Raw genomic sequence first — 72,089 nt, forward strand, 5'->3', positions numbered from 1 at the left:
TGTGGAGCAAGCAATAAGGAAAAAATCCAGAGAATAAGAGCATGTCAGGAGGCTGTAGAGAGAGGCACACAAGAAGTAGGAGGGATATCTGGTTAGAGGAGCTTTTGTTTCAGATGACATAGGAGAATTGAAGGCGTAAGTCACAAACAATGCCACACCAATTCGGGGTTATGATTATTAGGGTGGTATTTATTTAAAGGGGAAAAAACTTACAGATCACTGTCCCAGGCAACAGCCCTCTATGCAACCAGGAAAGGAGTCTAGTCGCCAGCGGAGCAGGAAGTGAAGAGAGAGAGGAGAGGGAAGTGGCCGCTTTTTTAAAGGGAGAGAAACCACGCCCCAATGGGCTGGTACCTCAGCGGTGATAGGCTGGAGGAGTGGGAGGACCTCCCGCAACACCTCCCCCTTTTGTTTAAATAAGAGAGTTCTAAACCTACTATGAAATTATATACAATAAGTACAAATATCCTATTCTAACTAGCTTAGGTCTTGTATAATAAATAACTTGGCCAAGTCATGAGAGAAAGTAACTACATTTATATAGTCTTCAACCCCATCAAAGATCTGAGAAGGGAAATAATGTTACCTGGGTAATTAGGAAGTTTAGTAAAACAACTTCCAAAACATGCAACAAATCACAGAGAAAACTAGCTACCTAGGCAATCACCCAAAATCACGTTAGCAGCGTTGAAGCAACCAACTTTGGCGAAGGCCTAACATAACTGACATACCATTTTCAAAGGCAAGCAACTTTTAAAAACTATCTTACCCTGTCTTGGCAGGATATGACAGCCCTGTTTTATCCATTGATGCATGCTCTGTATCTTTGTCAGTGGTTGAGGTATGGGCATTTCTTTGCCCCAAGGCCAGTTCTGCCAAAAAGAAAGGCTCCAGGTGGAGTGTCTTTGGTGCTCAACATTCTCTCGGGAATAGAGTGGTGTTGCCAGGAGCAATTGTGTCTCACTACCACAAAACTCTGAGTTAGATTAAAGGCCATTTTCTACAGCTCTTTGAAGAAGTTGAAGATTATCTATCTATACTGAGTATAATCTCTATATATCTAAAGAACCTGATTAGTCTATTATAAATGACAAACTTAGATGACTATTAGTCTATATAATTCTCAATATCTATCTAACTTAAAGACTAAGACAATAAACGACTGTGAAACAAATGAGGACAATGACCTCCAAATATAAACAATGTACAAATATACATTGCAGTAGGTAAATATATATCAATACACAATCATTATATAAGTATCTTAATCAGAGGTAGAAATGTACACTGCAATATGGTAAATATATACTATATATATATATATCAATACAATATATGTCAATACATAAAAAATGTTTTAAACAGAGGTAGAAACATGCATGCGTACAATAGTCAATATAATTTAACTTTGTATCAATATACAAGAATCTATACCAATGTATTTGTCTAAAAACAGTAACTCACAATTACAAATCTATTATCCCATCATCCCTCTTTTTTTTTTCAAAATGATCCCTGAGCGTATAAAATTCCTCCCCCAACCCTCAGTTGTATACTAATTATAATCAACCCCTAAATGATGTCCCTAAACCCAAGGGCAAACTTTACTGGGAGAGGGGACGTCGTCCTCTAGAATTACTTCCAGCAGTCATGGGGGCGATGTTCTTTCTGGGGGATCCTGTGAAAGTAAAATGATGGTTAAATTTCAAGATCAATGTCTTTTAAAATTGCCAATAGTCTCTGAGTATTTTGTGCAGGTCTGGCCAAAATGTTGTATAAGATGTGCACCATTTCAGCTAACCAAGTTGGAACTGTCTTGTGCAGCTGGTACCAAAAGCAGGTCTTGTAGTAGCGCTATCAGTATCATGACGTCATATTAACCAGGTGGAGTTGTTGTTATGGGGCCCCATCTTCTTCCTGGAAACTTCAAATGTCACTTCAGGAAAAACTCATTGTTCATTATGAAAAACTTAAACATTAATCATATAGACATATATAGACATATATATATATATATTCAATGAAAGACATGATAGATATATTCAATGAAAAGTATGATAGATATGAAGAAAAGCAAAGATGTTTTCTAAACTCATATTTCTTTCTGTCCCATATCATGGCTCTTGACATGAGACAGAAACTCCAGAAACTCTGGGTTTTTCTCTTACTAACAGGCTTGGAATTGGAGAGGGACTGAGCCAGAGTCCAACTTCAAAACCAGCTTTATAAATTTAGAAATATGGTTTAATATTACTTACACAACCCATTCAGTTGTCTTGATATTTCCTATTGGGCAGGTATTTTTCCATCTGTCAGTATCCAAACATCCAGGGTCCCTTGAATTTCTCAAAGATGAGTGTTTTCCTGTGGAGATAAGAACAGAACCCTGCCCCCATTCTAAATGTTTTTCTTACCACCTGTATGAATATCATCGTTGTGGATGAGTTGTCATTTCTCCTTTCCAAGAGGTTTCTCCTCTTCAAATCGAAACTTTATTAATTTTGATGGTATCCACAATTTTTCTTCTCCTGTGGAAACAAGAGCAAAACCCCTTCCCCAACGTAGCACATCTCCTGGCTTCCACTGAGAGGTCAGCACATCTTTGAAATAAATCGGTTGATTTAGTTCAGCAGACTTTTCCATTATCCAATGTCTTTCTGCTGCTGTCGTTCCTTTCTCATTAGCGTTAAGAAAATTCAAGGTTAATAAAGCATTATGTAATCTATTTCTGGGGGTATTTTCAGTCCCTTTCTGTTTGTTCAGCATATCCTTTATAGTACGATTTGATCTTTCTATAACTGCCTGACCTGTAGGATTATTTGGTATACCTGTAATGTGTTTTATATTATAATAATCAAAAAAGCATTTCATTTTCTTAGATACATATGCTGGACCATTATCTGTCTTTATTTGTGCAGGTATACCCATGATGGCCATAACTTCCAATAAATGTGTGATTACTGAATCAGCCTTTTCTGAGCTCAGGGCAGTAGCCCATTGAAAACCTGAATACGTGTCTATGGTGTGGTGTACATATTTTAATTTACCAAATTCCATAAAGTGGAACACATCCATCTGCCAGATTTCATTTCTCTTAGTACCCTTTGGGTTACTCCCTGCAGGCAACGGTGTTTGATTATAGAAAGAACAAGTAGGACATCTCTTTATAATGTCCTTAGCTTGTTGCCAAGTAATGGAAAATTCTTTCTTTAGGCCTTTACTATTGACATGATGCTTCTTATGAAATTCTGAGGCCTGCAACACACTTCCAATCAATAATTGATCAATCTCAGCATTGCCTTGGGCTAGAGGACCAGGCAGACCTGTATGGGACCGGATGTGTGTTATGTACATTGGACAAAGCCTGTTCCTGATTATGTCTTGTACCTGGATAAACAATGAAGTCAACTCTGTGTCATCTGGTATAAATTCAGTGGTTTCAATATGCAAGATAACTCTTTCTGCATATTGTGAATCTGTAACTATATTAAGAGGTTCTTTAAAATCCCTTAGCACCATAAGAATGGCATATAATTCTGCCTTTTGGACAGAATTATAAGGGCTTTGTTCCACCTTACTCAATTCATCTGACTTGTAACCTGCTTTCCCTGATTTATTTGCATCAGTATAGAACGTACGGGCTCCAGTTATTGGAGCATCACGTACAATTCTAGGAAGAATCCAAGAAGTTCTTTTTATGAGATTAAGTCTATCACTTTTGGGATAGTTGCTATTAATTTCTCCCAAAAAGTTAGCACAAGCTCTTTGCCACGGTTCATTGTCTTCCCATAACTTTTTTATTTCTTCAGTAGTAAAAGGCACTATAATTTCTGCTGGGTCTATACCTGCTAGTTGACGAGGTCTCAGCTTACCTTTTATAATTAATTCAGAGACTTTTTCCACATAAGTTTTTAATTTTTTACTTGGTTTATTAGGTATAAATATCCACTCTAAAATAATATCTTCCCTCTGCATTAGAATCCCTGTAGGAGAAATTCTGGAAGGCAATATGACTAGGATGCAGCTAAGATTTGGGTTCACCCTATCCACATGTGCCTCCTGTAATTTTTCCTCAATCATTGTCAGTTCCTTTTCTGCTTCAGCTGTCAGTTCTCTTGGACTATTCAAATCTTTATCACCATCTAAGGTTTTGTTTAAATGAACTATTAGATCAGGTGTTATCCCAACAGCTGGTCGTAGACTGGAAATGTCTCCTAACAATCTTTGGAAGTCATTAAGAGTCTTTAACCGGTCTCTCCTAATTTGTGCCTTTTGCGTTTTAATTTTCTCTAACCCTATTCTGTAACCTAGGTAATTAACAGAATTTCCTCTTTGAATCTTTTCAGGGGCAATTTGTAATCCCCACCTAGGCAAGACTTTCTTTACTTCTTCAAACATCCTTTCTAAAGTATCTTTATTTGAATCAGATAACAAGATGTCATCCATGTAATGATAAATGATGGACTTGGGGAATTGTTTACGAATTATTTCCAATGGCTTACTTACAAAATATTGGCACAGCGTAGGACTATTGAGCATACCATGTGGGAGGATAGTCCATTGATATCTCCTATTAGGCTGAGAATTATTATAAGTAGGCACTGTGAAGGTAAATTTTTCTCTATCCTTTTCTTGTAACGGTATAGTGAAAAAACAATCTTTCAAATCAATAACTATAAGAGGCCATCCTTTTGGTAACAGAGAAGGCAAAGGAATTCCAGATTGTAGTGGGCCCATAGGTTGAATTACTTTGTTGACAGCTCTTAGATCTGTCACCATTCTCCATTTACCAGATTTCTTTTTTACAACAAACACAGGAGAATTCCAAGGGCTGGTTGATTCTTCAATATGGTGAGCATCTAGTTGCTCTTGCACCAGCTGTTCCAATGCCTGTAGTTTATCTTCAGCTAGAGGCCATTGTTTGGTCCATATTGGCTTCTCAGTTAGCCATTTTAAAGGTAGGGCTGTTGGTACCTCTAAAGGTTTGGTATTTGCTGTATGTTCTTGTACAGCCTGAATGGCTGGTGACCTTTTTCCATAATACCTCATCATATCCTTCCCAGAAGTATGAGTTCCTGGAAATACAGGAATGTTAATCTGGGTATCCCATTGCTGTAGCAGGTCACGGCCCCATAAATTTATGGCAATATTGGCTATATATGGCCTTAGTCTTCCTATTTGCCCTTCGGGCCCTATGCATTCAACCCATCTTGTGCTTTGTTTTACACGAGATAGGGTTCCAATTCCCAGGAACTGAACATCTACCTCTTGAAGAGGCCAATTCGGATGCCAAGATTCTGGGGTAATGATACTTACATCCGCACCTGTGTCTAATAAGCCTTCAATAAAAGTGCCATTTATACAGACTCTTAGCTTTGGTCTTTAATCATTAATAGAAGTCTGCCAAAATATACGTTTACTCTGTCCTATGGGGTTTTTTGACTCATCCTCCACACGTAATTCTTCATTTAGACCAGTATTACTTTTTACAGCAGAAATTGGAGCTTTTAATTTTCTTGGTGAGGCACGTTCTCCACTGTGACTGGGAATGACTGGGCCACTGTTGGCTTGGGGGCCTGCGAGAGGCCCCCCAAGGAGTTTCCCAATGATATCGGATTGCCCCGTCTGTCTGTTGTTGACCTACATTCGTTGGACCAATGCCTGCCTTTCCCGCATCTCCTACATATACCTGAAGGCCGAGGTCTCCTATTTTTGTCATTCCCAGAAGAGATATTATTCCTAGAAATTCTTTGCCTGCAATCCCTTTTCAGATGTCCTAATTTACCACAATTAAAACACCTGGCAGTTTGATGTCTCCTCATTGCTTTGGAAATCGCTTCTCCTACCCAAGATTCATCATTATAGCTAAACATCTCAACATTCATCGTATGCTGAATCCATTCATCCATAGGTGCTGATCTAGACTTTAAAGGCCCAATTATCTTTTTGCATTCTATGTTTGCATTCTCAAAAGCTAGAGATTCAAGAAGTATTCGTCTAGCTTCTGGGTCTGTTACCCCTATGTCCAGAGCCTTAATTAATCTTTGCAAAAAGTCAATAAAGGGTTCTCTCTGTCCCTGCCTAATTCTGGTATATGATTCAACCCTTTTTGCTGGATCTTGTATCCTATTCCAAGCATTTAAAGCTGCTTGGTGACATAGACACAGTACTTCATCGTCATAAAGAGCTTGGACCTGTGGATCAGCATATTCTCCTGCACCAAGAATTTGATCTTGGGAAACCTCAATACCTTTTGCTCTTCCTTGCTGTTCCATATGTTTGGATTCTTCTCTGAAATAAATTCCAAACATCAAGGAAGGTCCATTATCTAAAACTGCAGACACTAACTGATGGAAATCATGGGGAGTAGCTCTAGCATTAGAAGCCCAAGTCCTTATCATTTCCTTTACATATGCATTGTGCAAGCCAAAATTAACAACAGCTTGCTTAATTTCTTTCAGATCATTCATTGCTATTGGCGTCCATCTAGCTTCTCTGACTCCCTTTGAGCCTTTAGAAGTTGATGCTTTTTCAGAATTAAGTATAGGGTATGTCGCTAGAACCCTGGGTAAGCCAGTTCTAATAGCTGGTGGAGGCATTGTATCCTGTCCTTGTGCCTCCTTACTCTGTTCACCAGCTGCAATAATTTCCCCAATCTTTTCAAATCTTTTTATCATTGTCTCTCTTAAATCCTGAATCTCCTGACCTGTATATATTTCCAGTGATTTCACTGAGGTATCTATTTTTTGGTCCCCATTCTGCACCTGTGATTCCAAAGCTTTAATTTTTTTCCTTCAAAGATAACATGTCCTCCTTAAACTTTTCTTGTATATCATGTAGATTCCCATCTTGGAGGTACATTCTGTCTGTTACCTTATCAAAACTTTGTGATAAAGTCTGAAGGTCAAATTCAACAGCCTGAACCCTTTCAGGTAACTTTCTAATACCCTTGGATATGGAATCAATTTTGTCTGTCATAGTATCCACTTGTTCAGATAACCTCTGATTTTCAATAATTTTAATCCTGTCAATTAGTTGTTCATTATTAGTTCGTAAAGATTCTATCATTCTTAGGAGTGCCATATTTTTCTGTTCATTATTAGTTTGTAAAGATTCTATTGTATTTAGGAGTGCCATATTCTTCTGTTCATTATTAGTACGTAAAGATTCAATCGTTCTTAGGAGTGCCATATTCTTCCTTAATGATAGAATATGGAAAAGAAAACTGAGGCCTAGTAACAAGCAAATTAAGGTATCCCCATAATCATATAAACCTTGTATGATGTAATTCATTGTATTAGTAAATATAAGTTTACTAATCCATTGTATTAGTGAAAACAAAGCAGTAAAATTTGCGTTAGAAACGAAAACTGCCATATTACCTATTATCCAGCAGGTGGCGCTGTTGCAGCGTCGCTGTGAAAACATGGTCCTGTTTCAGTGCCTTAGTAGATGTTAAAAACTGGAAAATGCAAGTTTCTCAACAAAGTAAATGTAATTAAATCAATTCCTGAGACGGAACCAGAAACCCAGAATCCAGGGGTAGAGAAGAGCAATCTGGAAGCCGCTTATGCCTCCACGTGACAGAGTCACCCAGAGGGGTTGCAGCTTTCAGTAACCGCGTGCTCTGGTTCGTGCCACTTAAGAGCTGTACTTGCAAGGGAGATTTAAAAATGACTCAGAAAAGAGCAAACCACGCGGGCAGAGACTATGTGGGCCTGTGGAGTTTAAATCCACGTGGGGAGTCCAAGGCCCCCGCTGCAAGGCACAGGCAGCGGCTGAGGAAGGGAGGGCTCCCGCCTAGCCAAACTCGCGGCTGCCAAGCCGGACTCGCGGCCGCCAAGCTGAACTTGTGGCCGCCAAGCCGAACTCGCGGTTGCGAGCGGGGAAAGGAGAGGTTCTGAAACCAAACGTTGGGTGCCAAAATGAAGGCGTAAGTCACAAACAATGCCACACCAATTCGGGGTTATGATTATTAGGGTGGTATTTATTTAAAGGGGAAAAAACTTACAGATCACTGTCCCAGGCAACAGCCCTCTACGCAACCAGGAAAGGAGTCTAGTCGCCGGTGGAGCAGGAAGTGAAGAGAGAGAGGAGAGGGAAGTGGCCGCTTTTTTAAAGGGAGAGAAATCACGCCCCAATGGGCTGGTACCTCAGCGGTGATAGGCTGGAGGAGTGGGAGGACCTCCCGCAGCAGAGAATGTTCTTTCTGGGATGATGCTGAGGATGGTCAACTGAGTGCTTTCTCTGCCTCTCTGAGCTAGTAGTTTTCATCACAGCATCTGGCTCCTGAGTCTTTAGAAACTTAGTTAAAAACAAACAAAAGCAAAGGAGGAGCCTGACAGGAGAGTAGAGAAAGCCTCTCTCTCCTAAGCGCTGGAATTAAAGGTCTGCGCCACCACACCTGCCTGGCTATGATTCTGCAATACTATAGTGGTCTCGGACTTATACCTTTCCCGGGATTAAAATTACAGAAAGACCTAAACTCAGAGTATGAGTTCTCTAATGCCCTCCTGACTTTTTCTGCTTCCAGTGATTAGATGAGGTACTCGGGCTTCAGACTTGTATGGAGACAAGCTTTATTAGACCAGGAAGCTAAATAAATAAATAGAATAAATTTAAAAATGGAAAGGATTTGTGTGTGAAAAAATTGTGAGACATCCTTTGAATACCCAGGGAACCTTTCTCTGTTTTGTTTGTTTGTTTGTTTGTTTTGTTTTTCTAGTTTATCTCATGTCATGAAAATGGGAATTTGTAGTAGTGGGGTGCACGCCTTTAATCCCAGCACTAAGAAGGCAGAGGCAGGCAGATTGATTTCAAGGCCAGCCTGTTCTACTGAACAAGTTCCAGGACAACTAGAAACACAGAGAAACCTTATCTTGAAAAACCAAACCAACCAACTAACCAACCAAAGACCCATAAGATAAAACTCAGCTGTTAAGAAAAAATAATAAAAAGGGGCAGCTCAGCAGGTGCAAAGAAATCCAATTAGGTCAAATCAAACCAAATCAAAATGCTTATCGTTTTATTGAGTACGGTGCTCTCAGGTGGCGAAGCATATGAAGAGACAGGAGAGCGGAAAGCCCATGCAAACCCGGATCCATGTGTTTCTCCCTTGGAAACCCACTTAAATACCCTGTGAGAGTATGCTGGGGTTTGGAGTCCAGATTAAAGCAACTCCCATGCCAGGGGCGCTGGGATGGATGCCAGGGGCTGGAGGCTAAGGTCTAGACTTAACAACAGCCAAAAAACAAAACAAACAAAAAAGACAAAAAAAAAGGAAAATGGACATTTTTTTCTGAATATATATATTTTACAGACAGGTTTTCTCTATGTAAAAGACCTAGCTATCATGGAAATTGCTCTATAGACCAGGTCTCGAAATCACAGAGATCCACCTGCTGCTGCCTCCCAAGTGCTGGGATTAAAGGTGTGCCTGCCCAACCATTTTATATTCTTGAGTTTAGAAAAATCAGACTTGTCAGAAGTTTTAGTAGAATAAGTGAGATGTTTAGAGGCTACATTTGTCTTCCTGTGATTGTTGAGGTGTGTTTCTATTGCTATTGGCTTTCTCATTCTTCTTGAAAAGATAGGACTTCTCCCCTGTGTGTGTCCTCTGGTGACTGATGAGGAGTGACTTCCGTGTAAAGCCCCGCCCACACTCCCTGCAAACATAGGGCTTCTCCCCTGTGTGTGTCCTCTGGTGACGGATGAGGACTGACTTCTGTGTAAAGCCCCGCCCACACTCCCTGCAAACATAGGGCTTCTCCCCTGTGTGTGTCCTCTGGTGAAGGATGAGGTGTGACTTCTGTGTAAAGCCCCGCCCACACTCCCTGCAAACATAGGGCTTCTCCCCTGTGTGTGTCCTCTGGTGAAGGATGAGGACTGATTTCACTGTAAAGCCCCGCCCACACTCCCTGCAAACATAGGGCTTCTCCCCTGTGTGTGTCCTCTGGTGACTGATGAGGACTGACTTCTGTGTAAAGCCCCGCCCACACTCCCTGCAAACATAGGGCTTCTCCCCTGTGTGTGTCCTCTGGTGAAGGATGAGGTGTGACTTCTGTGTAAAGCCCCGCCCACACTCCCTGCAAACATAGGGCTTCTCCCCTGTGTGTGTCCTCTGGTGAAGGATGAGGACTGATTTCACTGTAAAGCCCCGCCCACACTCCCTGCAAACATAGGGCTTCTCCCCTGTGTGTGTCCTCTGGTGACTGATGAGGAATGACTTCCGTGTAAAGCCCCGCCCACACTCCCTGCAAACATAGGGCTTCTCCCCTGTGTGTGTCCTCTGGTGACTGATGAGGACTGACTTCTGTGTAAAGCCCCGCCCACACTCCCTGCAAACATAGGGCTTCTCCCCTGTGTGTGTCCTCTGTTGCTCATTGACATTTGACTTATCACTGAAACATTGCCCATGTTCTCCTTCAACTCTTGAGATTTCTGATCCAATAAATGATCTGACTGCATCCTCTGTATTTGTTTTCTGCTCTGTTCTGAGCTCTTCTTCCATAGTTTTCTTACTTTCCTCAGATCTCATGTTTCCTTTGAGTGTGCTGGGAAAGGCTGTTGAAATCTGTCTTGTCCATTTATGCATGGGTTTGGACTTTCCTTTGACATCTTGACTTCTGACCTTGTCATTTTTGTTGTGTGAATCAAAATGTTGCTGTTCCTGAAGCTGATCTGGACTGCGATCCCCTGGTTTGGAGTTTATCCTTGCAGATGCTCCTGGGAAGATTTGAGTGCGATGATTCCATTGCACATGTTGACTAAGGAATTTTGGACTTGAGAAGGCCAAAGAGCACAAAAGACAAGGATGGATCTCTGTCCTTAATTCTGTGAAAATATGAAGTTTTTGGTTAGAGTGAACATAATAAACAAACTGCCTATGCATCTGATTTTTTTTTTGTGGTCAAGCCTATCCCACTACTCAGTCTGCATGTGAACACAAACTCTGCTGGGTTTGATGGTTCATGATTGATCACTTTCAGTTCAAGGACAACCTGGGGTTGGCTATGGGGTGAAATTTTGTTTCAAGACAAACAACAGCCAACACAAATTGTCTCCCATCAGGTGCAAATTGTGAGGGCATTCCCTTATTCCATATTCTACATCTTTTACAGAAATCTATAAAAGGTAACATTACATGTCAGCCAGACTATGGTCGTCCAAGTAGGATCAGAGGCAGTTTTACTTCTGGTCTAAATGGTGCAGTAATGTAGGTGGGTCTTCTTCTATGTGTTGCTTTCATTGGTTAATTAATAAAAAAAAACTGCTTGGCCTGATATGTCAGAACATAGGTGGGTGGAGTAGACGGAACAGAATGCTGGGAGGAAGAAGGCAGTGAGGCAGATGCCATAGCTCTCCTCTCCGATATGGACGCAGGTTAGAATATTCCCAGTAAGCCACCACCTCGTGGTGCTACACACATTAATAGAAATGGGTTAATCAAGATGTGAGAGTTAGCCAGTAAGAGGCTAGAGCTAATGGGCCAGGCAGTGTTTAAATGAATACAATTTGTGTGTTGTTATTTCGGGTGTAAAGCTAGCTGTGCGTGCTCGCCTCATCACTACAGTGCAGCGCTGACCACGCCCTACAAATGACAAGTGTCTTCTATATCCTACCTTACCCCGTTTCACTTACTTAGATCCCTGAGCACCTTTCCCCATGCATTCTCCCCACCTATTTCATTCTATTGAGACACAGTAACACTTCCTGACTTGGGTGGAATTTCCTTTCATGGTTTTTCCTAAGAAGGGAAAAGGATGTATGCATTAAACTGGAGTTCATCCGGGTAGAAGATTGACATCTGTGGGCAAGTAGGTAGATAAAAGCAACACAAGTTAATTTGAAATTGTTTTCTCATTCAAAAATACATATTCAACTGGGAAGTCTCCTGAAGTAGAATTCAGGTTAGAGAAGGCAGAATGTGCTGGGTCCTATTGAATAAAAAACCCTGACTTCTGCTGCCACAGCTTGGCTATAAATTGTCTTTCTCAGTAATCCACAAATCTTAAAATGAAAGTTAATGGTTTCCCTCAGGCTTCACACCAAGTATCCATGCTCATTTCATTTACTCTTAGCCCTCTTCGAATATAACATAAAATCCTGTTTCAAAATATATCCTTAGTCAAATACTATTAGACACACAACTCTTTGTATGCAGTCCTCCTTCCCCCACATCTCCGGAGATTGAAGCAATTGCTAAGGTGATTGTACACTACATTATATTTTAGAAAATCAACCAAAGCATCATTTTAGAATGGAGAACTGAAAACCCCACACTTCATTCTCCACTGTCCTGGAACCAGTCACAAGTGATAAGCTCTACATTAACAGGTTTATGTGCATTTCTCTGTCATCTACTTCCTTCCATTAAGTGATTTCAGCCTGTTCTCAAAAGTTCAAACCTTTCATGCATTGAGCCAGTTACCTCAGCTACTTCCTCTGTGAGACCCTTTGACCAACTGTTAGTTCCTCCCAAATGTTATCTTCCTTCACTGTCCTTTATATTCACCCCTACTCCACAGGTTTCTAAACAGTTTTCCTGGATTACTTTTCTTCAAAGCCAGAGTCAGTTTCTGACTCTGCACAGATCTGTACAAGTATGCATGCTTCCCCAGCTTGTGAGTCAGCTTCCAAAGAGCTGGCATTCAAATCATTTTGTTAATTTTATATTTTTTCCTCCTAACATAAAACCATAATTTACTTGACAACTAATTGATATAATACATGATGACATATTCATATTATTTACCAATAAGAAGGAAATTAAAATAACAAAAAGCACCAGAATAAACCAGTTCAATAAAATAGTTGGTGGGTACTTGAGAACTTTTCTTTTTTTTTTTTTTTTTTTTTTTTTTTGATTTTTCGAGACAGGGTTTCTCCGTAGCTTTTGGTTCCTGTCCTGGAACTAGCTCTTGTAGACCAGGCTGGCCTCGAACTCACAGAGATCCGCCTGCCTCTGCCTCCCGAGTGCTGGGATTAAAGGCGTGCGCCACCACCGCCCGGCGAACTTTTCTTCTTTTGCCTATAATCTTAAAGTCCTTGAAGTAAGAGAGTCAGATATGTATGAATAAAGCGTCAGTATAAACCTAGCCTCAAAACGATGACAAAACCTAGCAAGGGTCAGTGCATGAATCTGTTCCTACAAATCCTCATGAAGTTGTTTCTAAGATGGTTAAAACAGCTGTTAGAACATCTCAAAGAGACAGCAGAAGAAATCTTTAGCTGAGATCAACCAGGAGCAGAATTAAGGCCAGGAAAGAAGGTAGTAGATTTGATTCCAAAGAGAAATTGAAGGAGAGCCTCCTGCAGCCAACCACCAGTTGAGTGTTCACCAGTAAATGGTGAAACTGACTTATTAGCTAGCAACTGACTCTTGCAGAATCTGAATATTTTGGAAACTTGACTAAAGTCTCTTTACTATTGACTGAGCAAATACTGTCTTCAGATGCCGTGAGCAAGCATAAAAAGACTTTTGAGAGGAAGGTCTGTGTAAAAGATCTTCATTCAGTAAGGCATATGGAAATCTCAAGGTTGCAGCAGGTCTCCCAATCCTACTTCTAAGGGATGTGGGAGCAACATTCCAAGAACCAGCAGAGATTTCTTGCTTGTAGAAAACATATTAATGACTGTTCTTCATTGCCTTCGGGCAGACTTCAAGTTGATGTCACATTCAGGAGAAATAGTAACATATCAGATGACTCCCTTAGTCTTTCACCAGGCAACTCCCACCTTTGCTGAAGAGCTCAACTCACAGACAAATGATGCCAAGTCCCTGCACATAAAGCTGTCACCTAAAATTATGGCCAGGAAAAAAAATAACAGAGGAGAGAGATTGCTTCATAATGCTCCTATTAAGGGCAATAACCTTCTGTTGAATGCTTCTTGCAAAGTGGAAATGACCCAAATGTTAAAGATCATGCGGGATGGACACCATTTTATGAAACCTGCAGTCATGGTCACTCAAAAGTAGTGGAATTGCTGCTCCAGCATAACACTTTGGTGACTACCACTTGGCTATCAGAAAAACTTACCATTCCATGATGCAAAAAGAATGGGAAGATGGATACTGTCCTGTGGTGCCTCCAGGAATGCTACTGACATATTTGGTATGTGGCCCATGGGTTATCCAGACTGTCTTAGTCACTGTTCTATTGCTGTGAAGAGACACCATGACTCTTATAGAAGAAAGTATTTAATTGGTAGGCTGACTTACAGTTTTAGAGGTTAGTACAGATGATGTGGGATGTCCTTCTGTATATGTGTTGTTTTTATTGGTTAATGAATAAAGTTACTTTGGCCTAAGGCATGGAAGAATATAGCTAGGATGGAAGAGAGTGATTAAGTATATATAAGAGAGTATATAAGTACATACAGAAAGTATATAAGTATATATAAGAGAGTAGGCAGAGTCCAGGAGATGCCATGTAGCTGCCCAAGGAGACAGACACCAGACCCTTACCAGTAAGTCACAATTTTGTGCCAATACACAGATGAATGTAAATGGGTTAATTTACTATGTTAAGAGTTAGTTAATAAGAAGCCTGAGCCAATAGGTCAGGCAGTGTTGTAATTAATATAGTTTCTGTGTGATTATTTGGGTCTGAGCAGCCAGGAAATGAATAAACAGTCTCCTTTTACATATATTATCATCATGGCAGGGAGCATAGTGGCAGGCATGGCAAGCACGGTACTAGGGAAGCAGTTGAGGGCTACACCTTGATCCTCAGGCAAAGTGAAAGATACTGGGTCTCAAATGGGCTTGTGAAACCTCAAAGTCCATCCCCTCCCATGTGGGAGAATGGTTTGTATTCTGTCAATTATATTTTAAGTAAACACTGATTGGCCAGTAGCCAGACAGGAAGTAGAAGTGGGTCAATTAGAACAGGAGAATTCTGGGAAGGAGGAAGCCCATTCCTCAGGGGTCCTGACCAGACCACAGAAGAAGCAAGGTGTGACTGCCCTGATGAATAAGGTACTGAGTCACATGGCTAACACAGAGATAAGAATAATGGGCTAATAATGGGCTATATACGTTATAAGAGTTAATAAGAAGCCTGAGCTAATGGGCCAATCAGTTTATATCTAATGTAGACCTCTGTGTGATTTCTTTGGGACTTAATCATTGCAGGAACTGGGAAGGACAGAAAACCTCAGTCAACACCCCCCAGTAAAACATTTTCTCTAACAAGGCCACACTCCTAATCCTATCAAAGAGTTCCACTTCCTGATGACTAAGCATTCAAATATGAGCCTGTGGGGGCCATTCTTATTCAAAACACCTCACAGACAATGTGTGATCATTATTGTTGCTACCAGAGAAGAATGAATCATTCTCAACTAACAAGTGATTGGCCATGAATTCTGGGCAGCAAAAGTATGGATGCTTACAGGCAATGAACTTGCTTCTGACCTTCAGAAAACTTGAGAAAGTTCTTAAGAAAAAACAAGAGTGCTGAGTTTGACAGTACAATATCGCATGTAATTGTTCCTGATGATGAAACTCAAAGTACTGTGCCGTGTTTGCTTGGGATTCTCAAATGGATGCTGGCTCCTAAAGTTTGATTGGTTGAAAGCCTGGCTGCAAAGTACATGGACAGAAGAAAAAGTACAAAGTTCCTGAAGATCCACAGAGGAGCCAGCAACAGAAAGTCAGAGCTGTTTGATGGAAGCTACTTTCTCTGAAGAGAATCAAACATCGTCCAAACAGAACCACGTTCTTATGCCCATGACTACAGCAGGGACAGTGTAACAGCAGGAAGCCCAACTCTGACTGACACAACTCTGAAATGTCAATACAGTTGTGTGTCATGCCAATCCTGATTCTGATCATGGCTTCTGTACTAAATCCATCATCTATGAAGATCTGTTTCACTGTTGTCCAGAAAGGGGTTGGCAAGGAGGGCAAAGTCTGGATGGCTCCTTCCACCTGGCACATCAGCTGTGTAATAGCCTTTGAATTGCTTCCTCTTGACAGGTGAATGTCATATCAGGTGAAGATTTTCATGTGAACATACATGGTTTGTGGGATATATTTGGTCTTTCACATTCTTATGGATAGGTAGAACCATCCACATTTCTCCTCTCTTAATTACAAAATAAAATAATTGACACTAGATTGGGAACTCATGTAGATACCCAAACTGCTTTTAAGGCTTTTTTTGTTCTCTTGAGGGAGGATGGGGCTCATCGGTAAAGTCTTCATGAGCCATGCATGAGGCACAGGGTTCCACATTGGGAACTACAAAGATGTTCTCACTTTACAAGTGGCCTGTGGCTTTTGATTGATCATGTGTCCTAGTTAGGGTGGCTATTGTTGTAATGAAACACCACGACCAAAACAACATGGGAAGGAAAGGATTTATTTCAGCTTAAACATCCAGGTAACAGTCCATCACTGAGGGAAGTCGAAGCAGGACCCTAGAGTTAGGAGCTGATATAGAGGACATTGCGAGGAGTGCTTACTGGCTTGCTCAGCCTGTTTTCTTATAGAACCCAGGACCCACAATGGACTGGGCCCTCATGTGTCAGCCACTAATTAAGAAAATGCCCTACAGGGTAGCCTGAAGCCTGATCGTAGGGAGGCATTTTCTCAATTGAGGCTCCCTCCTCTCTGATGAATCTAGCTTGGGTCAAGTTGACATAAAACTAGCCAGCACATCATATCTTTCAGTTTTATCAGCATCCATCAAAGATTAATAAGTGAGATGACATCAGAACTACTTCCTACCTCTGTAAGTGTTCTATTATTAATTTAGCATCCTTTAGTAAACAAAATATCGTCAGATGATTTATTCCACCTTTGTTATGATAATAGAACATATATCTAAATGTGTCGTCATAGATGACACATTCTATCTACAGTGATCTTTTTCTTACATTCTGTTTTAGTTTCTTATATTTTCTTGGACTTTCTTCACATTTATTTATTTTTAAAATCTTGTGTATGTATTAGGAAATCATGATTTGAACCATTGAATGGTAGAGGTAAAATCAGCAGTAAGCTCACGGTACATGCTTTTATTGTGTACATTTGTTGTCTACTGTGTATTTGTGCACACCTCTATTTTCTGTAACTTGTTTTAGTGTTGTCATTTCTTAGAAAGTCTTACCAGTTTAGAATTTGTCAAACATCAGTTCGTTAGATTAGAATCAATCCGTTTGGGGTAAATCTTTCTGGGCATTAGTAAAATATGTAAAGATTTAATCCCCTCTCTATTTGTTTTTCTTTTGTTTCTTTCACTCCCTTTTTCCTTTCCTCACTTTTGTGATACTGGTTATGGAAGTCAGAGTCTTGTGCACGCTAGGCAATTACCTATCACAGAGCTATATCCGCAGCTAAGTTTTGATTTTTTAAAAAGATTTATTTATTTATTAAGTATGCAGTGTTCTGGGATGTATGCCTTCATGCCACAAGAGGGCAGCAAATCTCATTACAGATCGCTGTAAGCCACCATGTGGTTGCTGGGAATTGAACTCTGGACCTCTGGAAGAGCAAGCAGTCAGTAATCTTAACCTCTGAGCCATCTCTCCAGCCCCTTCTTTTCTTCTTTTGAAAGTAAGGGGTGGAGGCCTTACACATGCCAGGCAACACCCAATCCTGTATTTATTTTGACACAGTCTTGCTAAGTTAGTTATGTTGGTCTTGAAGTCGCCCAGTTTTAATTTCTTTATAAAGTTGTTAGTTTGGTGGGTAGGCAAAAGTTGGCGATTTTTCAATTCACATCATTTCACCATATCCTTCAAAAGCCATGGACATAAATATAGAGGTATGAGTAAGAAGAACTTCCTCTTGATACTGAAGTAGTCAAGGCAAGGTGGGAGGGAACCACCTGAGCATGTACACACTGGCAGCTTACCCTGTCTGTCCTACGTAGTCTCGTTGTGAGTGGACAGGAGCTGTACTTCTAAAATGTTTTCAATGAAGAGGATTCTTTGATGAATCTTACCAGAAATCAAAGTGTTTGTAGTACTGATTTTTTAGAAAGAAGGATTGAGAGAACCACTGTTTTGTTGTCAGGAGCAGAACAAGGCAGCTTGACAACCACTGGGTAGAAGTGCCCCAAATCAGAACATCACAGGATGTGAAGTCAATCATTTCAAGTTTCACTTACTATATAAAGTCTGAGATTCTGCTTGTTATTTGAAAATATACCTTGCATTAATCCTCCTTGACATACTGCTTTTTCATGTCAAGAGGTATATTACATGAACGTAACAGTATTTTCCTGATATTAGCTTTTCAAGGTGAACAGTTTTGAATGTTACAGTTCTTTTCCCTGTTTGACTCACATTTCATTCTGAATCTGGGGTGGGGTGGGTAACATCTGGATTAAGCCATGTAAAATCAGGAGATTTGAGTTGTAGTTTGTTATTGTTTGCTTTTTGTTTTTCCAAGACAGGGTTTCTCCCTGTAGTCCCGACTGTCCTAGAACTTGCTCTGTAGACCAGGCTGGCCTCGAACTCACAGAGCTCTGCCTGCTTTTATCTCCCAAGTGTTGGGATTAAAGATGTGATCCATCACTGTCTGGTGAGTTGTTGTTTTTGGTTTTTCAATTTATTCTACCTCTGAGTGGGATAAATATGTTGTATCTAGGGTCTCATTTGTGGATGGGGTTTGTGTCTGTTCCTTGCTGTGGATTCCTGTTTCTAAAAATGACTTTGAGGAATCCTGTTCATGTTTAATTTCTTTCTTTCTTTCTTTCTTTCTTTCTTTCTTCTTTCTTTCTTTCTTTCTTTCTTTTCTTCTTCTTCTTCTTCTTCTTCTTCTTCTTCGTCTTCTTCTTCTTCCTTCTTCTTCTTCTTCTTCTTCTTCTTCTTCTTCTTCTTCTTCTCTCTCTCTCTCTCTCTCTCTCTCTCTCTCTTTCAAGATAGGGTTTCTCTATTTAATACAGGCTGTCCTGAAACTCACTCTGTAGACCAGGCTGTCCTTTAACTCAGAGATCCACCTGCCTCTGTCTCCCAAGTTCTAGGATTAAAAGTGTGCTTATGTTTCATTTTCTTGCCTCACCCTGCCTCTCTCATTTCCCCGGCCCTTTTTGCTACTAGTATTACTGAGTGCCCTAGATGCTGATTTTTATGCAGTTTGTTTATGGTAAGCTTTTTAACAGTTGAGGTGTGTCTCCTAGAGAAGTGCTTGAAATTTTCATTTTTCTCCAATGGATTTAAACTTCACTTTTGTTTACTATAAATCATTAAAAAAAAGTTGAAACACAAAAATTTTCAAGGAGAATTCCTTCTTTTCTTTGTTTTCTTTTTAAGGAACCACAGCAGTGCCTACCTCTTCCTGTTGTGAGTCCTTTCTTCCTCTTGCTTCCCCACTGAATGCCCAGTTCCTGGCCATACTCATCCCCATACCAGACCAGAAGCTCACAACCTGGTCTGATGACCCGGCAAGTTCGATAGAAGATCTGTCTGTGGTACTGAAAGGCCACCAGGTTCTGCTCCTCATCATCCCGGGCACAGTTCACATACCTAGAGACAAAAGGAAGGTTCCTATCTGCGTCTAGCCCCTTAATCGTGCTTCATACCTCCATGCTCCTATATTTTCACTCTCCCACTCTCTTTTCATAGAACCCTATGTTCTCACCTATCTCTTTCATAATGTTATGTACATCCTAGTTCCAAGTCCTGCCACTCTGCCCCAGAGCCCTTTCTTTCCCCAAGAGCCCAGCTTTCAAAGCTGTTTCAGACTTCTAACTTTACTGGAGACAAAGCAGTGACTGTCTGTTTCTCTGAACTCTCAATCTCCCAGTTTATACCTTAGAGCTTGGCACCAGTCATGTACTCTGTTTCTAGAGTCTTACATTTCATCCTACACTGACTCCCAGTTTCTTTGAAAGTTCTCCCTGCTACCTGCCCAGTTTACCATAGAACCTGAGAGGTCTCTTAGCGGGACAACACAGAAAATAGGGCTAAAGATATGGCTCAGTTGGAGGAATGCCCACCCATATTCACAAAACACAGGGCTCCAACCCCAGCACCACATAATAGTGGATATGGTGGTGCATGCCTATAATCTGGAAATGCGGTCAGAGAGATAACAAATTTAATTAATCCTCTACTACATAGGGAGTTTAAGGAGAACCTATGTTACTTTGTCTTAAAAGGAAAGACAACAGAAAAACAGTAGTTTAATTAGACTTTCTATCTTCTAATCAAATAAGACTCACTCACAGAAAAAGGCTGGGGCACACAGTATCCGAACCTACACCCTTCCAGAACCCAGTACAGATGTCTTTGAAGCTAAGGACATTTCCTGCCCTCACAGACGGAATGTCCTTCGTTATTTCAGCACTGTGTATTTCTCAAAAAAAAAAATAGAAGACTTACAGCCAAACTTTCCTATAGTAAAATATCTGTAACATGTCTCTTGTAAGGACACAAGTTGTATGATCTGCTCAAGTAATCAAATCTGTTTTCTGAACTGGAACATGAAATAAATGCTTCATAAATATTGAATAAATTATAAACCCAGTGTCTTCAATGAGTGTAAGCTCATTAAAGTTTGCTCAGTATTCCAATTTTGCTGAGCAGATTTGTGCTTTGATAAAAGCTAATGATAGTATTAGTAACTTATTTTTTTCCTGACTGTTAACAAAATGAAAAAATATTGTGCACAGAAGAGAAAAGCATAGTATGAGAACCATAAAGGGTGTCATGATGAAAGAGAAAGGGATAAGTTTTGTGGGTGACAGCCTTTCTTGGAGCCCAGAGGTCTGACAGCCTTACCTCATCCAGTTGGCTTGGGACTCATCCTGCCCATCCACATACTCATAGCAGTTTCTCCCCTTGGTGATCTGAGTTTCAGAAAAAAAGATGTGTTAAGGCTCTGGGATGACAACAGTGAAATCATGTCACTCCACCCCCATCAGTGCTTCCTGAGCTTTGGACTCTGCCACTTAACGGGGCCCCACATGATGCTTTGGATCTTGTGCACATCTGTTCTCTTTGTCTCTGTGCCACCATATTCCTACTCACCCTCAGATCCTGAATCAGGACCTCCGTGATTGTACAAAGACCATCAGTACACAAAATTAGGCATGTGGCCCCTGTCCATGTCTTAGTATCTCATACCAGAAGCACAGGAAGGAAGTGGAGAGACTGAGGATGCATTTCTCACCAGCCAGGAGTAGCCACTGTTGGCTGCCTCTTCATCGTCTGTGATCTGGCCTTTATAGGGGCCAAAGTGCAGGCCCACGGGCAGGTCAGACGCTTCATTCCATACTCCAAGTCCAGCCTCAGGGATGCCGGATGGACCAATTCTCAGTCCAGGGGGCAGACTGAGGACTGAGCGGTTAGGATGCCCCCTGTCCACTTCACTGTCTTTTATAAATATAGGAAGCCCATGGTTGGGACAACTGTTGATGAAGAAATTCTGGCACTTCTCGCAATCTAAGATAAGAACAGCAGGGATTAGGGGAGGTGTATGAACATTTCCAGATCTAAAGGTCTTCAGAAAGACCATGGCACCCATGTCATTTCCTCTCAGTTTGAATCTAAGTCACTTAGTTTAACCAAATTTAACGCCCATGTTTAATAGATGGACGTCCTGGGTGACCAGGAGCATGGCAGGGGGAAGACAGAGGGGGCGCACATGCAATCCTAAAACCACATTTTCCTTTTTACAGCATGAGCCTAAATACCCAGTGGGAGTGGTCCTGACCCTCCCCAGGGAGGGGTCAGCGCTTGGCAGGCTAGGATGACATTAACAGTCACTACAGTAGATATAATCTAAACTCCAAATGACCAGATGAATCATCCCAGGACATAGCAGCCTTCTACATGAGAAGGTCTTGATGGACACTTACAGAGGTAGTCATCATCCTGGGGCTCGCCCACCTCTTCATAGGCAAGGTCCTTCCTCTCTCGCAGACTGTACATCTTCACTTCAGCCTTCTTTCTCCTTGGTTCTGGGTTGGAGGACAAAGGAGAGTAAAAGTTTGTGGACCTGGAGCATTTATCCCTGTTTCTTCAGAAAATCTAAAATTTGGGTCTGGAGAGAAGATGGGTCAGCAGTTAAAGCACTTGCTGCTCTTGTTTAGAACCCAGGTTTGGTTACCAGCACCCACACAGTGGAGTGGTAGCTCTAGGTAATCAAACACTCTCTTCAAGTCTCTGCAGGAATAAGGCATGTAAATGACACACATACACATATAAAAATAAATCTTTAAAAACTAAAATTTATTTTTAAAAAATTTAAAAGAAAATGTGAAATTTATTGCCATAAAATTATCTTTTACCATTCTATATACTCTGATTCCACTTTATCTTTCTGTTTAAAGAAGCTAAGTTTCTGTCTTCAACTGACTACAGATGCCTAATCTAATTTTTTGGGGGGCGTTTCAAGACAGGGTTTTTCTGTGTGTAGCTTTGGCTGTGCTGGAACTTGCTCTGTAGACCAGGCTGGCCTTGAACTCATAGAGACCCACCTGCCTCTGCCTCCTGAGTGCTGGGATTAAAGGCGTGCACCACCACCACCAAGTGCCTAATCCAATTTTAATTTCTGACTTTTCAGGTTTAATTTCTACATGCCCACATTTTTCTACTAAAAACGTTTATTCACATATTGATTCATTTAGAAAATATTTATTGAGGGCACGCTAAAGATTAGGCATTGAACAAAGCCTGGGCACACAGCATTGAGAGAATTTGGTTCCTATTGCCACAGAGAAGATTTATTGGATATTGCTGTGGAATAATCCTTCTGTACAGTATTAAAATGTGTTTCTCTCATTGTTAATAAAAAGCTGACTGATCAATAGGCAGGATTTTTGGGGCAGAGAGAATGCTGCTAAAAAGAAGTTCAGAGCCAAAGGAGTCACCATCCAGACACAAAGAAGAAACAGGAGGTGCAATATGAAAGAGAGGTAACATCATGTAACAGAATGTCATTAATATAAATTATTAATTTATATTAATTAATATAAATTATTAATTATATTATATTAATATAAATTATATTGATATAAATTAATTTATATAATATTTATTATCATATTAATATAAATGGGTAAATTTAAGTTGCAAGAGTTAATTAGTAACAAGCCTGAGCCATTAACCAAGGATTTATAATTACTATTAAGTCTCCAGGTTGGTTATTTGGGAACTGGTTGATGGGAAAGAAAAGTCTGCATACAGACACTTTGCCTGGATCAGATATTTTATGCTTCACTTGCTGTTTTAAAGCATCACAGGAGCTACTATAGCTTTATTTCCACACAATAACACTCAGAAGGTCACAGATTACTGCTGTGGGATAATGCTCTTGTATACACTATAAATATTTGTCACTCATCTTAGTTTAATAAAATGCTTATTGGCTAGTAGCCAGGCAGGAAGTATAGGCGGGGCAACCAGGCTAGGAGAATTCTGTGAAGACGAAAGGCAGAGTCAGTCACGAGCCAGATGCAGAGGAAGCAAGATGAGAATGTCTTACTGATAAATGGTAACAAGCCATGTGCTAAACATAGATAAGAATTATGGGTTAATTTAAGTTGTAAGACTTAGTTAATAATAAGCTTGAGCTAACAGGCCTAACAGTTTATAACTGATATAAGCATCTGTGTGTTTCTTTGGGACTGAATGGCTACAGGACCAGGCAGGACAGAAACTTCCATTACCATATTGCCCAAGCCCTGGTACCTCCTTGTGAATAACAGCCCAAGTGTATGCCTTTAAAATCAATGTCCTGACACAGTGTTCAATAGCATTCCCACTCCCAAAGCTTAGACAAGACCAAGCTCAGAACTATCTGAAGTTCCCTACACAGACCGTTCTAGACCATTCTCATCAACCTTCCTAGGTAACCTAGAGAGATTAAAGTTCCCAAATTATTTACTCTTACTTGGTTTTTGTCCAGAGTGCTGTCCAGAGGCATTTCCTTCTCCAGAAGAAGACACTGGTTTCTGGGCAAGTTCTGAACCACTTGTATCCAGCAAATTTTCTATTCCAGGCACTTTCTTCACATTAGATTCACTACTTAATGGCATTCCAGGCACTTCCTTTAATTAGAGGCACATATAAAAACACAACAGGCATTTCTGTAGCTCTTTATGATTTTCCACATATTTTCAGGTGTTACTTTAGTTAATGTGTGAAAAATTCTTGGACACGTGTGAACTGTCTGAATAAGAAAGAGAAAAAGAAGAACCTAAATGGGCTGCAAATCTAGGGCAAGAGGCCATATCCTAGGCTCTCTCCATTCAGGCTTCTTTCAGGCTGGAGGGAGGGATACTTGGGAAGGCTAGTTAGAAAGCCAACGAAGTTGGTGAATGAAGAGATTAAGTCTTACAGAGAGAAATAGGGCATAAAGCAGGAGATACTTGATGAGATGTGAAATGTAGAAAACGAAGGAAAGGTAAAACAGGCCTGTAAAGGGAAGTGACAGCAGAAGCGTAACTCTGGGAATAGAGTGAAGAGAGGCTCAGCAAAAATGTACTTATACAACCTAGTGTTGCTGAAATTGCAAAGTGGTGTGTTGGAAGTAGCTGACTCTGGAATTAGGTTGTTTGAGACAGGGTCTCATTTTGTAGGGTGGCGTCAAACTCACAGGATTCCTCCTACCTCAGCCACTCAAGTGTTTGAACCACAGATCTGTGCCATCATGCTTAGGTTGACTCTAGAATTAGATTAATTAGGGCCGGAGAGATGGCTCAGTGGTTAAGAGCATTGCCTGCTCTTACAAAGGTCCTGAGTTCAATTCCCAGCAATCACATGATGGCTCACAATCATCTGTAATGAGGTTTGGTGCCCTCTTCTGGCCTTCAGGCATACACACAGAGAGAACATTATACACATAATAAATAAATAAATATTAAAGAAAGAAAAAAGAATTAGTTAGTTCTTGCACTAATTTTTCCAGAAAATTCACTAATTTTCTCAATCATAAATGTGTATACACACTAATTGTTCATTTTAAAGATTTATTTTCATTTCCATGTGTGTGTGTGTGTGTGTATGTGGAGTGTGAAGTTCTGTCAGGGTCAGAAAAAGGCATTCAATCTCTTGGAGTTGGAGCTAATTGCAGCTTTGAACTGCCCTGTTAGAAACAAAGCACAGGACCTCTGGAAGAACAAGAAATGCTCTTAACACAGAGCCTTCTCTCCAGACTCCATAATGCTAATTTTTTTTGTGATACTGAATAGAACACGTGCAATTGAATACAATATTAATATGAGATTAATGGCTTTTCTGATATTTTTTCCCGCAGATGACATTTCGATGGAATAATGTCTGCCTTATATGGAAGTCTTACATCATTTTCTCTTTCAGGACTCACTATATCACTGTGTACCCATGGCTGACCTGGGACTCCTTATGTAGACTAAGCTGGCATCAAACTCACAGGAGTCCTTCTGACACCGTTTCCCACATAATTATGGGCATGCACCACCATACCTGATTAAGTCATTTTCCTTTTTTTTAAAATTTGTTTTTATTTTCTGTGGATTCTTGTTATGTCTATGTGAGGGTGTTGGATCCCCTGGAACTGGGGTTACAGACGGTTTTGAACTGCCATGATGATGCTGGGATTGAACCTGGGACCTCTGGAAGAGCAGGCGATGCTCTTAACCACTGAACCATCTTTCCAGCCCCTTAAGTCATTTTTTAAATTTGTGTACCTCTTCCTGCCAAACTTCAATATTCTTTTTTTAAAAAATATTTATTTATTTATTTGTTATGTATACAATATTCTGTCTGTGTGTATGTCTGCAGGCCAGAAGAGGGCACCAGACCTTATTACAGATGGTTGTGAGCCACCATGTGGTTGCCGGGAATTGAACTCAGGATCTTTGGAAGAGCAGGCAATGCTTGCAACCACTGAGCCATCTCTCCAGCCCCCAAACTTCAATATTCTTAGGGCTGAGAGCTGCTCTTTCTTATCAGAATGAGTCTCTATGAGAAGAGCATCACATCCCCTTTATCTGTGGCATCCAAAGTAAAATCCTCTCCATATCTGTAAACTACCCTTAGAGTATATTTGTGTATTTCCCATTTGACATAGCACTAAAAAACTGAGGTAGAAGCACTGAGGTGTGTGCCGTGAAATGGCTAACGCCATGACTTTACTAAGTTGTAAAGACCTTGTGCATGCTTTAGAGAAAGAATTCTGAAATTGACTGCACCCCTACTTGCTATGATCTTAGGCATTATTACTGGATATTTCAATTCCTTATCTATAAAGTAGTTATAACTTACTCCCTGTCTCAAAGGGTTTGCCAATTTAAAATGTTTACAATCTGAAATACTGTGAAAATAAAACAAGTCCAGTTGCTATTGTTGACGTTCTTATTGATTTAAATGATGACGAGAGCAGATGCAGAGGAGACTAGGAAGCAGCAGTTCCCAGGGTGCTCTAAGCCTCTTCTCTTATCTGTGCTTTCTTGTGTGTAGGATTTGGAGAGGACTTACCTTCTGCTGTTTGGTGTGCTTCACTCGGAAAGGCACCCAAGGAGGACTAACTGAAAAGTGATGAGAAATCACTGTTTTGGTTTTGATGCTTATTTTTACATGTGGGATACTCAGCAAGAACAGAGAATTCTGAATAATTGAATGAAGACTTCAAGGAGGACCCATGGGTGATATGGAAATTGGTTTAGAAATATTATTAACCCTATTTTCTATTGGGGGCATTGCTGATTTTTTTTTAAGTTTATTCAAAAGTAGACAAAACTCATCTTCTCTTTGTGTTCATAAGATATCTATTGCATTTATGTTCAAATAAATAAGTCGATAGACCTGAGAAAAAGAAGAAAAAAAACTAAATAAAGCAGAACAAGAAGAAATTAAGTACACATAAAAAAGTCATGCAATCAAAGGACATTTTCAGTATCATCCTCAACAGTGAAAAGTTGGAAATCTTCCTCTATGGTTACAGCAGGCATCAAAGATTCCCATTCTTGCTATCTCTCCTTAACATAATACCAACAATCCTGGTTAGAATAAGTAGGCTAAAAAAAGAAAGAAAAAAAGAGAGAAATACAACTCAAAGCCAGGTGCCTTTAATCCCACTCGGGAGGCAGAGGCCAGCCTGATCTACAAAGTTCTAGGAGATTCAGGGCTCTTACACAGAGAAACCCTCCCTCGAAAAGAAAAAACAAAAAAACAAAAAACAAGTTGTCAGGTGGTGGTGGTGCACACCTTTAATCTCAGCAGAGGCAGGCAGATCTCTGTGGTTTCAAGGCCAGTCCAATCTACAAAGTAAGTTCCAGGACAGACTCCAAAGCTACACAGAGAAACCCTGTCTTGAAAAACCAAAACCAAAACCAAAAAAAAAAAAAGAGAGAAAGAAATAAAAAATAAAACAAGAGCCGGGCGATGGTGGCGCACGCCTTTAATCCCAGCACTCGGGAGGCAGAGGCTGGCGGATCTCTGTGAGTTCGAGACCAGCCTGGTCTACAGAGCTAGTTCCAGGACAGGCTCCAAAGCCACAGAGAAACCCTGTCTCAAAAAAAAAAAAATAATAATAAAACAAGGAAGAAATATAAGTCATCTTAACTTGAAAAGAAAGAAGTAATTTTATAAATTACATTGTCTTTTATACAGAAATCCCTTAAGGTTCCACTAAGAATTGAAGGATATAAAATAAACACTTAAAAATCAGTTGTGTTTTTATACATGCACAATAACAATAAACAATCCAGGGAGGAAAAAAATTTAAGCACATCTAAAAGGTTAAAAAAATAAAATATTTAGTCATAAATTTAGCCAAGGATTTAAAATATTTGGACACCAAAAATAATAAAACATTACTAAAAGAAATTAAAGACTCAAATAAACAGAAAAATAGCCTGTGTTCATGGCTTATAAAACAATATTACAAAAGTTTCTATTACCTCAAATGACCTACAGATTAAATGTATTCATTACCAAAATGCCAATGTCATATTTTGCTGAATTAAGAAAATATCAAAATTGGGGGCTAGAGAGATGGCTCAGAAGTTAAGAGCACTGATTGCTCTTCCAGAGGTCCCGAGTTCAATTCCCAGCAACCACACCAGATCTCATTGCAGATGGTTGTGAGCCACCATGTGGTTGCTGGAAATTGAACTCAGGACCTTTGGAAGAGCAGGCAATGCTCTTAACCGCTGAGCCATCTCTCCAGCCCAAAATCTTTTTTTTTTTTTAAAGAAAATATCAAAGTTAATATAGGATCTTAAGGGAATATCATGAAAAAGAACAAAGCTTAAGATGACTCAACACGGGTTTAAGAACCACACTTAAGGCAAGATACTCTATAAAATCATTAGAAGAAAACTAGACAAAAATCTTCGTAACATTGGAAATGTAACTGATTTCCTGGATATAATACCAAAAACAGAAACAGAAACAAAGATTACATTAATCTTAATATCAAACGAAACAACTGAATGAAAAGATAACCTAATGACTTGAAGAAGGTATTTGCAAAGACTATATATAATAAGGGGTTAATTTCTAGACTACATAAAGGACTCCTACAACTCAATAACCACAGAATCAATACAAAATAATCTAAAAATAGATGATTAGCTTCGTTTGTTTTTCCCAAATCAACTATTTTTATATATAAGTTCTATTTCCTAATATTATATTTGGAAGTTAATTACAATAAGGTGACCCTGGGAGTGGCCCCATGATGACATTAGTTCTTTCCTAGGTAGGAAGAGATGCTTTTCACTTCTACCAGCCACGAACACACAGAGTTCATGTGAACATACAACGAAGATCTTCTGCACTCACAGAAGGAAGTCCTTGTTGAAACCTGACCAGGGTGGCCCCCTCATGTTGGGTTTCTGGCCTCCAGAACAGCAGAAATATATTTCTGCTTCAAAACTTAGTTAGTGCCTGATGGTTTGTCATGCAGCTTCAGCTGATTAATTAATACAATGACGAAAGGATTTGAACACACACTTCTACAGATACCTAAGAGGTGATCAACACAACTGATCATTGGGGAAAGGAAAATTAAAATCCCAGTGACATATCTTTACTCTTCAGGATGCTTACTTATTAAAAAAAACTCACAAGAAGTAAAGGCAAGGATGAGGACAAACATAAAATGGTGCAGCTCTCATAAATCGTAAGTCCCTCCAAAATTAAAGTAGAATTACTTTATGATTCAATCTGATTTCTTTATGTACATATAAAAAGTGAAAAGATCTTGAACATTTTCACATCCATGGTCATATCAGCATTATTCATAATGAGCAAGAAATAGACTAGACACTAGGTCAGGAGCTTGTGCTAACTTTCTGGGTTTGACATTTCTGTTGACGCCCAGATTTGTATATATTCATGCTTATTGTATATATAAATAGTACACAATTTTCAGATATTTTAAAATATATAGGGATAGCTTCTTACTATATTTTGCCTTGCATCTTTTTTGTTTGCTGATCTTTGAGTCTTGGGCGGGGGAACCCAGTTTTCAGAAGCTAATTCTGAGACATTTCTGAAACCTAAATCTGGCCTGGTTTCAAACGGGTACCTCTATCCTCCTGACCCCTCACCTTGCTGCTTGGGTGTCCATTCTTCATCAGAATCCTCACTGTCTTCTATCTGGGGCCTGATGGCTTGCCTTTGGTAACACATGAAAGCTGGTTTAGGGGCTTTGAGACCTGAAAAGAAGCAAAACGTTCCTCTTAAAAAGGAAGCAGGCCCTAGAGGAAGGAACAAAAGAAACATCACAAGGCCCAGTGGGCTCTGGATTCACACACACACACACACACACACACACACACACACACACACGTCCTCTAAGCTTGTCTCCATGGGAATTGGAGACTTGCATTTTACCTAGGCTGATCTCAAGACTTCTCGTTACCTATAGAAACCAGCATTTTATAATTCTTTTTCACGTTCCTATAGCGAATTTTCTCCCACTCTCCCATCTCTGCCCATTCTTCTTTGGAGAAGTATATGGAAATATCTTTGAACTCATCTTTGACCTGGAACAAAAAATAAGAACAAAAAACAGAACGTGCAGGGCAGAGCATGGGGCCCTGGGGTGGTCTCAGCGATCAAATTTTCTTGCCATTCCCAGAAGCTCGTTTAGGCAAACGCTGGATGTTACTGCTGATAAAGCAGTTGCTGAGGAGCCTTTTAGCCTCTCACATATCAGGACACCATCCTGTCACAGGAAAACCAGTGCGGTGGTGCAGGCCAGGAGTCTGTGGTCCCTCTGCACACACACTGCATGATACTTCCGGCTCTAGGACAACCTTGTACCTTGGGCTTCCACTCGAGTCTCGCTGCATCTCCCTCCTGACTATTCTCTTCCAGTTTGTGGGTGCTCATGGTTCAGGACATTTCCCTGGGGAGGTCCAGGCTCCTGTGGTCCTACGAATGGAGAGTAACCAAGACTCATAGGAAAGTAGGGAGGCCCAGCAGCACAACGGAAATGTCTGCAGGCAGGAATCCATGCAAGCCAACACAGCTGGTTTTTGTTTGTTTGAGCCTCTGTGGGCTAAGAAGGCACAGTGGATCTAGTCTGAGCCTTAAACCCAGAAGCCGATCCCACTTCCGGGTTAGGGCCTGTGTTAGCAAGTGGAGGATTCCCCTCCACATGTGTGGAATGGGGTTCCAGTTCCGCCCCTGCCACCAGGGCAGAGCACTTACACCTCTCTCTGACATGCTGGGTCTGGAAGACCTGTTTTCATGTCAGTGGACTCGGAATCCTGGGGACACGGAGTTGAAGTCCCTCTGAGATCTGAGGACCCTCTGGCTGAAATTTTTAGTTTAGAGTACCTCAGGTTTAGGGAATTGGGATCTGTAGGCGGGAGGAGTCTCTTGGGCTGTGAGAGACAAGGTGTGGGGACTTTCAGACTGAGGAGATTCGACAGGCTTGTATCAAGATTTGGGGTTTGTCATGTCGAAGGTATTTGGGGTCCTGCTGGTGAGAGCATTTAGGATTTTGGAAACAAATCTTTTGTTTTGTTTTGTTGCTTTGGTTTTTGTTTTTTTCGAGACTGGATTTCTCTGTGGCTTTGGCGCCTATTCTGGAACTAGCTCTTGTAGACCAGGCTGGCCTCGAACTCACAGAGAAATGGAAACGGCTCTTAAGGAGAGACAGGTCATCGGTACTGAGGGTGTTGGGGTCTCTGGGGCTCGGTCAGGGTTCCTGTCTGGAAACTTGGTCTCTCTGTGGAGAGCAACCCAGGTTCCTCAGGCGGAGGGTGGGTTGGTTCCGCGCAGGTGCATTTGGGACTAAACCAAAGGGCACTGTGCGTATGTGCGTGAGTAAAGCTGAGGTGTCCGCACGTGTGCATGAGTGTGTGAAGCTAAGGTGTGTGTGCGCGTGCTTGTATGTGTAGCGCTGAAGAGTGTGTGTGAGTGTGCGTGCGTGTGGAGTATGTGTGTACGTGAATGCGTGTGTGAAGTTGAGGTGTACGTGTGTGAGTGCATGAAGCTAAGGTGTCCACGCGCGTGTGTGTGTGAGCTGAGGTGTCCGCGCGCGCGTGTGTGTGTGAAGCTGAGGTGTCCGCGCGCGTGTGTGTGTGTGAAGCTGAGGTGTCCGCGTGCGTGTGTGTGAAGCTGAGGCGTTTGCGGGCGCATGTGTGTGTGAAACTGAGGTGTCCGCGCGCGCATGTGTAGAGCTGAGGCGTTCGCGTGTGTGTGTGAGGAGCTGAGGTGTCCGCGCGTGTGTGTGAGAAGCTGAGGTGTCCGCACGCGTGTGTGTGAGAAGCTGAGGTGTCCGCGCGTGTGTGTGAGGAGCTGAGGTGTCCGCGCGTGTGTGTGAGGAGCTGAGGTGTCCGCGCGCGCGCGTGTGTGAGGAGCTGAGGTGTCCGCGCGTGTGTGTGAGGAGCTAAGGTGTCCGCGCGTGTGTGAGGAGCTGAGGTGTCCGCGCGCGCGTGTGTGAGGAGCTGAGGTGTCCGCGCGCGTGTGTGAGGAGCTGAGGTGTCCGCGCGTGTGTGTGAGGAGCTGAGGTGTCCGCGCACGTTTGTGTGAGGAGCTGAGGTGTCCGCGCGCGCGTGTGTGAAACTGAAGTGTCCGCGCGCGTGTGTGTGAGGAACTGAGGTGTCCGCGTGCGTGTGTGTGTGAAGCTGAGGTGTCCGCGCGCGTGTGTGAAGCTGAGGTGTCCGCGCGCGCGTGTGTGAGGAGCTGAGGTGTCCGCGCGCGTGTGTGTGAGGAGCTGAGGTGTCCGCGCGTGTGTGAGAAGCTGAGGTGTCCGCGCGCGTGTGTGTGTGTGAAGCTGAGGTGTCCGCACGCGTGTGTGTGTGAGAAGCTGAGGTGTCCGCGCGCGTGTGTGTGAGGAGCTGAGGTGTCCGCGCGTGTGTGTGTGAGGAGTTGAGGTGTCCGCGCGCGTGTGTGTGTGAGCTGAGGTGTCCGCGCGTGTGTGAGGAGCTGAGGTGTCCGCGCGTGTGTGAGGAGCTAAGGTGTCCGCGCGCGTGTGTGAAGCTGAGGTGTCCGCGCGTGTGTGAGAAGCTGAGGTGTCCGCGCGCGTGTGTGAGGAGCTGAGGTGTCCGCGCGTGTGTGTGTGAGGAGCTGAGGTGTCCGCGCGCGCGTGTGTGAGGAGCTGAGGTGTCCGCGCGTGTGTGTGTGAGGAACTGAGGTGTCCGCGCGTGTGTGTGTGTGAGGAGCTGAGGTGTCCGCGCGCGTGTGTGTGAGGAGCTGAGGTGTCCGCGCGTGTGTGTGTGAGGAGTTGAGGTGTCCGCGCGCGTGTGTGTGTGAGCTGAGGTGTCCGCGCGTGTGTGAGGAGCTGAGGTGTCCGCGCGTGTGTGAGGAGCTAAGGTGTCCGCGCGCGTGTGTGAAGCTGAGGTGTCCGCGCGTGTGTGAGAAGCTGAGGTGTCCGCGCGCGTGTGTGAGGAGCTGAGGTGTCCGCGCGTGTGTGTGTGAGGAGCTGAGGTGTCCGCGCGCGCGTGTGTGAGGAGCTGAGGTGTCCGCGCGTGTGTGTGTGAGGAACTGAGGTGTCCGCGCGTGTGTGTGTGTGAGGAGCTGAGGTGTCCGCGCGCGCGTGTGTGTGTGAGCTGAGGTGTCCGCGCGTGTGTGAAGCTGAGGTGTCCGCGCGTGTGTGTGTGAGGAGCTGAGGTGTCCGCGCGCGTGTGTGAGGAGCTGAGGTGTCCGCGCGTGTGTGAAGCTGAAGTGTCCGCGCGCGTGTCACGCCGAGGGGACTCTGACTTGGGGGCGCCGAGGGCGCAGGGTCTCACGCTGAACCCAGAAGTCGCCGTCCCTGTGCTGTGCTGCGGCCCCGGACTCCGTCACCCGCGCTCCCGCTGGCGTCCGCCCTCCGCGGGACTCCGAGGCTGACTGAAGGAATTGGCGCAGCCGGCCGAGGGCGGGAACGGGGAGGGCGGGGCTCTGCCTGTCAGTCACGGGCTTCCCTCAGGCTGCCCCGCCCCGACCGGGGCCCAGCGCGCAGGCGCGGTCTCATAGAGTGGGGGCGCAGCGCGCGGGAGTCTCATCCGACGCGCGCCTAGAGTGAGGCGCAGTGCGCAGGCGCGGTCTCGTCCCTGCAGGGCGCCGGTTTCTCTTGCGGCTCGTTTTTGGTTTTGGTTTGTTTTTGCCGGGCTAGGTTCCCCTGAGCTGTGTCCAGGATACAAAGCGTCCTGAGCGCTCAGGTCTCTCTAGCGTGGGTTTCTTTCCCTCAGTCTCCGGCTGGGGCTGGACACCGGGAAGCCATCGTCGGGTTGGAAATCTCTGGGACCGGAAGTCCAGCTTTGGCCGGAGTTCAGTGAGCCCAGGTCTGGCCCGAGTTAAGTAGCTAGTATCAAATATATACACAAAATCAAACGAAACAAATCTGTGTCTCCTGTAAAGAACGTAAAAATCTGTCAGGCTGTGAAAGGTTTTTGATACATACGGAGCCACCAATTTCATAATAACTTAAATAAAAATAAGCACGTAGGTTTTCTAAAATTTTTCGTCAAGTGCTAAGAGTGCCTTGTTTAGTATAACAGAGCCTGGAGGAATGGCCCAGCGGTTAAGAGCACTGGCTGCTCTTCATAGAGGTCCCGAGTGCAGTGCCCTGGAATCTGTTGCCCTCTTCTGGTATGAAGGCGCACATGCAGGTAGAGCACTCAGATTAGATAGAAGATAGGTAGGTAGGTAGGTAGGTAGGTAGGTAGGTAGGTAGGTAGGTAGGTAGGTAGATAGATAGATAGATAGATAGATAGATGGATGCAGGTAGAGCACTCAGATTAGATAGAAGATAGATAGATAGATAGATAGATAGATAGATAGATAGATAGATGGAATCTGTTGCCCTCTTCTGGTATGAAGGCGCACATGCAGGTAGAGCACTCAGATTAGATAGAAGATAGGTAGATAGATAGATGGATGGATGGATAGATAGATAGATGGATAGATAGATGATAGAGGAGGCAAACAGGCAAAATGCAAAAACTTCCTTCTATGTCCTTGTATAGACTTCCATGTTATAGGATTCCCCTCTATGCTGTGAATACCATTGGTTAATAAAGAAACTGTCTTGGCCTATGATAGGGCAAAAGAGTAGAGCTAGGCGGGGAAAACTAAACTGAATGCTGGAAAAAAGGAGGTGGAGTGAGAAAGAAGCCTGCCAGAGACAGACACTGGAACTTTACCTGGTAAGCCACAGCCACTAGTGGCGATACACAGATTAATGGAGATGCGCTAGTTTTTAAGACATAAGAGTTAGCCAGAAATATGCTTAAGCTCTTGGCCAAACAGTATTGCAAATAATAGGTTTCTGTGGGATTATTTCAGGAGTCTGGGCAGCCGGGAAATAAACAAGCAGGTCTCCTACAGCACTTTTTTTTTTTTTTTGGTTTTTCGAGACAGGGTTTCTCTGTGGTTTTGGAGCCTGTCCTGGAACTAGCTTTTGTAGACCAGGCTGGTCTCAAACTCACAGAGATCCGCCTGCCTCTGCCTCCCAAGTGCTGGGATTAAAGGCGTGCGCCACCACCGCCCGGCTTCCTACAACACTTTCAATTGGAGATATGGCCCACATTAAATGCATATATCTTCCTGCCTCAAGATCCAGATTAAAGGTGTGTGCCTTCCCACCTCAAAGGTCTGGACTAGAAATGGATTCACCTTCCTCAAACCAAGCAAAAGATCTCTCACAGGTACCCTCCATTTCCGGATTGTAGTTCATTCTAGACGCAGTCAAGATGACAACCAAGATTAGCCATCAAAACTCACAGAATAAGCTATTTTGGGATTCTCGAGATGGCTCAGTGGATAATTGTTCTTGTCTAATAGACTGATGACCTGGATTTGATCTCTGGAACTCACATGGTAGAAAGAGATGACCAACTTACACACACACACACACACACACACACACACACACACACACACAGCTAAATAAAATGTAAAGCATTTAAAAAGTAAGCTATCTGTTGCCTTTGAGGTGAGCTCCCTGTTTTGCACTGGCAAAGAGTGACTCCTTGAGTTTTACTCATCTCCTGCTAGGTTAAGAGAGAAAACAAACAGAAAACACTATTTCAAAAATGAATCTGAAACATTTCAGGCCTAATTGGGATCCTGGAATGTTGTGTGGAAGTTTCTTCTGAAACTGAAACATTCCATCTCCCAGGGAAGCTCCTTAAAACAGAAAGTAAACAGCTAAAAAGAGTTTCAGGAAGTCTCTGAAACTGAGAAGATTCACTAGCCTTTTTAGACAATACTGCAGTCACTCTCAGAGAAGTCAAGTTGCAAAGACCAGCCCAGCTGCCTGGAAGTAGAGACCAATTAGACTGGATACCTGGAAGGAACGCAGACCAACTAAGCTATCTGGAAAGGGCGTTTTCAATCCTTTAGGTAACTTCAGGCTGTGTAGTGTGCTTCAGGTTTCCAGTGTTCCTATGAGCTGTCGCCCATGCTGGGGTGGGCTTTCATGATACAGCTGTCTTTGAGTCATTTCTGCTTCTATAAGTAACCCCGATAAACTCACTGGTTCACTAAGTTAGACTTTGGTGGTTGTGGAGTCCCCATCTCCAGGTGAGTAAATTGTGTGTGTGTTTCTCCTCAGGAAAAGTATGTCACAGCATGGTGTTATTAGGGATGAACATCTGTATTTCATAATCCAGATATTTCACGGATTCTGATCCTATGGTTGATATGTGGTACAAAACTTGCTTATTGGTGCCATTGCTGTTATTGTAAAACCATTGATTCAGCGGAGTGACTAGCACTGAATGATTACATGGTTATTAATATGTTTACTAGATTACTAGTGAAGGCTGTCTTGTAACTAGATTTCTCCACAATAAACAAAGTAGAACATCTCTATCATGAGAAAGAAAAAAATGCAGTAACCTGTCTCAATATGTTCTTAGGCAAAGGGAATCATAGGCAGGGATGCTCAGTAATGGGCATTCTTGGGCTTAAACCCAGGTTTTACCTTTCCTCAGAATGCTTCATATTGGTGAACGAGCCATGGGAATCCCAGACTCCATTCCATTAAAAGAAAAGGCAAACATTATCAAGAGTGTCCAGGTCCAGGCTAATGATATTTACAAACAAGGTTTTGTTGATGATAAGTTGTCTGTCTTCCTTTATTAGATGTCACATGTCGCTCCTATGCGTGTGTGGCTTTTTAGAATGATTCATTTGTATATTTGCCTTACAATTAAATTGGTTTTACAAAACACATTATCAAAATACCAAAAAGCCCCATCTGGGCTGTGGGCTGCAAGATTCAATTTCCATGCAAACCTTATAAGCTTGAGAATTTTTACTCTGCTTTGTAATTAAAGGATACTTTTATTGTTTTGTTTCATGTACATGGGTGTTTTGCCAGCATGTATGTCTGTATTCTACGTGTGTGCCTGGTGCTTGAGAAGCCCAGAAGAGGATGTTGGTTGCCTTGGAAGTAGAGTTACAGACAGTTGTAAGCTGTCATGTGGGTACTAAGAATGGAATCTAGGTTTTCTGTAAGAGCAGTCAGTGCGCATGACTATTAACCATTGTCCTAGTCTCTGAGACTTTAAAAAAAATAATAATAACAGCTTTACTTAGTTTTTAGTAAGAGATAACAGCAAGAAATGCTGCTTTGGTATTGAAGTACAGAATTCACACAAAACACAATTCACATCAAAGTTTGTTGGTTGGTTTTTTGAACTGGCTTATAGCTCAGCAGGAAGATCATCCCTATCCTTTCTTAACACCAGGGACATAATGACACAGATCCTTAGTCTATCATCTTGACTTCCACAGGTGGGAAATGATAAGCCTGAAGTTATTCTTAAAATTAAGGGTTGCAGGGCTGGAGAGATGGTTAAGAGCACTGCCTGCTCTTCCAAAGGTCCTGAGTTCAATTCCCAGCAAACACATAACCATCTGTAGTGAGGTCTGGTGCCCTCTTCTGGCCTTCAGGCATACACACAGACAGAATATTGTATACATAATAAATAAATAAATAAATATTAAAAAAATTAAGGGTTGCAAGAAATTACTCCTGCCCAGAAGTCTTGGTACACAGAGGCGTGCGCTGTGGTCTGTGGAAGTGTCCTTGCCTGTCTCTGTGGAAAAGAACCATGGAACAATGATACAGGTCTCCAGATAACAAAGTCAAAGGAAAATAACCCAAGGATAATAATTCTTTCTTGACCCATGTTACTTCATTCCAGTTACTGCTGGTGGGATCTAGCTCTTTTGCAGGCTTTGATTTATGAGGGCTCAGTTGCCCACTAACTGGTAGCCACATTCCTGACAGTGGCGTAGCTCACAACCAAACAGCTTGCTTTATCACAGCACAGACTGAGGAGAGCCAAAAGTTTTACAGAAGGTGGGTATCACAGACGTTTACAGCAGAGACAGCCCAGCCCTTTTGCCTAATCTCCTGTCCAGAGAAAAATCCAGTAGATCTAGGGCACTTTTGTAACACATAAAGGGATGGTTACCAGGAAGTGAGGATTATTGGCGGTTCTTTCATTAACTGCACACCATATGAAGATGCTGTGCCAAACCTGTCAGAGTTTACTGAGTTGAGGAGACTTCCCAGCTAAGCTGGATGTGACTTTAGTTTGGAAGCAAGGACATGTCGATGGAATTAATTTAGCTAAACCTAAATTATACTGGAATGCCAAATGTTCTTACTCCAGTGTGGCCAGCATGCATATAAGAACAGATAACTGTCAGGTCACATTAGACTTTTGAGCGACTTAAAGGGATGAAAAGCAGAAAAAGAGGCAGCGGCTTATCTTCAATAGACAGGACCACATTTATCAGCGCACACAGTTGAGGGTACACTCACATTCATGGGTGGTTGAGGTGGCCTACAGAAAGAGATGGCTATGTCCACTTATAGGGACGAAAGTGAATGTAGTGTGTAGCTTACGTTTCCTCTTGTAGTCCTTCCCTTCTGGAGTTGCCTGCCCTAGGTCTAGACGGGCTAATCAGCAGATAACAAGATGATGTGTGATCTTGTAAGGATCTTGTTTTAAAACGGGAGACACACCTTTGTTCTAAACTTGAAAGGATATAGAAAATCAGGGAGTGGGGGGCAGGGTTGTAGATTCTTCCTTTAGCTGCTTCCTGGTGAGGAATGTCATTGTTGGAGAGGGTAGTCTTGGGTCTGTTGAAGAGGGGTCCTCTACTTTAGCTGCAATGGATCATGGGATTGTCATCCTGCATTCCTGGAGAGACTAAAGGCGGGGCCGGGGTGTCAGATGGTCCAGGGCTCATTGTTTTTCTCTTCAAAGGTCAGCAAAACCACTTTCAAGGGTGTGAGGGGACAAGGTGAGCAGCCGTTAGGGTGCCTCAGAAGAGGGTCCACCCATGGAGCCAGGATAAACTGTAACAATTGACAGGGATCCAGAGCATAAGTCAGAAGCTGACTCTAAGATCCTCCATTGGGCAAGATGATCTATCTCCCTGTCATGTGGCACATGAAGAATAATTCATATTTTCTGTGGACAAGGAGGAAGCTTTTCTGGCTACATGGCTAGAGCTGGTCAGGCCTACACATCTGGGGGCAGAAGCAGCAGGTGTTTGGCAGGTCTTATCTCTCTGTGCATTCTTATCCTGTAGTGTGCATCCCTTTCCATAACGGAACCCACTCTGGTGGAACTGCAGTCCGTCCAAGGAAACCACTTGGGCTTGCAGACATCCTGCTATGCAAGTGTATTACAAATTTAACTCATTTTACCCAGTCATTCACTTCTTCATAACCATTTTAAAAAATACGTATGATTTTGAATATTATTTAACATTGAACAATTTTCAAACTTGTTTTAAGCTCATTTTGAGTTATTCGCTTTAGGCTTAATTTTACAAACAAGACAAAAGATTATATAAATGGGAGATAAAAATTGGTTTTTCCCTCCAAGCTTGGCTCTGTAAATAAAATATGTTTATACTCACCATGACTACAAACATAGTTCCGAGCACATTAAAGAATCTGATTATTTATAAAGTGACTAACCGTTAACTCTTGAGTCTTATCGTTAACAATTTACAATAAATTAGTAAATTCTACAAGATTAGGATTTCATAATTTTGTTATGAGGAACCTTCCAGAGATGACCACTCAGATGGAGTTTTTTAGCAAATCGAAAGTCTTTATTTCTCTTCCCCTCAGCACCTGCAGCACTCCAGAGAGCAGGCCTGTTCCCCATCTGGGTAGCATATTAGGGGTGACCCTGGTGAGCCACAAGGACGTAAGAAGGGAAGACCTGGACCCATCTCTCATCTGCCATACAGCAGCATGGGTGAAGGAGAGATGTCCCCACTCCTCGCTGCCTGTGGCAGGTGGGAGAGCTGGTCCTACCCCTTGCTGGCTGCAGTACTCAGGAGAGTACGCCCTATATCTCACACTGACCCTGTTGGCGGGGGCACAGGTGAGCTGGCCCTGAGAGCATTAAAGTGGGAGAACAGGCCCGGCCCCCTCATCTGCCATGTGGTGGTGTGGGCAAGAGAAAGAGGCCATCCCTTCTTACCCTTTACCACCTGCAGTAGGTGGGCGAGATGGCTTGGGGTTATGGCAAGGGAGTGGAAGAAGTGGCCCTGCCCCCAAACAACTGCAGCCCTAGGAAGAGTGGCTTCTGCACCTGCCTGGGCAGCCCAGTAGAGCTGGCCCTGGTGGTCTAGGTGCAAGTCAGCTGGCCCCGAGGGCCTGAGAGCAGGAGAAGCGGCGGAGCTCGCCTTGGTGAGGGGATGAGGGAGAGCTGACCGGCTGGCCAACCCAGCTACCACCCAGGTACAGAACCTCACTAACATCCACTCCATCTGTGATCTGCTGGAGCGTGTGAAGGGACCTGACCTGCAGACCCAAAGCTGCAGGGCTGTGACACAGGGCAACAACAGTAGGACGTCCAAGAGGTGTTCCACTGAGGGCCCAGAATCGGTGGTGTAGCAGAAGCCTCAGGCCTCAAACCAGACCACTGACTCATTGCAGTGAACGTTTGAGAGTAAAGATGTGTGGGCTGGAGGGTCCACTCACTGTGTGACTCACTGTCACACTGAAGCTTCCACAATTTTTTTTTTCCTTCTCTTTTAAATTTTATTTTATTTTGTTCTGGGGGGTGGGTTGCAGGGATGCGAAGGGATGAGATGAATGGGATCAGGACGCACGATGTGAAATCCAGAATCAATAAAAAGTTAAAAAAAAACAACCAGTCTTTATTCCAGTCAGCTGGGACTCAGGTATTCAGGGCCCTAGGAGTGGCCCTGAGTGTTATCATTTATAAACACAACACAGGTGACCCGAGGCTGGTCCCATGAGGGGCAGCACAGGCCACCTGAGGCCTTGACGGGTCTCTTTGCTGGTGGGAAACCCTGGAGGATGACAGACAGATATGCCATCCAGAGAGAGTTTGGGTGTAGAGTTTATTTAGTGGGTTATAGAGGGGGAAGGGGAGAGGGAAGGGAAGATGGGGGGGAGATACAGAAGCGGGGGGGGGGGGGGGAGAGAGAGAGAGAGAGAGAGAGAGAGAGAGAGAGAGAGAGAGAGAGAGAGACCTCGCGCGAGCAGCTGGAGAGGGAGTGGGGGAGTGGGAGATCCTCCTCTTGCCTTGGGTGGGGAGTGGGCGGGGCTTGTCTCTTAAAGGGACAGGGTACTCAGGTGACAGACTAGGCTAGCAGACTATAACAGTCCCATCTTTTTCTTATAATAAAAAGGTGGGAAGTTAGGCATAGCAAGAACTGGGACAACAGATTCTCAAGACTGCTCCCTGCTTATTTGTGGGCATCGTCTTGGGGGGCCTGAGAAAGCTGGGTGCTGGTCACTTTACCCCTGTCCAGGATCTGTGGTGTGGAAATGTCTGGTGTCTCTTGGACCTGGCAAGGTGTTGGCAGAGCAGAGGGCAAAGTTAAGTTTAGGAAGAAAAAAAAAATTCAGGAGCAGAGAATTGAGAGGGGGGGTTTCTAACCTGTTCAAGATGAATCTTTTAATCTGGTTCCCTGACACTCATAAGAATATTTTTGAGTTTGTAAAACGTAAGTTTTAGGCACATGTATGATATACAAAGCAGCATATTTAGGTTAGAATGACTGTGACAGATGTTTTTGCACAATGAAAAGTATCTTTAAGACTATGAAAAGCAGCATGAGAGAAATTTGATAACTCGCATTTGTCCTCACACCTTTATAACTTGTAGGTACACATTTTAATAACTTGCATTTGCATATCTTAAAACACCTTTTATTTAGAGTGTGTTAAGAAGTTGTGCTGAAATTTTTTTTGGTGAGGTTGTCCTTTTAAACTGACAAAACCTCTCAGCTGTCAAACTGCATCTGAGAACTTTGAGAAGGATAAAATTTTACTTGAGGCATTATTGAGTAAGAAAACAACAGAGAACTTGCTTGATTGGCTACCTAGAGCTACTCCTCAGGGTTCTCTATGATCGTTGAGAGCAGGGGCATCAGGACTGTGTTTGTCTTCTGCTGTTAGAAGCAGGGCCTGCCAGGCTCCAGAAGATCCTGTGGGTTAGGAAATCTATAGGAAGACAAGCCTACCTTGGCCTGAGCAGCTAAGCAAGTCAATTCCATTTGACTGTTTGTCCACATCTGGAGATCTTCAGCTTAGATGAAAGACAGTTTTGTCCAGTGGTTAGTGCTTTCACTTGCTGAAGCGAATTGTGGATAGACATTGTTCTGTGCCCAGCTGTCTTCTGTCTTCTTTGAAGGAAATAGAATGCTGATGCTAGGAGCCAACCTGTCTTTCTGTTATGAAAAGTCTTTTAATAATTAAACATTTAAATACCATATTCCCCAGATCTCTGAGCAGTTGAGAGCTGTTTATTAGATATAGATGAGTTATAACTACAGTATAGAATCTGCCTGGAGAGCTGAGTCCAAGCTTGACTGTACTGTTTTTTTATTTTATTATTTTTATTTTTATATGCATTGGTGTTTGACCTGCATGTCTTTGTGAGGGGGTCAGATCCACCAGAGCTGGAGTTACACACAGTTGTGAGCGGCCATGTGAGTGCTGGGAATTGAACCTGGGACCTCTGGAAGAGCAATCGCTGCTCTTAACCACTGGGCCATCTCTCCAACGCAGACTGTACTGGTTTTTAAATTAACAGAAAAAAACTGTTTGCAACAGAAGCCTATTGATAGAACTGACAATAGTGGAGAACAGCTTAATATATTTTAAAGCAGGATTGAATCACATATACAGATCACAACACTGAGTATCTAGAACATAGGGCTTTTAAAGGCAGAAGCCACACCCTGGCATCTTGCTCTGCAGCTTTGGGGGATGCTTCTCGTAAGTAAGCAATTTGATAGAAGTTAAGATAAGCCGTTAGCTGGAGAGGGAGGTTCCTCACAGAAGCTAAGTTAGCTGGGGCATCTTGACCTAGGACTCCTAGAACAGAGTTGGGAGATTAAATTCTACTTAAACCTGAAACGGCTTCAGCAAGAATACAAGATGGAGGAAAATGTATCGGCAGTAAATAAATGCAAAGGCAGATATTAAAGAATATATATATACAGTTTTAATGTTTAAACAAACTTACAGAACCGAGGTTTCCGCTTAGCCGTTTCACAGGAGGCAGGAAAAAGGAAAAAGGGAGGAGCCGCCTCCTGCGCCCATTTATCGGTATGCATTCGCCCGAGGCAAGCCCCGCCCCCTAAAGGGGCTGACTTAACCCTACATCTCCCTCTTTTGTCTAAATAAGACAGAACTAAACCAAATATAACTATAAACAATAATAACAAATGATAAATATAACAAACAATATTGAGAACAAAAGTTTTGATAGACATTCTATCTCAAGGAGTCTAAATAATGTAGAGAGTAACTACAATTAAATAATCTTCAACTCCATCAAAGATCTAGGAAGGGAATAAATATTACTTAACAAATGAGAGATATCCAAAATGTGCAACAAATGACAGAGACAACTGACTACCTGGGCAATCACCCAAAGTCTCATTTGCAATGTTGAGTCAACCAACTTTGGCTAAGGCCTAACATAACTGACATACTATTATCAAATGCAAGGAACTTTCTTAGAATTATCCTACCCTGTCTTGGCAAGATAAGACAATCGTGTTTCATATCTTAGTCAGTAGTTGAGGTATGGGTTTTTCTTAACCCAAAGGCCAGTTCTGCCAAGAAGACATGCTCCCAGTGGAGTGTCTTTGGTGCTCAACGATCTCTCGGGAGTAGAGTGGTGTTGCCAGGAGTAATTGTGTCTCGTTGGCACAGAATTCTAGGTTAGATTAAAGGCCATTTTCTACAGCTCTTCAAAGAGGCTGAAGATTATACTATCTATACTAAAAATAATCTCTATGTATCTAAAAGACCTGATGAACCTAAAAATAAATATGACAAACATATAATTCTCAATACCTCTCTAATTTGAAAACTAAGAGAATAAACAACTGTGCAATATATGAAGACAATGATCTTCACCTGTAAACAATGTCATTACATATCAAATGTAAACAATGTTATTACATAAATAGTACCAGAGGTAGAAATGTACATTGTGATATGATAGATGTATCCATACAATATAAGCATACTCTTATATAAAAATAGAGGTAGGAACACTCACATTCAATATTCAATATATCAATATACAAGAAACAGTACCAATATAATTTTTTAAAAACAGTAAGTCACAAATACCAATCATCCCATCAAACCAGTTAATCCACCCCCTTTTTTATACCCCTAATTCCATACAATATCTCCCCATCCCCTCAACCCTAAACCAACCACTAAAAGATGTCCCTAACCCTGTGGGCAAACTCTGTTGGGAGAGGGGACGTCGTCCTCTTAGATTGCTTCTAGCTGACATGGGGGCGACCTTCTTAGGGGCCCCTGTGAAAGCAAATGATGGTAAAATTCCCAAATTAACCTTTGACCTAAGAAAATTATAACTAGTCTCTGAGCGTTTTGAGAAGGTCCGGCTAGAGTCTTGTCAAAAATGTGCATCATTCGAAATTGTCTCCTGCAGTTGGTACCAAAAAACAGGTCTAATATTAGCGCTTAAAAAAAATTCATGACATCATAAAAACCAGATTGAGTTGATGTTGTGGGGCCCCATCTTCATCCTGGAAACTTCAAAGATTACTGTAGGAAAATATGTTGCTTGTTATGGGAAATTTAAACATTAACAACAAGGACATATACTGACATATAAAGAAAGACACATATATGAGGAAAGGCAAAGAAAGTTTATCAAATATAAAATTATTTTTATTCTGTCCCATTTCATGGCTCCTGACCTGAGACAGAAACTCTGAAATATCTCTTATCAACAGGCTTGGAATTGAAGAGGGACTGAGCCATAGTCCAACTCCAAAACCAGCTCTACACATTTATAAAGAAGTGTTCAATAAAACATATAAATATATATAAAAATCAATACTTACAGTATGTATAGAATTTTATTGTTGATACTCAGTGGGCCGTAACTATTTTCCATTCATCAGTAATTAAATATTCAGGGTCCCTTAAATTCTTTGAAGATGAGTATTTTCCTGTGGAGATAAGATTGTAAAAAGTCACTAAAGGGTTCTCTCTGACCCTGTTTAACTGTGACACATGATTCCATTCTCTGTCCTGGGTCTTGTACCCTGTCCCAAGCCCTTAAGGCTGCTGTAGTACACATAGAGAGTGTGTTTTCATCCAAATTAGCTTGTTCCTGAGGGTCGGAAAAGAGCCCTTCACCTAGAATTTTATCTAGGGAAATGTCAATTCCCTTCGCCTTTTCCTGCTGTTCTAAAAGTCTAGCCTCTTGCTTGAATAAGCATTTCCATTTTAATTGCGGTCCACTCTCAAGGACCGCAGAGCTCAGCTGGAGCCAGTCCGAGGGGGTTGCTCTGCTTGTTGTGGCCCAAGATTTTAGCATCTCTTTAACAAAAGAGGTGTGCATCCCAAAAGTCATGACAGCCTGTTTAATTTCTTTGAGATCATTCATACGGACAGGCTCCCATGTATCTTCCTTGATGACCCTAGGGTTTCTGGAACCAATCACCTTTTCTGTTGTTATTACTGGAAAGGCATGTAGATCTGTAGGTAGAGCTTTGTGGAAATTGTCCCGGAAGGATTTATCCACAGATGTAGTTAAAATTTGCCTTTCTACCCTTTGCTCTTCTTCATCAGAATTTAGAAATTCCACAATCTTTTCAATTCTATTTACTATTGCCTTCTGCAATGTTTGAATCTCTTGTCCAGAATTATGTTCCAAAGCCTTCATTGAGGATTCTAAAGTATGAAATTTGTCCATTAGAGATAACTTGTCATCTTTGGATGTGGCGAACCTCTCGACCGGCGAGAAAGAACAACCACCACATCAGGATTCCACTCAGATCACGCTTTACTGGAGTACCCTTGATTGATGGGGAGCATGAAACAAAAGGGGCAGGAAACAAGGGGCAGGAAGGGAAGGGCAGGGAGTGCATGAAGCGAAGGGGTAGGGAGCGAAGGGGCAGGGAGTTAAGGGGAGAGACAGCATGAAGCGAAGGGGTGAAGGGCTCTTAGGCAGCTGCTTAAATAGGGAATTGGCACACGGGTCGCCCTGTGATTGGCTGCCACCAACAGCTGACACCAGACCGCGTTGGGATAGGCTCAATGATCCTCATCCACCACGCATGCGGGAAGCGGGGGACACGCAGCTCTCAAAGGCATAGCCAAATATGGAGTTGTTTATTTCCAACAAGACAGGATGTCGGCGCCACCTTGTAATGGCGATCCTGTCCGGCTCACTACATTTGGACATAATTTTTATGGCATAAACCGTGCCTTCTTGTATTGACAATCTTTCCGCCAATCTGTCATAAGCTTTAGACAAAATCCGATTGTCACATTCAGCAGTTTTGATTCTCTCAGTTAATGTTTCAGTTCCTACGGAAAGGGACTGCTGGAATTTACGATCCAAAGCAGCTGTTCCTTCTTCCATAGTAATGAGTTTCTCCTTAACATCAGCCTGTACCTTTTCTAGATTTTGCTCAGTTAACTGAGTCATGTTAAACAAAGATCTGTTCACTTCCTGGAGAACTTCAAACTGATTCTTGAGAAGATTGTTGTCATTCTCAATAGTTTTTAAACATTCAACCTCTGTCTTAAGAGACTTGATCGTATTTCTATTGTCAAAACATATCGTGCCAAGGAAAACTACGAATCCCAGAAATATCCATAGATGTGGGGTGATAGACACCTCTTGTAAAATCTCCCACATGGTACACTCAAAAAAGCTGTTGAAATCTAAAAGAGTCACGTTCTCAGACATTTTATTTATAAAAGAAAAAATTCTTTTACCTGCAATGACCGGTTCCTGCCAGTGGTGGCGAAAGAGTCCACTTGAGTCCACGTGGCCTAAGTCTGAAATAAATGACTCAAAAACAAAATTAGAGCAGACACCAGGCTGATAAGTAGCAATTGGGCCAGAAAGGGAACAGAGAGAAAAGCCGCCAAAGTGAACAAATCAAAGGGATGCCGGCATGTTTGAGCCGGCTCGCAGGGCCGCTGTCACGTGACCCAAGCGCTGGCGGAGGTGGGAGGGGAACAGAGACTGATCACGCTGTTACAGAGGCGCTGCTGATTTCAAACCGCCAGGGAGTGCTAGCTCTCCCGTCCCGCTTGATTCTCTAGCAAGCAGCAGGGAAAATCGAGTCAATCAGAATCTCAGCTGCTTCCGCACGCCCAGGGAGACCTCCGCGGGGAGGTCCCACTGGGAGCTGTCGCCCCCAGGAGGCTCCGATTTTTGGGGCGGGTATCCTCAAAGCCCCCCGGGGCAGGCGCCAAATGTATTGGCAGTAAATAAACGCAAAGGCAGATATTAAAGAATATATATACAGTTTTAATGTTTAAACAAACTTACAGAACCAAGGTTTCCGCTTAGCCATTTCACAGGAGGCAGGAAAAAGGAAAAAGGGAGGAGCCACCTCCTGCGCCCATTTATAGGTATGCATTCGCCCGAGGCAAACCCCGCCCCCTAAAGGGGCTGACTTAACCCTACAGGAAAATTTGCACTGTCTTACCCTGTCACAGTTCTATCCCTGTTTGAGCCTTAAAATTATAATTTTTGAGCTGTGTGGTGGTGGTGCACTCCTTTAATCCCAGCACTCAGGAGGCAGAGTCAGGTGGATCTTTGTGAGTTTGAGGCCAGCTTGGTCTACAAGCAAGTTCCGGGACAGCCAGGGCTACACAGAAAATCCTGTCTTGAAAAGCCAATATATTATAATACATTAATATGATAGTTTCAATGTAATTGGCCCCCGTAAGTTCCTTGGGAGTAGCACTATTATTAGGTGTGGCCTTGTTGGAGGAAGTGTGTCACTGTGTGGGTGGGTTTTGAAGTTTCCTATGCTCCAGATATACCCAGTGTCTCAGATCACCTCCTGTTGCCTGAGCGTCAAGATGGAAGAACTCTCAGCTCCTTCTCCAGCACCGTGTCTGTCTGCATACCACCATGTCACGCCACAATGATAGTGGACTAAATCTCTGAAACTGTAAGCCACTCCAATTAAATGTTTTCCTTTGTAAGAGTTGCCATGGTCATGGTGTCTGCTCACAGCAATAGAAACCCTAACTAAGACATATATAATTTTTGAACTGAAGATGCATCAATATAAAAATAAATTTTAAACCATAAATACAGTTCACAGAGACACTGGGAATCTCATTTTCTAATTCTTTTATAGTGTACTCTTACAAAACATCACAGTTTTTTTATGACTCAGTTTCTCCGAATAGCCAAAGCTTAACAAAGTTAGCAAAGATGTAAGTGGTTAGACGATACATCTTTATGTCAGTTTCTGTGAGCTGGAATAGACCATTATAGAATAGACTTTAGGAATTTATAAAACTTAATCATTAGCCAGGCAGTGGTGGTGCATGCATTTAATCCTAGCACTTGGGAGTCAGAGTCAGGCAGATCTCTGTGAGATTGAAGCCAGCCTGGTCTACAAAGCAATTTCCAGAACAGCCTGGGCTATTTAGAGAAACCCTGTTTCTTAAAAAACAAACAGATAAAACCTCGACTAACAAACATATTTTGTTCCTAAGTCCTGTTTTCCATAAACCTTGTTCATGGTTTTGTCCTCACTCATTTTTCACCCTTAGATTTTTTTTTAAAGATTTATTTATTTATTAAGTATACAGTGTTCTGTCTGTATGCATTCCTGCAGGCCAGAAGAGGGCACCAGATCTCATTACAGATGGCTGTGAGCCACCATGTGGTTGCTGGGAATTGAACTCAGGACCTTTGGAAGAGCAGGCAGTGCTCTTAACCACTGAGCCATCTCTCAGCCCTAGATTTTTTTATATGATGATTTTGTCCCATTTTTATCAAAATACCTGGAGGCTTGGTACTGCCACCTTAGTCTAATTTAAAAAGAGGAGAGAGAGAGAAAGAGAGAGAGAGAGAGAGAGAGAGAGAGAGAGAGAGAGAGATACAATGATAACCAGATGGCTCAGTAGAACTAGGAAGTTCAGTAGTTGCTACCATAAATTGAGTTTTGTCATATGGTCACATTAACCCAAATGGCAGTGAGTTCACAAGGCATTGACCTTCTTTATGATATTAGCAAAGATGGCAGTCAAGCACATGGTTGCTTCCCTTCTGATGAGGTCACCAGACATGAGGGCAATTTGCTTAATGTGAGCCTGTTAAGGCAGCCCATGAGGCACACCCAGTTTTCCTTTTCCTTTTCCTTCCTTCCCTCTTTCCTTCTTCCTTCCTTCCTTTCTTCTCCCCCCCTCCCAAGACAGGATTTCTCTGTGTAACTGTCCTGGCTGTCCTGGAACTCACTCTGTAGACAAGGATAGCCTTGAACTCACAGAGATCCACCTGCTTCTGCCTCCCAAGGTCTGGGATTTTTTTTTAAAGATTTATTCATTTATGTGTATGGGTGTTTCATCTGCATGCTCTATCCACATGTATGCCCTCATTCCAGAAGAGGGCATCAGATCCTATTATAAATGGTTGTGAGTCTCCTTGTGGTTGCTGGGAATTGGACTCAGGACCTCTGGAAGAAGAGCCAGTGCTCTTAACCAATGAGCCATCTCTCCAACTCCTCTTTTTTTAGATGTCTATTTTTCCTAAACAAAAGAAAGATCTCCAATAAAGACTCTTGAATTTCTGTAAGACTGAATCCAGTGATCTCATATCCTTAATCAGTTTGTGTGTGTCTTCAGAGGACGGCAAGCAACATGAAAAGTTTAACAAGTATTTTTTTCCTCTCTTATAAAGACATATCCAGGCTTGATGGTACAGAAATAAAGGCATGCCGAAGGCATAAAACTAAAAGAGTCCTCTCCCATCTCAGCTAGGGATCACAACGAGATAAGCAATATTATCCAGAGCTGGAGTAGTAGCGAGTCTCAAGACAAAGGGGGCTCCCCTAGCACTGCCCCAACCTAACTGGGGTGCCTCTGAGTTTGGTTCCATGGTTCCCTTATCCTGGTGTTTTGGCTGTGTTGCTTGTGTTGTCTGTCAAATGGAGTGCGGCCTCCCACACAGAAAGTCAGACTGTGTTAGAGCCGGACAGAGGTAAGCGACAGAAAGGCAGAAACCTAGAGTACAAAGAAATGGTGGCCCTACCAGGCCCACTTGGCCCGAGGTCCTCAAGCTTCTGAGAGCCAGGGAGGGCTTGGGCCACTGGTGGGTTTCAAATTCCCGTCCTGGGTTTTGGCACTATATGCTTGATTTCTAAGGCAGCTTAAAGAAACAGGAGGAAGTAGAAGAGATGGCAGCCTGATCTTTGGTAGATCAGACTGTTTATGGGTCCACATATGTGTGTTAAGAATACCTGTGGGGAAATGGCTGTGACCCTTTATAGGGGTAGAAGTGACGGGAGTGGGTAGCTGGCATTTCCTCCCGTAGTCCTTCCCTTCTCCAGAGTTGCCTGCCAAGGTGAGACAAGCTGTCTCAGCAGATAACTGAACACGATTGTCTGTGATGATGTAGGAAACCTGTTTAACAGGGAAGATGTTCTATTGGTACACACCTCTGATCCTAGCAGTTGGGAGGCAAAGGCTGTAGATCTCTGTGAGTTCAAGTCCAGCCAGGGTTATATAGTGAAGTCCTTTGCTGCACTGAAAATAGCATTTAACAAGCAATGGAGACACAGGCTGGAGTAGTGCATGTTTCTTTGATTTCCTCTGTCTATTCCTGCCTTGGGTAACAAAGGTTTGGGGTTGAAAACCACAGTGACATGCTAGGTTTTGTGTTCCTGTTTGACTGGGTGGTTCAGTTTTAGGTAGCGTTAAGCGGGGTCTCACATGGACTCATTCAGTAGGAAATTTGACTGAAGTACTTTGATCTTCTCCAACTTTAAATAAGACCAAGTGCATTTCACAGTGAGGTATCTGGATTTCCACTTGGAGTTTTTCAAGAAAGAACCTTGAAAGAACCTGGGGAAACTTTACTTGTCATGTGACCTGTAGTACCATCATCCTAAAGACATTAGTATTGAGAGGAAAGTTTGGGAGTAGCGGTATGTGCCAGCATGTCACTTATTCTGACTCGTGTCCATGTACAAACCTCCTTCAGAACAAGTAAGATGATGGCAAACGAAAGGCTCAACAGAGGGCATCTTCAGTCCAGTGAATAACGAAAGTGGAACAGAACCCAACTTGCCATTTCCGACTGTCCCACGCTGAGCTGACTGTGCACAGCCCTGCCTTACAGTTAACGTTTAGAAACACTAACAGCCATTTTATTTATTTAAAATTTTATTTATTTATTATGTATACAATATTCTGCCTGCATGTATCCCTGTGGGCCAGAAGAGGGCACCAGATCTCATTTCAGATGTTTGTGAGCCACCATGTGGTTGCTGGGAATTGAACTCAGGACCTCCGGAAGAGCAGCCAGTGCTCTTAACCTCTGAGCCATCTCTCCAGCCCCTAGCAGCCATTTTAATGACCAGAGGAAACATAAATGGACCATGATCTCAGAAGTACCAAGTTCTGGGACACCACTATAGGTTATGATGCTCATTCCTCTAACAACACAGAAATAGCATCCTCGTCACTGGGACAAGCACACACTTATCACATCTTCCCCATAAAACTGACATTTGGAAGCCAATGGTAATTTTATTTTTATATCATTTCTAAGTATGAATAACTCAATATAAGTGTTTGGTTTTGAAGTGCCTTCTTCTGACATGACCTAAGCAGTTTTACTTTTTATCTTTTCAGACAGGATCTCACCATGTAGCCCTAACTAGCCTGGAACTCACTATTTAGCCCAAATTGGCCTCAGGCTCACAAGAGATCTACTTGTTTTAGCTCCCAGGTGCGGGGGTTAAAGGCATACACCACTACGCCCTGCGGTTTCCTCTTTCTGTAGCTTTCACCTGCCCTTCTTGTGAAGAAAAAGAAGAGTCATTCTGAAATGAAATTATTGTATGACAACCAAATTCCATGCAACATTCAGTTAAGCTGCTGTGAAATCTTTGCTGCCAGTTTGTGAATTGAGGGTACCTTACTTATTGTTCATGGACAGTTTACATGCTCACGATATAAATATTTACAGTTAATTTTGGAAAATTTTATACATTGAATCTATTATTTGGAAAATCCAATAATAAATTTTCATTTGTAAGATGTATCTGTTTTCATTTTACATGTATGTCTATTTAGGCTGCATGCAGACTTGTGCACCAGTTCATGTGCTATGCCCTCAGAGGCTCACGGAGGGTGACAAATGCCTAGAAACTGAAGTTACGGGTAATAGCAAGTCATCATGTGTGTTCTAGGATTGGACCTGAGTTCTTTCCAAGACCAGCAAGTACTCTAAACCACTGAGACATTTGTCTAGTTCCCTAAAACATAAATTTTAGTGGGCAAAGGAAGAGCTGCTGCATCACTGTGTAGTCAGAAGTGTGTATTTGGGGGCTTCGTATTTATCTGAGGCCTTTCCAGGGCTATATTCATATGACAAAGCAGTTTTGTGCAATGTAAAAAATAATATGTTTTAAGATCTCGTTCCATTCTGAATTTTCCTCTATTGCATATCTCTCCCAGAAGAGTGACCATGGGGGATACCAGGTTTTCAGAACCTGGTAAGAAAGAGTTAACTCAAGGACACATTCATTTTGAGCTTTATGGTGTATGTTTGTGTAAATATATATTGAGGTTATTACCAATCATCCCAATATAAGAAAGGCTTTCAGAAATGGATCTTTGAGCCAGGTGTGATAGTATTTTCAGCACTTGAGAGGTTGAGGCAGGAGGATCACCAAGAGTTTGAGGCCAACTTACACTGTGTACATACCTAGAGTCTGTATCAAAAACAAAACAAAATTGTGTCTTGGCCACTTATGGTGAGGTACACCTATGATCCCAGCACTTGGATGGCATAACAAGGTTTCATCTCAAAACAACAATAAAAAATTAATCTCGTTTATAATACCTGCAAAAGAAACAATAAGCCTGGTGCATGTAGTTGAGGACTCTTGATAGCTGGTGGTTTCCAGGGGAAGGACAATCAGGTCAACCATAGACCAATGGATGGCCCCACACCAGTGAGTGTATGGGCAGCAGAAAGTGGAATTCCATGGGCTATTTAAGAAAGGATATAAAGTTGGGGAAAGGTGGAGTAGCTCTGGGAGTTATAGTGAGGGGTAGGGGTAAACATAATCAAAATACATGGTATGCATATCTTAAATTATCTAAAATAATATTTTAAGCCGGTCGGTGGTGGCACACGCCTTTAATCCCAGCACTTGGGAGGCAGAGGCAGGCGGATCTCTGTGAGTTCGAGACCAGCCTGGTCTACAAGAGCTAATTCCAGGACAGGAACCAAAAGCTACGGAGAAACCCTGTCTTGAAAATCCAAAATAAATAAATAAATAAATAAAATAATATTTTAAGACATGCTACCTAGATTCTGTGGCCAAACCACATCGAACATAAAATTGTACATCTTCTTGATGAACTCAACAATATGTCATATACTAGTCCTTTAGAGGATAAATCTCCTGAAACTGCATGCTAAAATTAATCAATAGAAGACTGGTAACACAAACTTTATCAGATGGGAGGAGTTCAAACCAAGGCTTGGTTCTAGACACAGAACATAAAAGGAATTTACCTCTGCCATCCCCCTCCTTCCCTCGAGCACATAGAAGTGGTGGGATAAGCATTTTCTGAGGTCACAGATGGGAATCACAGTTTTACAATTAGCAACACAGGAAAACCTAATCACCCACAGCCCTGAAGACACACTTTCTGTGTGTATTGTGTGGGACAATGAAGGAATTGGGCTGAAGACATAGCTCAGCAACAGAATGTTTGCCTAGAATGCATGAAGCCTTAGGGTCAATTCCAACTTGAGAGGAAAGTGGGGAGAATGGGAGGGAATGAGGGGAGAGAGGAGAAGATGGAAATCAGTTAAATCCTGCCATAAATTATGTTGGGACCCAGATGATGAAGAATCCTGAGAAAAATCTAGGTTTCAATGTCCAGCCTGCTTTTGGTGTCAAAGAAACCAATGTCTCTCCTTCTCCTATGCAAAGGTGCCCAGGGAAGTCAGAAGAGGGTATTTAGAAGTGGACTTGTTATGGATGGTTTTGAACCACCATATGGATACTAGAACTTGAACCCTGGTCATCTGTAAGCATTAAAAATGCTCCTAACCTCTAAATCTCTCCAGCCCTAAATACTTAAAAAAAAAACTTAATATTAGAAAATGTTCACATGCGCCAGTACCCACTAGGTGATAAAATTAAAGGTTGACAAATAAATCCTAATTAAAATTTTAAAACTTCAGCTTAACCTTTGGTGGGTACTAGCTGCCACTAAGCTGTAGATAACCCTCTTCCTGAAGAATATCATCTACTATAAATTCGTGCTTCAACACTGAAGACTCAGGTTGCTTCTTAAATATAAGTTTGCAATACCTCTATTGATGGAGGAAGGTCATTGGCTAATAAAGAAACTGCCTTGGCCCATTTTATTGGTTAGAACATAGGTGGGTGGAGTAAACAGAACAGAATGCTGGGAGAAAGAAGCCGAGTCAGTAGGAGTTGCCATGATTCTCACTCCCGACACAGCCACAGGTTAAGATCTTCCCTGGTAAACCACCTCATGGGCTACACAGATTATTAGAAATGGGTTAGGTCAATAAGAGGATGGAACTAATGGGCCAGGCAGTGTTTTAAAGAATACAGTTTCCGTGTAATTATTTCGGGTGTAAAGCTAGCCGGGTGGTGGGACGCAGCCCGCTGCTCCTATTACAACAGAGTGACACCCAGACATGATAGACTAAATCCACTTAAAAACCTGAGAAGGCTTAAAAATAAGGGAGAGAGAATTTCACACAGATTTTTGCTGTTTGTTGGTGGCATGCTGTAGAGAGATTTCCTGATTCAGCAACAGCAGCAGAAAAAAAGCTGCGTCATTTTAAAGTGCGGCTTCCTAGGACTGTGTCGCCAGTGCAAACTCTGGCTTTAAAGCATTTCAATGGCTTTTATGGGACTGGATATTTGTGTTCCCGCTTGGGATCAAAAGGAGAGTGCTCTGAGACCGTGCTGATGGCTCAGCGCTCCCCGCCTGCATCTGGGCAGGCAGCAGAATCAGGCTTAGGCAGGCAGAGGAGCATGGCAGATTGCTGCAGCCATACAGAGATGTGTTTTCAGACTGCGCAGTGCTCTGCCTGTCAGATTTGGCTGTAACTTGGATGAAAAGAATTTCTGTGCTGCACGCTCAGTCTCAGAATTAAAGTGCTGAGTGCCGCTCCTACCTGGCAGCCCCAGAGCTAGCACAAAATGGTACGTCCTCCATTTTGAAATTTTCCTGACTCAGCAGCAGGAAAAAACTGGCTGTTTGAAAATGCCGGCTTTCTGGGCTGTGCCGCCATTGTGATCTCTGTCTGGCTCCTGCGGGAGACAGAGCTTTTGAATGGATTTTTGGAGTAAAGTGCTACGATTTGTTTGATGGCAACTAGACTCGCTGTGTGCCTAAAAGGAAGTCATTGTGTGCTGTGGCTCAGAGGCACAAGCAGCTCCACCACGCTACTGGTGCAATGTGCAAGGATCAGAGGCACAAGTGGCTCCGCCATGTTGGACTGGGTGGGGCAAGCAGGCAGTACCTGTTTTTGACCTAGGAATTGTCACAGCTTAGATTCTTAAGCGCTTAACGATTTAAAGGCGCAAAACAAAGTGCTCCTGGACAGTAAAGAATTACAGATTCATAATGGAACAGATTCAGACATAAAAGACCACTAAATGAGTCACAGTGTTGGATGAATGTACGTAGGCTTGAGAGAGAGAAGAAAAAGAATATAGAGAATAAAGTTAATGGTTTAAAAAAAAAGGGCAAAGTCTTTAAAAAGACAGAGTATAGATAGTTATAGATTAAAGGAAATAAAGAAAAATAAGCCACGTATAAATGGAAAATTCACAGGGAGTCTGGATTATGTACATTGTATTTTCTTTAAAATTTTTGACTGTAAAGGAACTTAGTACAGAGAGACATTTCATTATATGGGCTGCCAAGTGGAACCAGAATGGATATCATGAGGGTATGACTTCAGAATTTGGGTCTAAGGATATGATGCTTTGGAAAGGGTCTTCTTTTGTTTTCACAGAGGATGAGACCCTGTGGATTTCTTCTATTTCAATATGGTATGATAGACCTCGCCCTCCTGAAAGGTTGCTGTGAACACCCTCAAAAAATTACTTCACTCAACTGCCAACTGAGATGACCCTGGCACACAGATTATACCATAGAAAACCTAATTAACGACGCCCCCATTCAGCAGGAAGCAGTTTGGAGAGAAAAAACTGCACCCATGTTCCCAAATATTGTTTATAAATGTTCTTTTACATTTAAAGGGGGATATGATATAGCTATGAATAATTTACATTGGTATGGATTTTAAGGTCAATTTTGTTAATATGTATATGTATTTCTGATATTGATTAAGGTATTGTGATTGTGTAGTTCATTTAAAAATGTAATGTATAATAGGAAATATAGGTTGCTAATGGATAATCATCGATAATAGTAAAGCTTGTAGTCATGTTAGTTAGATTTTCTAGATATATAGAGATATGTTTCAGTTAGATAGGCATTCTTCATATCTTTCAAAGACTGCAGAATATGGCATTTAATGTTTTAATAACTTGGGGTTTTTCATGACAATGAGGCATGTCTGCTCCTGGCAGCACCGATCTACTTTGAGAGGAAGATGGGCATCGAAGAGGATCCTTATGGAGTTGGATAGTCATTTGGGCAAGAAACTGCTCTTGCCTGGACTGTTGCATAAACTGGACACCAAGAACCCACAGAGAGAGGACTGCTGAACTTGCCTAAAGGTGAGATGGTCTTTCGGGGTTCCTGCTTCATAAAAGAATTCACGAGACATTCTGCAGGACACAGCAGAAAGTGACTGACTGTCTTTGAATTTTCCTGCTTCATGGAAATGTGTCTGGATACTATGGGCCTGAAGGCTGAAGATGGATGCCCCAACAGTACAGAGGAACTTTGGGTGACTGTCCAGGCAGCGAGATATCTCTGTCATTTCTAGAGCTTTGGATTTCTTGTTTGCTTAGGTAATATTATATCCTTCTGGAGTCTTTGATGGAGTTGAAGAATGGTTAGCTATAGTTATAGTTTTCCTTAGTTATGATAAAAGATAAAATAGATGTAATTATTGTAACTGTAATTCTTACTCGATAACTGTTTTGTTATATGTAATCTTACTATGTTAAAGTTAAAGCCTTTCCTTGTTGTTTAAACAGAAAAAGGGGAAATGATGGAGGAAGGTCATTGGCTAATAAAGAAAATGCCTTGACCCATTTTATTGGTTAGAACATAGGTGGGTGGAGTAAACAGAACAGAATGCTGGGAGGAAGAGGAAGTGATCTCAGAGACACCATGCTCCCCTCTCCCGGGCAGACCCAATAGCTCTGCTCTCTGAAGCAGACGCAGTGGAGCAAGCCGCCAGGTCAGACATGCTAAATCTTTCCCGGTAAGACCGGTGCTACACAGTTTATTAGAGATGGGTTGATCGGGATATCAGAATTAGCCAGTAAGGGCTAGAGCTAATGGGCCAAGCAGCGTTTAAAAGAATACAGTGTCCGTGTATTATTTCAGGGCATAAGCTAGCAGGCGGCCGGGGTGCTGGGGACGCAGCCCCGCCACCGCTCCTTATTACAACACTCTATTGGCTAAGTGAAGTGGTTTGAAATAAAATGACCCCCGAAGGGACTGGTACTACTGGAGATAGAGCCTTGTCGGAGTGGTGTGTGTCATTGTGGAGGCTAACTTTAAGGTCTAATATATGCTTGAGCCACAACCATTGAGACAGTTCACTTCCTGCTGCCTGCCTGTCAAGATGTAGAACCCTCAGCTACCTCTCCAGCACCCTGTTTGTCTGCTATGTTCCACCACCATGACAATGGACTGAGCCTCTGAACTGTGAACTACCTAATCAAATGTTCTCCTTTATAAGTGTTTCCGTGGTCATGGTATCTCTTCACCAGAATAGAAACCCTAACTAAGACACTAAGGTTCACCCACAAATAGAGTTTCCCTTGTAAAAGGTAATTTTATTTTAATTATGCAGCGGGGAGTGTATGCATGTAAGTGGAGATGCCTGCACTAAATCTCTCCAGCCCTAAATACTTAAAAAGAAAGTATTAGTAGAAAATGTTCACACACGCCAGTACCCACTAGATGATAAAATTAAATGTCGATAAATAAATACTAATTAAAATTTAAAAACTTCAGCTTAACCGTTGGTGGGTACTAATATATGGGCCTCAAATACCCTGAACTGGAGTAGCGTGAAGCCATGAGCCACCTAACATGGGTGCTAGGAACCAAACTCTGGTCCTCTTCAAAACTAGCACACGCTCTTAGCTGCTCTGAAGCCACTGCAAATGGAGTTTCTCTACCTGAAACTTTAGTATCAGTCCTGAGCTCTGACTTTCCACCATAACATCACCATCGTACGAGTCAGCACAGATACAATTAGCCTTCCACACTCACAGCCCTCACTTGTTTTTAGATATGCAAGAACATATTGGGCAGTGGTGGCGCACGCCTTTAATCCCAGCACACAGGAGACAGAGGCAGGTGGGTCTCAAGGGATACCAATCTGATCTACAAAGCAAGTTCCAGGATAATCAGGGCTTCAAAGAGAAACTGTCCTGAAAAAACAAGACAAAACAGACAAAAAAGAAAATGCAAGTACAATGGCCAGCAGAGATGGCTCTGTTGTAAAGCACTGGCTTCTCTTGCAGTGGACCCAGATATGGTTCCTAGCACCCACATAATAGCCCACAACCGTCTGTAACCCAGTTCCAGGGTATCTGATGCCCTCTTCTGGCCTCCCTGGGCACCAGGTATGCATGAGGTATGCAGATGTACATGCAGACAAAACACTTATACACATTAAATAAAATAAACTGGTTAATTTTTGAAAGACAAGCAACACAGGTTAGGGATGTAGTTCCATGGGTAGTATGATTGCCTGGCTTGCATAAAGCCCTGGATTTTATGTTCAGCAACACATAAATCATATAATGTGGAGCATACCTGTCATTCCACACACTTGAAAAGTTGAAGCAAGAAGACCAGAAGTTCATGATCATCTTCAGATATATAATTCGAGGCCAGTCTGGGCTAAGTGAAGCCGTGTCTCAAAGATTAATAAATAAAATAAACATAACATGAACAAATTTGTATGCTTTGCTTAAATCAGTGTTGGAATTTTTCCAAATGCATAGACTATATAGTATCTTTTGTTTATTCCACACCACTGTTCTCCTTACTGGCATATTTGAGATGCTTAGATTGTACCATTGTTATTCCCATGGTGCTTTCCACTCTTAGATCTACCAGTCTCTGTCCCCACTACTTCCACACAGTGTCTCTGTCCTAGCTTTTGTCTTTTGACCTCTGGAACCATCTTGTCCCTCTTAGATGATTCTTTTTGTAAACTCTATAGTGCATAGGGTCTCTAAAGAGGAACTTAGCATTACAAAAAAAAAAAAAACAAGACGTTTGTATATGTGACCCTTAATTAACCCAGTCGATACATACACTAAACACCACAATAGAAATTAATTCCAGGTAAAGAAAATTAAAGTTGTATTTCTTGCACATCTGTGTTTGTGGATAATGTGCTAGCTTGTTTTTGTATGTGTGTGTCAGCTGACACAAGCTGAAGTCATCAGAGAGGAAAGAACCTCAGTCGAGGAAAAGCCTCCATGAGATCCAGCTGTAAGGCATTTTCTCCTTAGTGATCAATGGGGAAGGGCCCAGCTCATTATGGGTGGTGCCATCCCTGGGCTGGTGGTCTTGGGTTCTACAAGAAAGCAGGCTGAGCAAGCCAGGAGAGCAAGCCAGTAAGCAGCCCCCCTTCATAGCTTCTGTATCAATTCTTGCCTCCAGAATCCTGCCCTGTGTCAGTTCTTGTCCTGACTTCTTTCAGTGATGAACAGCAAGTTTGAAGTGTAAACCAAATAAATCCTTTCCTCCCCAACTTCTTCTTTGGTCATGGTGTTTCATCCCAACAATAGAACACTAACTAAGACAGGCAATAATAGAACCCCTATATTTTAGGGGCAATGAAACCAAGGGCTGAAGAGATAGCTCAGTGGGAAAAGGAACCGGCTACCAAGTCTTACAATCTGAGCTTAAAGAGCCTTTGGGAAGAGAAAGAACAACCAAGCCATCCTCTTTTTTTGCTTAATAAAAACATCCTGGGGCTGGAGAGATGGCTCAGCGATTAAGAGCATTGCCTGCTCTTCCAGAGGTCCTGAGTTCAATTCCCAGCAACCACATGGTGGCTCACAACCATCTGTAATGGGGTCTGGTGCCCTCTTCTGGCCTGCAGGCATACACACAGATAGAATATTGTATACGTAATAAATAAATAAATATTAAAAAATAAATTCTGTAGTAATAAGGGCGGCATGGCTGCGTCCCCAACACCCCAGCCGCCTGCCCGGCTAGCTCAGTCGGTAGAGCATGGGACTCTTAATCCCAGGGTCGTGGGTTCGAGCCCCACGTTGGGCGCCAACTGTAGTAATAAGGGCAGCGTGGCTGCGTTCCCAGCACCCCGGCCGCCTGCTTGGCTAGCTTATGCCCCGAAATAACAACACACAAACTGTATTCATTTAAACACCGCTTGGCCCATTTCTATCTAACCTCTTCTAGGCTAATTCTCACATATTAATTTAGCCCATTTCTAATCATCTGTGTGTAGCACCCCAAGGTGCGCTTACCGGGGAGATTCTAGCCTAGTCCATCCTGGGTCGGAGCTTCTTAGCGTGCATCTGCCCAGGAGCTGGGAGCATGGCGTCTCTCTCAGGCGTCTCTGCTGAGGCGTCTGCTCCGGAGAGCAGAGCTGTGGAGTCTCTCAGCTCACTTCCTCTTCCTCCCAGCATTTTGTTCTATTTACTCCTCCCACCTATCCTCTAACCAATAAAATGGGCCAGGGCAGTGCCTTTATTAGCCAATGACCTCCATCATTTTTCCCCTTTTTCGGTTTAAACAAAAAAAAAGGCTTTAACATAGCAAAATTACATATAACAAAACAGTTATCAAGTAAAAGTTACAATAATCTTTATCATAACTAAGGAAAACTATAACTATAACTAACTATTCTTAACTCCATCAAAGACTCCAGAAAGATATAATATTACCTAAGTAAGCAAGAAAAAAGCAACTTTTAAAACTCTAGAAATGACAGAGACATCTCGCTGCCTGGACAGTCACCCAAAGTTCCTTTGTACCATTGGGGCATCCATCTTCAGCCTTCAGGCCCATGGTATCCAGCAGACATTTCCATAAAGCAGGAAAATTCAAAGTCAGTTCAGTCACTATCTGTTGTGTCCTGCAGAATGTCATGCAGACTCTTTCATGAATCAGGAACCCCGAAAGATCATCTCACCTTAGGCAAGTTCAGTAGTCCTCTCTCTGCGGGTTCTCTGTGTCCAGTTTATGCAATAGTCCAGGCAAGAGCAGTTTCTTGCCCAAATGGCTATCAAAACTCCATAACAAGCCTCTTCGATGCCCATCTTCCTCTTGAAGTAGATTGGTGCTGCCAGGAGCAGAGTGTCTCATTGTCATGAAAAGTCCTCAGTTATTAAAACATTAAATGTCCTATTCTGTAATCTTTGAAAGACATGAAGAATGTCTATCTAAAATATATCTCTATATATCTAGAAAATCTAACTAACATGACTACAAGCTTTACTATTATCGATGATTATCCATTAACAACCTATATTTCTTAATTATACAGTACATATTTAAATGAACTAAACAATCACAATACCTTAATCAAAATCAGAAACACTTATATATATAACAAAATTGACCTTAAAACTCTATCAATAAAGCAAAATCTATACTAATGTAAATTATTCATATCTATATCATATCCCCCTTTAAATGTAAAAGAACGTATATAAACCGTATTTGGGAACATGGGCACAGTTTTTTCTCTCCATACTGCTTCCTGCTGAATGTGGGTGTCGTTTATTAGGTCTTTCATGGTATAACCTGTGTGCTAGTTTCATCTCAGTTGGCAGTTGAGCGAAGTAATTTTCTGAAGATGTGCACAGGAACTATTCAGGAGGACATGGTCCATCATACAAAATCGGAATAGAAGAAATGAACAGCGTCTCATCCTCTGTGAAAACAAAATAAGAAACTCCTTTCCAAAGCATCATATCCTTAGATCCAAATTCAAAATATCTATGTTGGTTTAGTTCAGCAGTATTTATAAATAAATATCTTTTAGCAGCTGTTGCTCCTTCCTTAGCATTCAAACGATTCAAAGAGAGCATAATAGCATACAGTATCAAGATTCTCTGTGTCTTTTCCATCTTTGTTCGTTTTATTTTAACCTCTATTTTGTTTATTTTTACTTTTAACTTTTTGCTTTTTGAGACAGGTTCTCTGTATTTTTGACCTGAAGTAACTCTGTAGACCAGGCTGTCTTTGAACTCTCAGAGATCCACCTGTCTCTGCCTCCCAGGCATTCGGGATTAAAGGTATATGCTACTACACCTTGAACTCACAGAGATCTGTTTGCCTCTGCCTTCTAGGCACTGGGATTAAAGGCGTGTGCTACCACACACAACAACTCTCTTCCTTTTTTTGTTTTTTACTTTAAGAACTTCAACTTTTAGTCTGCATATATTTTTAACACACTTTAAACCATTCAGAAATTTTCTCTGTCTTTGAATCTCTCTTTACTGTATATCTCTCTTTTTCTGACCACACGAGTCTTTAATTTACCAAGCAATATCAGTAGGATTAAAGGCGTGGCTTTGCCAGCTGGATCCAGTCCATTTCTTACCTTTCCAGCCTCATGGCGGATATACAGGCCATACAGGCCGTAGCTATGTTTACTGCAACAACTGGATGGCATTTCAAGGTCCCTGCCAGCAAGTGAGCTACAACAGACAACACTCAAGTCCTCTCTCGGTAGCCGGCCCTCCTGCCTCAAACAGTCAGAGTTTGCCCTGGCAGGATGGCCCAGAAAGCCGGCATTTTTAAATGGCGCAGCTTTTTTTCCTGCTACAGCTGAAAACCGAAAAGCATGTGTTCAGCTTTTCGTCAACACCGTTTAAGTGTTTCGTGCCAGGACCTCTTAATGAGCTGCAGGCTTTGCAGCTAAAGCTGAGTCAGGAAGCCTCTCTTAGATGAGGCGCCCGCTTGCCTCTAGCAAGCAGAGCAGACCCGAGAACACAGCCAGTCTAGTTGCCATCAAACAAATCGTAGCACTTTACTCCAAATGCTCTATTCAAAAGCTCTGTGTCCTGCAGGAGCCAGACAGAGATCACAATGGCGGCACAGCCCCAGGAAGTTGCGCTTTAAAATGACACAGCGTTTTTTTCTGCTACTGTTGCCGAATCAGGAAATCTCTCTACAGCACACCACCAACAAACAGCAAAAATCTGTGTTAAACTCTCGCTCCCTTATTTTTAAGCCTTCTCAGGTTTTTTAAGTGGGTTTAGTTGTTCACACGTCTGGGCGCCAACTGTAGTAATAAGGGCAGCGTGGCTGCGTTCCCAGCACCCCGGCCGCCTGCTTGGCTAGCTTATGCCCCGAAATAACAACACACAAACTGTATTCATTTAAACACCGCTTGGCCCATTTCTATCTAACCTCTTCTAGGCTAATTCTCACATATTAATTTAGCCCATTTCTAATCATCTGTGTGTAGCACCCCAAGGTGCGCTTACCGGGGAGATTCTAGCCTAGTCCATCCTGGGTTGGAGCTTCATGCCGGGAGTGGGGCATGGCATTACAGAATAGGAGTAAACAGAACAGAACGCTGGGAGGAAGAGGAAGTGAGCTCAGAGACCCGACAGCTCTCCTCTCGGGAGCAGACACCTGAGAGAGACGCCATGCCCTGCTCCTGGGCAGACACACGCCATGAAGCAAGCCGCCAGGTTAGACATGCTGAACCTTTCCCGGTAAGACCGGTTCTCACAGATTATTAGAGATGGGTTGATCGGGATGTGAGAATTAGCCTGTAAGTGCTAGAGCTAAAGGGCCAAGCAGTGATTAAAAGAATACAGTGTCTGTGCAATTATTTCGGGGCATAAGCTAGCCGGGCAGGCGGCTGGGGTGTTGGGGACGCAGCCATGCCGCCCTTATTACTACAAAATTCCTTTAAAAAAACATCCTGGATTAAAAGTAAGAGTCAACAGGACAGGCACCAAAGCTACTGAGCAACCTTGTCTCGAAAAACCAAAAATAAACAAACAAAAAAAAGTAAGAGTCAAATCTCAAATGTGCTTTACTGCCATGTGGTCTCCCATTCTGTTCTCTGACTATGTCTTCAATCTCTCCTGGAACCTGAAGTTATTGGAGTGATTTGTTTCTCTTAATTTTCAAACTTCATTTTGTTGTGAGGGAATAAGAGTATCAAAATAAAAGAAGCATCGTAGTAAAAGATGCCTTCCCCGAGACTGTCACAGCTGAGGAAAATCTACCTTTTCTCTTTTATTTGGGTTCTCCTTCCTAGTCATAAGACTGTATCTCAGTACCTCCGTTTTTTGACTGAACAATTAGTGAGTCACAGTGTTGCAGAAATTCAAATCATTCAGTAGAAATACACAAGGAAATGATTCATTGTTTCAGATTGACCTAATGGTGCCACTAGAAAGATTAAGCACCCTTAACATTTATCCGCCAGAGGGCGCAAGAAGCTAACGTTTTAAAATGCTATTTGTGGAGCCCAGTAAGGTGAGACTACGGAAAGAGGAAATAAAAAGCAATAGGTGTAATCTGATTGGTTCTGCTTGTGCCTAACGTTTAGTTAGTCTAGAACTCTCCATAGTGGTTGAGACTGCCCACTTTGTAGCAGCTGCATCTGTTTGAAACTGCCTTGCTAAATATGATTCTCTCTCTCTCTCACACTCTTTGTTTTGCCTCTCTCCAATTTCCATTACTAGAATCATTGGCATGTGTTGTTTTTCAAGATTGACAACATTTTACATAAAACTATGGTGTGCTAATCAGCTGTGATGTAGAAATACAAAGGAGATCTTAGACCACTCTGTTATAAACTTCCTTCCCCCAATTTACTCTGTGCGTGTGTGTGTGTGTGTGTGTGAGAGAGAGAGACACACAGACAGACAGACACACACACAGACAGAAAGAGAGAGACATAGACACACACACACACACACACACACACACACACACACGCAGAGCGAGAGAGCGAGTTAGTTTCTGGCATGCTCATGCCACAGCACACACTGTGGAGATCAGAGGACAACTCTCAGGGATTAGCTCTCTACGCCACCTAGTGGGATGGGATGGGTTTTCAAGCTCAGGTTGTCATAACTGCACAAACAACTCTATCCACTGCGCCACCTCACCAGCCCTATAAACAGAGCTTTTAAACAATTGCTTTTAAAAGAGGGAGGAGGCAAAATATGGTGGCAAAGTACAATACAACTGGATTTAAATAAATGTCTTTAACAACAAAAGGAAATGCCAGTGGCATCGGGGAACTATTTTCAGCAGAAAAATGAACTGGCAATTCTTACTGCAAACCCGTGGAGTCTAATATGGTCAGTTTTCAGTCTCTTGTAACTGTACTTAGCTGTGTTTATATGTAAATGGTGCCAATGAGTTACAATAGACCGTTGTGTCTTACATAGTGTTCTTTCAGCACATTAAACTGTAACTCGAACACCACACCCCTTGTTATAGACAGGTGAGGTAGTAAAGTCCATAGTCCTAAAGTCTTACTGTGAACAAGCCAAGCAGGTGCACGGAACTGAAAACAAGAAACAAATGGTTTGGGTTTGAGCAAGATGTCCAGCCTCAGAACTGGGAGATCTTGCAGAAGATTCGCTTTTTGATTCCTTTCTCGTGTATTAATTTTCCTTTGGTGTAACTCACTACCTGAACACGTGGTAACTTAAAACAACAAAGAAGGATGATCTCATAGTTTGTTTGGGGTCGGGTGGTGTTTGGGTGAAGGTGTCTCACGACACATTAGAGTTCCATTCAGAATTATTATCTGAAGGCTTGGCTGAGGTTGTTGGACTCTAGCGTCCAAACACCGAGAAGGAGTCAACCCCAGAGACCATCTCATACACCACAGCCAATGCAAAAGCATGAGGATTTTATTAATTCTGTCATGACAGGGTCCCCCAGCATTCGGGAAGCTGAGGGACCTCGAATAGCGGGTACAGTCTACTTTTAAAGGGGCCACAGAAGCAAGGGGGGTTGTTCTTTGACTATTCTGATTGGCTTATTTGAAAGGGCTATTACCAATAATTGACTGGAGAGCTGTTGCCAGATCAGATGAGGTAAGAGGTCATTTTGACCCCGTTTCCCAGGGGACCGAACCAAAGCATACGTATATGGGTAATTGTTCAGGAACTGAGTACGTGCGAGTGTAGCTGTTAGGTCCTTGGTTCCCAGGGGAGGAGGGGAAGCACTATGGCACAGAGGCTGAGAGGATTCAGAATTGTCAAAAATGGCTTTAGGATTGTCTTAAAGTCTTACAAGGTTAAACTCACCTAAGGCTCTTTCTGAGCATGGATATTGGAAGGAGGTCTCAGCTCCTTGCTTGTCGACATGTAGGGTAGCTTGAGCACCCCCACACCATAGCAACAGGCTAGGAATGAAGGTCCAATGGAGCCAACGGAGAAGCTTATGTTCTATAACTCAACCACCATATCCACTTGTCTTCCCAGGCCAGCACTTTTACTGTTGGAGACGACATAAGACACATCAATGTTGGGTAGTTAGAACCACTGAGGGCCCCACATCAAACTCCTCCAGTGTTATAGCCTTTCCATAGGTCAACCTAAACACAGGCAGAAAATTCTCTATCAGAAGGTCTTTCATCTCGTCCCCCCTACAATCTCTCCAGCCTTCTGTATAGTCTCCTCTTAGTTCTTTCCCTGTTAGGGGAGGAAGTAAGTTAGGGGAGGAAGAACTTACTTAACAACCTCAGAAGTGACCGTCTACCATGGAAGGACAGGACTGGGCAGAGCACTTCAGACATGACAACTAGAAAATAAGAAGGGACACATGGAGGAACCAGGAGAAGCTACAGTCCCAAGGAGTACCAGTGACCTGCTTCTCCCACTGAACTCACCTTCCTTTCACCACCTCCCTCTTTGCTCCAGTGATTTTATTCTCTACCCACATGCCTTGACAGACACACCCAGGAGAACTTGGCAAGTCCCTGCGTTTCTCAGTCCAATCAAGTTGTTGACATATAATATTAACTGTCATTATTCTCGTTACCACTCCACACCGTCTGTTCTGTCCTCTCTAGGACACCACAGTTCACTCACAGTTCAGGACACCACAGTTCACTGCCACGCTGCTCCAGAGATTTTCAGTTGCTAAGAGGAGAAGAAAGCAGAGGAAAAATTCCTTCACTAAAACTCAGTATGAAGCCATTACTGTTTCACAATAGCAAGCTCAACACCTTTCAGTTATCTCTGGCACATTATTAAGTAAAGTATTCTTATCTTAGGCCAGCAAGGTGGTTCAGTTGGTAAAGGTGCTTGCTGCAACCCGAGTTCCACTTCAGGACACCCACGGTGGAAGAACCAGCTACTGAAAGTTGCCCTCTGACCCACACGAGTGAACCACGGTGCACAACACACATACATATTTACATAATAAATAACAAAAGCCCTTTGCTTGGGCTGGAGCTGGTAGCTCAACTGGCGGGGAACTTACCTCGCATGCATGAAGCTCTGGATCCAGTCACCAGGACTTAATAACCTGGTAACACACATCAATTATCTCAGCACTCCTGTAGAAGGACCAGAAGTTCAAGGCCATCCTTGATGGCACAGCAAGTTCAAAGTAAGCCTGGGCTACTTGACACCTTGTTTTAAAATGAAAAATAATACACTTCTCCTTTAGCTAAATTTCCCCAAACCTTATTTCTTGGTCTTAGTATGAGTTAGATTTCAGATAAGACAGGTGGGAGAGAGAGGGGAGACAGAAATCTCTAATGAACATTTACATGTTTTTGCTACTCAGCCAGTTTCTGCCTATAGAATGAAACCAGCAGAGAACCTTGATACATCTGTGTGATCTTCTTAGGGCCTCTCCATGGCTTGCTTTTGGGGTTCATTTGTCTCCCTTCTTACAGAGCAGATTAAGTAAGATGGTGTGACACTGGCCCGGAGACTCATTTCAAAGTTGTCCTCTCTTCAATAAACTCCTCTAAATTGTCATTCTCTGAATTTGTGTCCAAATTATCATTTTTAGACATGATACATACAAATGGAATAACCCCACAACTAAATTAATAATTTAGCCACATGTGAAAAGCTCTATGCTTCCAGGTATGCAGAAGTGTATGTGAAGGGCCAGACTGGGGCCAGACTGGAGATCCAAAGGTGTCTGTGAGCTAGGACCGTCCAGGATAGCCCCAAAAGGCAGACAGAGAAAGCACCATCAGTGCAGCCTGCAGTGAGTAGCCTGCACATCTGTGGTGAACTAGGTCTGGATGCACGGGTTTTGCCTTTTTCATCTATCTGCCTGCTAGGGCATCAAAGTTCATGAGTGCTAGGACCGGGCAGCATCAATCAACAACTGTATTGCAAACATGGGGATATTACTGTGAATAAGTCCCTGTGGGTGGAAAAAAGGCTGAAATCATGCAAATTTGTCCCAGGAAAGAGAATTGGCAGTGGACTCCAGTCAAAGTAAAGAGTCCCAGGTCTTAAGAGGTGGAGGCAGGAAGATCAGAAGCTCACGGCCATTATTTAACTATATACTCCCTTCCAGGCCATCCTAGTCTGCAAATATCTTGTCTTTAAAAAACAAAACAAGGAAGCCGGTCGGTGGTGGCGCACGCCTTTAATCCCAGCACTTGGGAGGCAGAGGCAGGCGGATCTCTGTGAGTTCGAGGCCAGCCTGGTCTACAAGAGCTAGTTCCAGGACAGGAACCAAAAGCTACAGAGAAACCCTGTCTTGAAAATCAAATAAAAAAAACAAAAAACAAACAAACAAACAAACAAACAACAAGGGGCTGGAGAGATGACTCAGTGGTTAAGAGCACCGACTGTTTTTCCAAAGGACCTGGGTTCAGTTTCCAGCACCCACATGGCAGCTCACAACTGTCTGTAACTCCAGTTCCAGGGGATCTGACACTCATGGCAAAACACCAATGCACATAAAAATAAAAACAAATAAGTAAATAAAGGATACAGACGTTCTGTTTACAATATAAGTAAACAGAACTGGGGGTGGCCACCTGGGACTATGCAAACTTAAACAACAACAACAACCAAAACAAACCAAACCAAAACAAAAGGATTTTGAGGTTGTCATTTAGTAGTGGCGCATTTGTCAAATATGTGTGGAGCCCTGAACTAACTCATTTAATACTCATAACCATAAATATTTGTTAAGATAAAATTATAACTGAATATTTGTGATGAGGAAAATTCACCCCAGGTTTAGATCTTAAGTCTTCCCCAAAGACCTGTGTGCTCAAAGCTTGGTCCTAGCCCATGGCATCACAACTGTAAGGAAATGAGATTTTGTGGGAAGAAGCAAGCTATTGGGACTATGTCCTTGAAGGGAACACCTTGCCCTTTCTGTATCTTGCTTCGTTGACCATCATGAGGTAAACAGACACCACCGCCATCACATACATTTCTATTGTGATATACTGTGCCACCCCAGAGGCAACAGGTAACCATAAACTGAATTTTTGAAATTGAACAAAAATAAAACTTCCTCCTTTCAAGTCAGTTGTCTCCTGTCTTCTGTTATGGCCACAGAAAGCTGCATTGTAGTTATCTCAATCCAGAGCCTGTGCTACCACACAGTGTCCCTTTCTGTCTCCCATTTGGTTTGGGTTTTTGTTTTTTTTTTTTTGTTTTTTTTTGAGACAGGGTTTCTCTGTGGTTTTGGAGCCTGTCCTGGAACTAGCTCTTGTAGACCAGGCTGGCCTCGAACTCACAGAGATCCGCCAGCCTCTGCCTCCCGAGTGCTGGGATTAAAGGCGTGTGCCACCACCACCCGGCTCTGTCTTCCATTTGGGCACTATACCTTTTACCTGGCCCACCCACCCAGTCAGATGAGAACAAGACATAGCAGCAACCAGGAAGTGGAAGAGGATTTGAAATAAGATTAAAAACAAAGTTAATATTACCCTCAACCAACACACAACATGAATTTCTAAAACAGGGCCAGAGCTTAAAGGGGGAAAATATATTGAATTGGAGGGGGTGGGGTTAGAATATTGGTTTATAATGAAATTTTTACTCTTACTTTATAACCATGTAAAATGCTAACACACAGGGGTGTCAGTAAAGTCTAAAAGCCAAGTGTTGGGCAGAGTAGCAGAAGAGAACGATTTCCCGATGTTTATTACTGATTCTAATACGATTTTGCTATTCTAGCTATGTTTAGTAGCTTGAAATCGACAAAGTTGTTCTTATCTCTCAGCTGTGCAGATCAATAAACTCACCAACGTGTAGTCAAGGTTAGTTTTAGTTATAAGTTTATCAAATTATAAGTCTGAAAGGAACACAGGAAGTTACTCATCTACTGGTTACTATGAAGCAATAATAAAGAGCAGGAATATACACAATGTAATTAAAATATAAAGTAAAAGTATATTCCTTGGTATAGAGGTCGTCAAACACTAACTGAAGCTTAGTGATGACTCACCACAAAAGAACAAAGTAGTCAGACATTTATTTGTTGGGTATTGGTTATTGTTTGCTTGCTTGTTTATTTGCTTGTTTTTTGAGACTGGCCTTGGTCTCAGTCTCCGTATTTCACTACCTCTCAAATGTTACAATTATAGGTATGTGCCATACCAGTAAAAATAGTTCTTTTTAATTTATAATTTCATAACTTTGAAACTTCAAATTTTATTTCTCATTATACTGAGTGAGGTAACCCAGAAAGGCAAGCATCGCGTGTTCTCACTGATGAATGGGGTTTGGCACTGAATCTTTAGAGTGTGTGTTTAACTTGAAGTACCCATTGAAGCCAAAAACCACAGTGGGAAAGACAACTGTCAGAGAATAAGTGGGGGAAGGTTTGGCTAGGAAAGCGGATGGGAACGTAGTGTGGAAGAGAGGGCGGGGGGAGGAGTGATGAACCATATGAATGCTTGAAAAGACTATATGAGAAGTTACTATTTTATAATTTCCAAAATAAAGATGTAATAACATGCATAATAATATACATTTATAATATATTATAAATATATGTGTATTATAATATATGTATAATAAATACATACACATATTTATGTACAATATACTCCTATAAAGGTTTAATTTGAGTTACCCTATAAAGGGGATAATAATATTCCCAGAAGACATAAGTTGCTAGATAAAAAGAATACTTTCCCTCAAGTTCTTAGTTAGGGGTGTCCTAGAGAAAAAACAAAATAATGCAGGCTCTTACCATTGCTCTTGGCTGTCTACCAGAATTTGTTGTGAGGCTATCACTGAAGACACCATATGTTTTGGGCATATGACTTATAGAAATCAAGTTGCTATTGGACGGGATACTTTCTCCCTGCTGCCTAGCCTTCATATACCACAAGATGCTATGCAGGAGGCTGAAAGCAGGGATCAACAGTCTTACAGCTGTGAACACTGAGAAATATAATAAGAACCAGCCTGCAAGATACATCAGTGGGTGCAAAAGTGTCACAAATGTTATGGGAGCAGCCAACTGCTTTCTGCTTGGATTTAAGGTCAGTACCATAGGAGCTGGTACTGTAAATCTAGCCAAGAACTCAATGTTTGGAGAGTTTATAGACCCCATGCATGAACCTACTAGTATTATTCTATTAAATGGATACACACTATGAAACTGCTCTCTGTTACAAGGAGAGTGGGCCCTTTGTTCGTCCCGGCTGCCTGGCTAGCTTACACCCAAAATAATCACACATAAACTGTATGAACTACAACCCTGCTTGGCCAGTAGCTTAGGCATATTCTTTGCTAATTCTTATATCTTAAATTAACCCATTTCTATTAACTTATGTACCTCCACGAGGTTGTGGCCTACTGATAAGGTTTTCTGGCATCTTTCTCCTTTGGCAGCTAGGTGGCATCTCCCTTACTCCACTTACTCTCTCTCTATTTCCTGGTTCGGATTTCCCAACTGGCTTTACTCTGCCAAGCCATTGCTTTATTCGTTATCCAATAAAAACACACATATACAAAAGGACATCCTACATCATGTCCCTCCATCAAAGGTTCAGGAACTACTGGAGAAGGAAGGAGGATTGTAAGGGCTAGAGATCATGGAGGAC

The 72,089-nt window shown here is 42.4% G+C and overlaps 1 non-coding gene and 1 pseudogene across 1 annotated transcript; one reads left to right on the plus strand and one right to left on the minus strand.

Moving 5' to 3' along the window:
* Window positions 1-10,533: 10,533 nt before the first annotated feature.
* On the minus strand, window positions 10,534-30,297 carry LOC121466335 (annotated as a pseudogene).
* Window positions 30,298-60,285: 29,988 nt separating this feature from the next.
* Window positions 60,286-60,358, plus strand: Trnak-cuu. The gene has a single exon. It is a non-coding gene; the product is annotated as a tRNA-Lys (tRNA).
* The last annotated feature ends 11,731 nt before the right edge of the window (window positions 60,359-72,089 follow it).

Source organism: Microtus oregoni, unplaced genomic scaffold (assembly GCF_018167655.1).
Source record: "Microtus oregoni isolate MIOR12 unplaced genomic scaffold, Mior012 000033F_ref0000390, whole genome shotgun sequence".
In the NCBI taxonomy this organism is placed as follows: domain Eukaryota; kingdom Metazoa; phylum Chordata; class Mammalia; order Rodentia; family Cricetidae; genus Microtus; species Microtus oregoni.